The sequence below is a fragment of the Eschscholzia californica genome, unplaced genomic scaffold (genome assembly GCF_041429995.1).
Source record: "Eschscholzia californica isolate CP2 unplaced genomic scaffold, dmEscCali1.0.p SCAF_2, whole genome shotgun sequence".
Classification (NCBI taxonomy): Eukaryota; Viridiplantae; Streptophyta; class Magnoliopsida; order Ranunculales; family Papaveraceae; genus Eschscholzia; species Eschscholzia californica.
In genome coordinates, this window is record NW_028238309.1 from 10596371 (window position 1) to 10667131 (window position 70761).

Consider the following 70761-nt stretch of genomic DNA (forward strand, 5'->3'; position numbering starts at 1 on the left):
TATGATTTAGATTTTCGACTCAAACTTTCAACTCAACCCGACGTCAACCCGACAATTGGACAAGGTGTAGGTTACATGCTCCGTCAAGTTAATGTAGCATTTCCGTTCAATTTTTGTCATATCTTCATATTTTATTATCGTAACATATCAAATGTTAGATAATGAATGTAATAGTTATTTAGTTCTTGGAATCATTTGTCAAAACACCTGTCTCTAGGGACTACTTTGTTATTTGGGCCAAATCTTGAGCCTACTTGTGGAGATCATTGACACGTGGAATTTAACAGGAGGTCTTTCGATATCCGTGCTCAACCTAATCCTGAAAACTACCCCAGTCCTAAAAAGGAAATGAAGAAGATACAAAAGCTCATCATATAATCATCTCACCGAACTTCATTTCTTTATTTTACTCCCAACTTCAAGAAGAAATAGGCCAAAAAACCGACATGAAGACAGTGAAACAAGCCAAAAAACCCCTAAAAAACAACCGTTTCAAAGTTCTATGCTGCTAACATTTTACCGGACTATCCCTCACACCACGTTGATAAAGCCGTATTGAGATCATTTAACACAGAAAAATGACACTACCCCGACGACTGAATTAATACATTTGTCTGCTCTCTTAGTCTCGTGGGTGAATTCCGGTCAAGTGACGTGGTCGGGCGAGTGGTTTAGAAATGTTTTCTCTTTAATTCTCGCCTGCTTGCCCGCTCACTTTGTCCGGTCAGGATTCACCCGAGAAAGTGGTCGGACATTGTATCAAGGTCGTTAGAAAAATCCTTTGTAGCACGTTGGATGACATTGTCTAACCGAGCATCTATCTCTCTCTCTCTCTCTCTCTCTCTCTCTCTCTCTCTCTCTCTCTCTCTCTCTCTCTCTCTCTCTCTCTCTCTCTCTCTCTCTCTCTCTCTCTCTCTCTCTCTCTCTCTCTCTCTCTCTCTCTCTCTCTCTCTCTCTCTCAAGTGTATATATGTATGGGAGATGCTAGAGATACTTAGAGGATGACTTAGATGACATAATGACGTGGAATTCACTAAAAGAAAAAAAATTCAAAGTTTGACTACGGTGAGGACCGCATTTATTTTCAAATGAGGAAATATGTCATCCTCTAAGTACCAAATTCTAAGTCACTCTATCATTTCCGTATATATAAACCTCTCCCAACACTTGATGCTCAAATTACTACTACTACTACACTCCCAAAGAAACTACTTCATTTCATACACATATAATGGTACTACTAGATACACTTAGTTCAAACCCTAAACAACAACTTGACCTCATGACAGATGAAAAAACCCTAGAAATATGGAGTCAGTACCACAATAACAAGTTATTACCAAACCAGTGTGGTTCTTGTTTAACTCAAACAATTGATGCACCATTAAAGCAAGTATGGTCGGTTATAAGTCGGTTTGATGAACCTCAAACATATAAGAAATTCATAAAGAGTTGTAGAATAAGTGAAGGTGATGGTGGAATTGGTAGTATACGTGAGGTAAGTGTTGTTACAGGTATACCAGCTAGGTCAAGTATTGAGAGATTAGATATGATTGATGATAAATCTCATGTTATGAGTTTTAGTGTTGTTGGTGGTGATCATAGACTTGTTAATTATAAATCTACTATAACACTTCATCATCATCAAAAGAAGAAGGAGGAGAATAATAAGGATGATTATTATCAAGATGATGATGATGATGATGATGATGAAGGGAAATCGACGGTTGTGATTGAATCATATGTGGTTGATGTTCCAAGTGGGAATACTGAAGAAGAAACAAGGTTGTTTACTAATACTATTGTGAGGAGTAATCTTAGGAATTTGGCTTCTTTTACTGAAAACAGAGCTTCTTCTTCTTCATCTTCTTATTCTTCTTCATTTGCTTCTTCTTCTTCTTCTTGTTCTTCATGTTAACATGATTAATACTAACTCTTGTCTTGTTTAATTAATATTCTTTTTTCTTTCAACATAAAATTTCTAATGACTTCTCTTATTATTATTATTATTAAGTATTATTATTATTATTATTAAGTATTATTATTTTGAGTAAATTATTATTATTATAGGCTGGGGTTTTGGACATAAAGAAAAGTCTCTGAAACATAAAGACTTAGATAACATATATTCTTTTTTAGCTGTAAAATTTAAATGATTGAACTTTGTCTCCTAATCTTCATCATCTCTCTATATCGGTCTCGTTTGGAGTGTTTGGTCTCTCTCGTTGTGATAAAGAGGGTAAGAGAACGAGAGAAATAGAGAGATGGTGATAGACAGTGGAAGGGAGAGCATTAACGTAGAAGAAGAAAGAAGACTAGGGAGCAAATCTGAATTGAGACCGAAATGATATTTGAATTACTCGAGTTAAAGACGATGAATTGGAAGATCGTGAAAAGAAAAACGAATTAATCTCTAACTAACTCATATTCATTCACAAAATGAAAAAATCACGAGAAAATGTTTAATTTGTTTTTATCAAGTTAGATCTTCTAATTATTGTAGTAGGGTTCTGAAGTTGAACTCTAAGAACCTCTATCCACCGTGCAATAAGTACGCCAGATGGCTATCCACTGTGCAGTATTTATGCCAGATGGCTATCTACTGTGCAATATGTATGCCACGTAGGTTTTATTTTGTCTCATTTCCTCTGTTCACTCTGAAAAAGCTTCTCTCATAACTTTTAAAAGGAAGAACCACATTTCGTTCGTATAACCATTCTCTTGGTTGAGATTTCTCCCTACCGAACTTTGTTTTTTTTTTTTGAATAATCCTTTCATTGAAATCATAAGGTTCAATACATAAAGTATGGACTGAACAGACTGTAAATAGAAAAGAAAGGGACTAAATCTTTCATTTAGCCACAACTATGGACTTAAGATAGAATGCGCTAAGTCATGCGCAGAAGTGTTGCACTCGCGGCTTGCGAACTGAATAGTTGTGTTGAGGGATCCGATTCTGCCACGTGTACGGTCGATGTCTTCAGTTAGCCTCCACGGGACATCTTGATGGCCGTCCAATAGGTAATGCACTAGGGTTAGAGAGTCCGTCTCTATTATAAAAGGAGAGTACCCCTTCTCTTCCGCCAAGTCCAGCCCTAAATCCACAGCTTTGAGCTCACTGTAGAGCGCCGATTTAGGGCTGACTATCATCGATTTGGTTCCAACTATGCTTCCTTCATGATTCTTTGCAATGGCAGCCACAGATGCTTGTAAGGATTTATAAGTTCCATCCACATTAATCTTAATGATCCCAGGATCAGGGGGAGTCCATGCGTTAATCTGTTGGGATGGTTCATTAGTTGAAAAGGAGGGTGAAGAGGGGACAAACCTGAGATCTCCTTGTAACTTCTTGATGATGAATCGATGATTGATTGTTCGGTTCTGAAAGTTTAGTTCATTTCTTGCCTTCCACCAGTGCCAAAGAAGGTAAGTATAATCATACCAATAGTCATATAAGCAATTATTATCATTGAGAAGGTTTTTCATGGTTATAATAGGATCTGTTTGGATCTGACTAGTAAAGTTCGGATCCATATAAGTTAGTATGGTTTTAAAACCCTGACAATCCCCAAAGAGATGAGTGATTGTCTCATCTTCGATACCACATATTTTACAAGTTCGATAAAATCACAATGATACAGGGATAATAATAGAGAGGATAAATCTAAGGCCCAAAAAAGGAGCCCAAATACAAAATCCAACCCAATAGGGAATATTATCTAAAAAAAAACCCAAAAAGTGATTTTACCTCTCTATCCCTTCAAAAGAAATGCTTACCTCTCCTGTCCCTCACTCATTTCCCGCCCAAAAAAGCCAACTAGCCTTTCTCCTTTCCCACCTGACTTGATATGACCCAAGAGACATGCCAGCCTTTCTCTCTTGTCTCTCGGTCTCCGCGCTCTCTCTCCTCATTCAAACCCAAAATTGATTAGACAAAACCCTCTCCATCTCTCTCTCTGAAAATTTTGAAACGATTCCTCTCAATCTCTCCTCTCAATCTCTCCTCTCATTCAAAGCTGCCTCTCCGTCTCTCTCTATCTCTTTTTCAAGCGAAACAACCACAACCATTAACGCCTCTTTCATTCGAATCGTTACTGGCGAATCTCTCTGAATCAAACTTATTTAAGCAACCGGATCTACACATTTCTCTCTCTATTTCGCTCTCGATTTATCTCTCAACAAATCTGGTGTTTCTCTCTCGATTTACTCTCTTTCAAACACAGGTACGTCTCTGTTCTTCATCTAAATCTTTTTACTCTCTCTGTTTTTCGTAAATTTTTAGGATTGTTAAAACATTTTTGGGGTTTCTTCTTTCAGATCTTTGTTTGTTGGTAATATTTTAGGATTGTTGGTACAGTTTTAGGGGTGTTCGAAAATTTGGGGGTGTTTTCAAACAATTAGGGTTTATTATTACAAGTTCAGTAGTCTGATCTTGAGTTTTTGAGAAAACATTTTGGGTTGTTTTTCAAAAAAGTTTTAGGGTTAAGTTGCTCTACAGTTTGTGATAAAACATTTTGGTTGTTGTTTTGTGATTTCGGAAGCATTTCGGAGCAGACAGAGAGCCAAGTTGCTGGGTCAAGTGAGTAAACGCTCACGCAATTCTTTACTTCCTATCTCTGTTCTTGGTCTCGCATTTCGTATAATGTTTGGGCATGATTTTTAGTGTGTTGCCATTCTGTAAAATGTTGCTTAACTTGTTCCTACCCTTATTCCTAGGGTTCTGTGAAAAGTTATGAAAACCATTAGCATCAGCTTATTGTCTGTACACATTGCAAGATGATCCGCCATTTTTGGCATTGTTTCAGCATTTAGAGTAGTGTTCGAACATTTTGATGAATGCTTTAACACACAGGTACGACTATGTCCTTCCTCAAAATCTTCTTCCCATCTCTGATCTTGGTCAAGTTTTAAGATTTTTGGTGGTGAAATTATGAGTTTGTTTTGACATTTTGGGTTGTTTCCAAAAAAATTAGGGTTTCGTTTCACACCTTTAGTACTTTGATTCTGATTTTTGGGGTTTAACTTGCTCTTAAGTTGTTGTCCTTCGTAATTATTGAAAACATTTTGGTTTGTGATAAAACATTTATGGATTTTGTTTTTGATTTCGGAATCATGCATCTTCACAGAAGGTAATTTTGGGGTTTATGGTTCTTCATCAAGTTTTTAGGTTAGGTTTGTTGATGAAATTATGGGTTTGTTGTTACAGTTTGAGTTGTGATTAGCAAATTAGGTTTCTGTGGAGACATTTAGTACTTTGTTTTCGATTTTTGGTTGTTTGTCTTTGTTGATGAAATGAATGGTTTGTTTTAGAATTCTAGGTTCTGTCAAAGAAATTAGGGTTATGTTGAGACATTTTGGGTTCTGTTCTTGGTAAATATCAGAGACATTTTATTTTTTTATAAAAAATTTGGTTGGGTGTTGATGCATTTGGTGGTTTTTACCCCATGAAACTTGATATGATGTAACATTTTGGGTTGTGTAGAAATATTTTTGATTTGTTTCAAACATGTGGGGGTATCTTACAAACATTTCAATTTGTGCAGAAAACATATAAAAGGTAGTGAAGAGCCAACCACCGCTGGGCCTAGTAAAAAAGGCAAGAAAATGATGAATGTGACATCATCACAGACAAAGGTATGATATTCTTTAAATATTTCAAACCATTTTTAAGCATTTTACATAATTTCGAGACATTTTGGAGTTTGTCCTCTCAGTATTGTTTGTGGTCTCGCATTTCGTATAATGTTTTGGCATAATTGCTAGTGTGTTGTCATTCTGTAAAATGTTGTTTCACTTATTCCTACTCTTATTCTTAGGGTTTTGTGAAAAGTTCTGAAATCATTGGCATCAGCTTACAATGTTGTAGCATTTGTAGTCGTGTTGGAACATTTTGCTGAATGATCTAACATATCTATTACTGTGTGGAGGCTCAACGTACAGAGTCAAGGGAGCAAAAGAAGAAAAATTATTTAAATTACAAATGTAATTTGAAAGCAGTTTAGAAGGTAGCAAGGGACAATTTGGAAGCATTTGTAGTCCAGTTTTTGTTCTCTGGAATGTTGATGAAATGAATGGATTGTTTTAATAATTTGGGTTATGTTGAGACATTTAGTACTTTGTTTATGATTTTTGGGAGTTTTACTTGATTATTACAGTGATGTTATTGGTCAATGTGACAGACAATTTGGTTTATGTTTTAACATTTAGTGGGGTGTTGATGGATTTTGTGGTTATTAATGAGTAAAAATTGATATGTTTTTGATATTTTGGGTTGTGTAGAAATATTTTGTGGAAAACATTTAAAAAAGAGAAGCAGCAGCAAGACAATAGGATGTACAAAAAGCTAGCTCTAGAAAGAGGGCTAGTGAAGAGACAACAACTGCAGGGCCTAGTAAAAAAGGCAAAAAAATATTAAAGGTGACTGAATCACAGAAACCTAAGATGCATTCCTAAACATTTTGCATAATGTTTAAGAATGCATACGAAATGACATAAGGTTCTGTGAAAAAAGATAAAATTTGGGGAAAACAGTGGCATCAGATTTTTGAAATGTCCTCTCATTATTGATTGTGGTCTAGCATTAAGTATAATGTTTTCGCGTTATTGGTAGTGTCCCGACAATTTGCAAAATGATATCGCATTATTGACAGTGTTCTAACATTGTAAATAATGTTTAGGGGTGCAAGGTAATAACAACAGTTGTTTCTCAAACAATTCAAATAATGTTAGAGCATTATCGGTAATGTTGGAACATTTTCAAGAATGTTTAAGAATTGCAGAAATTTTTCCTTGAGCATTATGTATAATGTAGCATGCAAGTTACCTAATCTTCATCCATTTCTGAATATATTCGGAAATGTTACACAACGACGGAGTATGTCCGTTTCAAAATCAAAAGTTCTCTCATCAGCGAAGAAGTGTAGGTATTTTAAATTGAATTCTGCTTTCCAATTTAACAAATGTTTGGACACTGCTTAAAATGCTTAGAAAACGTTAGACTGATCTGAACATCTTTAATACAAAATTGTGGTGAACATTTTGAAAAATGTTCACACATCCTTTAAAATGTTAATACAAATTGTAAAGTGTTTTTAACAAAACGAGAACCAGTTGCTACTGTTAACATAACTGTACGGAATAGTGTTAACACATCCCGTAAAATGTTTAGACAAACTGTAAAGTGTTGCTTTCAAAACGAGAAATGGTTGCTAATATTAACAAATCTGTACGGAACAACAATGAAAACACCATGAAAATACCCTAAAACCAAGAACAACCTCACCAATGGAGCTTCAAATAAGTAGATCTACAAATATATATATATATATATATTTAACTCTCTACAAAACTATGAAAACACCATGAAAACCAGATTTGAAGTTTTTTTAACCTCCATTAAAGAAGATGATGATTGAAGATAAAAGATGATGAAGATTGCTCAAACGAAGAAGATGATGAAGGTCGCTCAAACGAAAAAGATGATGACTGAAGATGATGATTGAAGATGATTGAAAATAAAGGAAGATAATGAATGTTCTTGAAGAGGGTTTAGGTTATTGTAGAGAGAGAAATCTGGAAAAAAAAATTTAGAGAGAAAAAGAGGTAATGAAGAGGGTTGAAAATGATGACTGTAGAGAGATGAAGATGATGATTGATGAAGATGATGACTGTAGAGAGATGAAGATGATGATTGAAGAAGATGATGACTGTAGAGAGAGATGAAGATGATGATTGAAGAAGATGATGGTCGGTGAGGCTCGGTTTTAATATGGTAGAGAGAGAAAGTGAAAACAGATTATGGAGAGAGAAAGATATTTGATTTCTGGAAGAGAGATATTTTGGAGAGAGAAAGATATGGTTTCTTATAAAGAGGGAGAGTTGTTGGATATATATAGGAGGGCAAAAGAGGGATTAGAAGAAAATATTAGGTCTTAGAGATACGAGTTGGGTCCGGATTGAGCATAGGGATGTGTATTTGGGTTTGATTTGAGATATTAGTTGATTTTTGGGTTTTGGGTGGGTTAATAATCCCTATTGGGTTTTTTTTTGTATTTGGGCCCAAAATTTGGGCCTTTCATCAAAAAATTCATAATAATAGTTATTTCTCTCTGTCGGATGCGTCATGCTATTTACATACCTGTAAATGCAAATGCCTCCTAAAGGGGGAGAAATTGGACTAGACACAGACACTATTGAGATCCTAAAGATCCGAGAAAAGAGACCCTAAAGATCTGACAAAAGGATCCTAAAGATCCGACAAAATTTTAACAATACTAAAATAAAGAAAATACTAATTTAAACCCTGTCGATTTCGCCGGAAACCCGCCATTGTCGCCGGAAACCGTCGCCGGAAAACCGCTGTCGTCACCGGAAAACCGCCACCACCATAGAAAACCGCCGTCATCATCAGAAGACATAATTAACTCAGCAAGTCACAACGAGTCAATTCCTTCTTCTTTGTTGCTGATGAAAGCGATTTCTTGTTCTTGCAACCCATATCTGATGTTGATGATGAAATTGAAGTTAATGGATAACTGTCTTGAATTTTTGGTAGATATGATTTTTCTTGTTCTTGCAACCCATATCTTCTTGCTTGGGTTGTTGTTGTTGTTTTCAGAAAGAACAGGTTCTGGAACAATCACAATCATGGTGGAAGAAAAGAAAGACCAACAACAAGAAAGAGAATTCTAGGGAGAGAAAGAATGAGATTTACAAAAGAAATTTGAATAGGAACTCCCTTCTTCTTCTTCTACTCCTGACTGTCTCTCTCTTTCTCTCTATGTAGAACGAAGATTCTTATCACAATCGTCTCTCTCTGTTGATCTTCCATCTTGGGTTGTTTATTGGAGATAATGAGGGAGGAGAGAGAAAACAGTTACGGTTTCCCCCTTTCTCTCCCCTTTTTCTCCTTCCAACCAAAAGCAGTACGAGTCAACTAGTTTATTAGACTTGTTCATAAAAAAAAAAGATTTTTTTTGGAGGTCGCTGGCCGGAAAATTTTCTGGCCGGCGACCTTAATCGGAGAAGATGAAGGTGAGTTGGAGAGAGAGAGAGGTGAGTTGGAAGAGAGAGAGGTGAGTTGGAAAGAGAGAGAGGTGAATTGGAGAGAGAGAGAGGGGTGAGTTGTAGAGAGAGATGAGGTGGAGAGAGAGAGAGGGGTGAGGTGGAAATAATGTTTTTTAAATGTTTTAAATTTAAAATTAAGAGGGGTAGTAATGACATTTACTTGAAAATAGGGGGCCATATTTGAATTTACGAAAAAAAGGGGGTCATAAAGGAAGCTGGTCACAAAGTAGGGGGCCATATAGGAATTAACTCAAAAAAAAATACCTAGTTTATTAGACTTCTTAACTAGAGACAATAATGATATCAATAAATCTTTGTGTACCACTTTAGATAGGACAGAGTAATTTGGATTTTTCACACCCTTATAAAGAAAGGCCAGCGTTTTGGGAAAAGTTAAATAGTTTCCGGGGTGTGAAATTTTAAAGGGAATATGCAAAATTTTGAAAAATTTCCGGGGAAATATATTTTATGGGGAATATGGTTCAAAATAAAAAACTCTCCACCTCACCTCCCTCCACCTCACCTCTCTCTCCACCTCATCTTCTCTCTCTCTTCTCCGATTAGGTCGCCGGCCGGAAAATTTTCCGGCCGGCGACCATGAAAAAAAAAATTCAGTCACCCTCTCTAGAAACTTCGGCGAAGGGGTTTCCCTTCGCCGGAGTTCCGGCCTGTTCTTCAACAGACCGATCTGGCCTGTTGAAGAACAGACCAGTTCCGGTCTGTTTTTCAACAGACCGGAACTCCGGCGAAGGGAAACCCCTTCGCCGGAGTTTCTAGAGAGAGAGAGTGAGTGAAAATATATATTTTTTTCATGGTCGCCGGTCCAAAAATTTTCCGGCCGGCGACCTAATCGGAGAAGAGAGAGTGGTAGGGAGAGAGAAGATGAGGTGGAGAGAGAGAGGTGAGGTGGAGGGAGAGAGAGGGGTGAGTTGGGGGTTTTTTATTTTTCCCTCTAACAACTTACAAAATAAAATTGTCAAACAAAATTGACCAAGTCTTCACACCCCAGAAACTATTTTGCTTTCCCCAAAGCGCTGTCCTAAAAAAAATGCATGAAAAATTCAAAATCTTGGTCTTAATAAGAAAAAAACTCATTTTTGAGACACTTTTCAAAATGTTAGACGACTATATTCATTCCATAATTCTATTTGGGTTATTTCTCAAATGGCCCCCAACTTTGTGACCAGCTTCCTGCCTGACTCCCTAAATTAGTAAAAATACCCATATGGCCCCCTTTTCCGTTATCTTTAACTTTTCGTTGCTCTCTTTCCTCCATCTCATTTTCTCTCTCTGCCACATCATTCGACCACACCACATCATCATCTTCTCCGGCAGGGGTCGCCGACCGGTCAAATTTCCGACCGGCGACCTTCAAATTTTTTTTTATTCTCTCTCTTTAAAAATTAAATTTTTTTTTTTAAACTCTCTCTCTCTCTCTCTCTACAGATCTAAAGAGAGATGATCCATTGAAGGTCAAAGGGTCTGTTCGCAGACTTTCAAAGGATCTGTTCGCAGACCTTCAAAGGGTCTGTTCGCAGACCTTCAATGGATCTGCTCTCTCTAGATCTGTAGAGAAAAAAAAATTAGAGGTCGTTGGCCGGTCGTTGGCCGGTCGGCGACCCCTGTCGGAGAAGATGATGATGTGGCATGGTCAAATGATGTGGCAGAGAGAGAAAATGAGATGGAGGAGAGAGTAACGGAAAGTTAAAGATAACGGAAAAAGGGGGCCATATGGGTATTTTTGCTAATCTAGGAGGCCAGGCAGGAAGCTGGTCACAAAGTTGGCCATTTGGGAAATAACCCATTCCATTTTTACACTCAGATGTTGACAACAATGTGTAATAAATCCTGACTTGTTATAAAATATTGACAACATATATAATTATGTTGTTAACAACATATATAATGCATTAGTTAAAATATTATTTGTCCTTCAATGGACGTGTCAAATACAAAGGATAATATGCATCACAATTTAATTTTTGCAAAAGACAAATCAAAAAATGCTTTAGTCTAAATGTTTATGTCGAAATCAGACCAAAAAATGTGGAAACCATTTCTTTATTCACAAGACAACTCGGAAAATGCTTTAGCCAGAATGTTAGTGTCAGTTTGTCTATGTCAAATGCAGAAGACAAATTGCGAAACATCCTTGCAAACACAATTTTGAGCAAAAACAAATTTGTTCAGAAATTTACAAAATTGTTGAAAGAAAACTAAGATTTGTTCAGAATTTCCAAAAATGGTTTTTTGACGTTGATTTGGGCGGAAAATTTCATTTTGTGGGTAAAATTGTATTTTTACAAAATGGGTTTCTTTTTACAATATTATCCAGCTTTGGGCCTAGTTTCCTATTATCCCTCAAATTTGGGTTTTATAATTATATTAAAGTTAATGTTAGTCGAAATGATATTAAAGTAAAACCAAATATTTTCGCTAATGGAGAATGTAATAGTGCATGTTCAATGGTTTCAATTTCCGAACAGTTTGGGCAATTGTAATTGTTTCCGATATACTTACCTATTCTGTCGCGAACTAGTAGCGCTTCCGTGCAAATCTTCCAAATGAAGAGTTTTACTCGAGGGATAATGTGGAGAGACCAGATGAAGTTCCAGTTAAGAGGAGGATAGGATTGAGATTGATTAGTAATGCTAAGATGATGTGGTACATAGATTTAACTGTGAAATTACCTGATTCCGTAAGAGTCCATTTCATTTGATCGGAACCATCATTATGCAGGGGAATGGTGTGGATGAGATTCTAGGTTGGTTCATCGAAAGTAGCACGGAGAATCTCATCATTCCACTGATTATTGGTGATAAGTTGGGATACTTTGGTAAACGTTGAGTTGTTGGAGTTAGGAATATTTTTACCCGAGTGTACTTTCCATGTTATAAGATGATCGATGTTGTCATAATTTCTTTTGATGACTTTCCAGTTCCACGAATGGTGGGATTTGGCTGGCCCAGGAACATTAGAGTTAGGAAAATATTTGACTTTCAAGACTTGGACCCAAAGTGCTTTAGGGTCGGATTTGAGGCGCCAAGCCAGTTTGCTAAGGAGGGCGGTGTTGTCTAGATGAGGATCAAGGATACCTAGCCCTCCATGTTTCTTAGGAAGACAGCTATATGACCAAGCTTTGGTGCATGTACCTTTAGACTTTCCTCACCAGAAGGATTTTTGCAAAGTCGCTATGTTTTTGCTAACGCTTTTCGGGATTGCGAAGCATTGCATCTAATATCGGGGAACGACCGAAGTCTTCTATTTGGCCCCTAAAGTTTGACTAACTTCAATATTAGCTCCTTGGCGGTTAACTTTTCCCATATCCACTTTTACGGTTTTTCCCTTCTTTATGATGTAAGGCCAACTCTAAAATGTGATTTTGCAAAAGAAAATCTCGACCAACATCATTAATGAAAGACCATCAAAATCAACATCCCCATCATTTACTTGCAGAATAAGAATAGATCGTTTAACAGAAAGAGAAGGAGACTTGATGTGCGCCTCTTTCTCTCTTCTCCAATTTCCCTGCACTCTTTTCGGCGGCCACCACCCGTACACTATGCTACCGGTAAACAAATTTGAAGAAAATCAAGTTATAAAACTATTGGCTAAAGTTGTGATATGACCAAAATGCGAGGCTTTTGGGAAATTAACTCTAAAAAAGGTACCTTATGACTTTATCCGCTGGTCATAGAAGGAGAGGTAGGTAGTCAGCTCTCTCAAGGTTTAAAAAGTCTTACCTAAGGTAAGTACCAACAAACAGTCACAACTCACAAGTCCATATTATATAGAATATCTCAACATAAAACCATAAATCATCACCAAGTAGATGGGTTAGGAAAACAAAAAAGAAAAATGAGTCCACAGCTAATCCAACTCACTCTCATTATCATATTCATCTGCCAAAATTTATTTTCATTTTCCACTTGTTCTCTCAGTTTTCATAGCAAAGATGATGAGTTCTCAATACTGAATTATCATCTCTCCGACGAGTTCAAAATATCGGAAGAACGAGTTATAGAACTGTTTGAAAGATGGAGAGAAAAACATGGAAAAGTATACAAACATGAATCCGAAAAAGAGATGAGACTTCAGAGTTTTAGAAATAATTTGATGTATATAATTGAGCGAAATTTCGAGAACAAGAAAAAGAGAGGATTGAAATCTTGGCATGAAGTTGGATTAAATAAGTTTGCTGATATGAGTAATGAAGAATTTAGAAATGTTTATTTATCTTCGAAGATATCGAAACCCATTAAAGATTATAAGAGGACTAGTGAGTTGATGAGGAAGAAGATGGTGGAGTGTGAAGCACCTTCGTCGTTGGATTGGAGAAAGAAAGGTGTTGTTACAGAGGTTAAGGATCAAGGACAGTGTGGTAAGTGAAATCAATATCTCCTTTTTTCTAAACAATTATTCTCTTTATATATAAATCATTTTTCTTGTTTGATTTTACAAGGTTTTAATAGGTAAACATGGAAAACAGAAAAATCTAAACGTGCGACATGACAGTACGTACATCTAAATACAACTTTAATAACGTCGTTCGTTTATGACCATTGAATCTTTTGATCTAGCTAAAGAGAAAGTAGAAAAAACAAATCAGTAACATAGAGAATTTTAACGGATCAACCAATGAGTCGCTCATGTCAGCTTATGTGTTGTGTCCCACAAGTATTCAAAGGCGTCGATAACAGTATATACACACACACGAGGACTATAGTTTGTAATTTGTACGGAATTGCATGTCTCGTAGAAAAGGAGTAAATTATAGTATAACACAATAAGAAAAAAAGTTAAAATATGATATCAATATATACATATGTTTACAAACCGAATTACCAAAAATACCCTTTTCGATTTTATGATGTACAAATTTGTAGAATATTCAGTCATATGACATGGTTGAACCTTTGTATCATTTAGTGTAAACAGAATGTAAGAAAAAGAGGTGTAAATGAAGGTTAAGTAGGATTGACTTGGAAATCAATGTTTATACATATATATTTGTTTGTGTAGGGAGTTGTTGGGCATTTTCTTCAACAGGAGCAATGGAAAGTATAAATGCAATTGTGACAGGGGATCTAATCAGTCTATCAGAACAAGAACTAGTAGACTGTGATAAGAGTTCTGATGGATGTGGAGGAGGAAACATGGATAATGCATTTGAGTGGGTTATTGACAATGGTGGCATTGACACAGAGTCTGACTACCCTTACACTGCCATGGATGGTACTTGCAATATCACCAAGGTAATTAACTAACTAGTATACAAGATTGGGAGATGCTAGAGTTACAAAAGATTTTGACAAAAGAAAGTTCCCAGCTGATGTGGCGTTTGTAAGTTTATCAGCTGAGAACTTTCTTTTGTCAAAATCTTTTGTAACTTTAGCATTTCCCTACAAGATTTTACATGATAAATTGTTGATTAATTTGTAAGTTTATCATATTAATCTATGCTTAAATTTGTTTATGATTAGGAAGAAAAGAAAATAGTGACAATTGATGGGTATGAAGATGTAGCTCAAGAAGAAAATGCATTGCTATGCTCAGTTGTTAATCAACCCATTAGTGTGGGAATTGATGGCTCTGCCTTGGATTTTCAACTTTATACTGGGGTATGCAATTTTATTACTAACATGTTTGCATATGCTTTTTATTAAGAGTGCATAGTCTAATACCCATTGCTCTTATACCACTTGTGAAGGGGATTTACGACGGAGAATGTTCGAGCAACCCAAAAGATATAGACCATGCAGTTTTGATAGTTGGTTATGGTTCGAAAGGGGAGGGTCAAGATTATTGGATAGTCAAGAACTCATGGGGTACAGGTTGGGGAATGGAAGGTTATATTTATATAAAAAGGAATACAGATTTAGAGTATGGAGTTTGTTGTATAAATGCAGAGGCTATTTACCCAACAAAAAATTCCATTTCTCCTTCTCCTTTCCCAAGTCCTGTCATCGAACCACCACCACCACCGCCGCCACCTCCGAGCCCACCTTGCCCTAATAGGTGTGGAGAGACGACATATTGTCCAAGTGGTGATACTTGCTGTTGTATTTTGGAATTCTATGGAATTTGCTTGGTGCATGGGTGCTGTGAGTCTGAGAGTGCTGTATGTTGTCCTGGATCAATCTTCTGTTGTCCTCATGGTTTTCCTATTTGTGATATTGAAGATGGACTCTGTCTCCAGGTGTGCTCTTCTTTTTCTGTTATGTTCCTTTATCTCTCTTGTTCTCTTGAATATATCAAATTACTATAGTTTACACCATAGCTTTAGTGAGGACTACCATACTATCATGGCCAATTCAAACTAGATGTCCCCATGCTTATTACTAGTCAAACTTATAACATCAAATTAGTATATTATCCAAAGTTGTAACTTGTAAGTGTATAAACAAGCGAACCGACGGACCGTTCTGTACAAGACACCTCTGACATGAGAAGTCCGGTGAGCGCGCGACTTCTAAGCTTCTAGCCCAACCTTATAGGTCTCCATGACAGAGGTCTGTACATACAGATGGGTTCTTAGGAATGTTATTTATGTTTTTTTTAATGTATTTCTAACCTAAAAAATGTAATATTTATCTTTTTAGCAGAACCCAGGAGATGTCATTGGTGTGCCTACCAAGAAGAGAAGAATGGCAAAACCCAAGTTGCCGTGGACCAAATGCGAAGATGTGATTGACAAGGAAGCACCTGTACAAAATAATCAGCAATCTTTCTTGTGGAAAAGAAATCAATTTCCAACTGCATTTGCCCACTGAGCTTATCTATCAATATCTCCTACACTTCTAAGGGCTAAATTAAACATATTAAGCTTGTACCATAAACTAAATATATATATATATATATATATGTCATATATGTTTGAGATTTCAAAGAAGTTAATCTATGAAATGATATGTGATGGAATGATGGCTGAGATATCTCAAGTTCAATACTCTTAATTATATTGTTCTTGTCGATTCTCATTGAGAACGGACTTGTACTACTATCCAAGAACTCGTGAAGAGGATTTTATTTTCCAAAACAATTGATTACTTTGATCTCGGATATGTTACACGTTATTCTTTTCTAGAACAAAAAGTATATGAACCAATGAAAACTATTACTTTTTTAATGTCATTTCATTTTCGTCTCTGTTGATTATGTGAATAGGAGCTTCTCAAGCCATTAATGAGTGAATTGAGTTAAGAGGAGCACAAGAAGAACGGAAAAAGTTTGAAAATACTGTAAAAGGGTTTGGAAGGAGAGGGGTGTTTTCGTCATGAATCACATGTGCATTGGGGCGCACACAAACCACTTAACAGGATTTTGATTGGTCTAACACTTGCTTGCCTAAGTGGTTGAAAGTGTTGACATAAACTCCAAAACTCTGGAGGTCCCAGATTCGATTCCCAAAGAGGGTGGAACCCATGGTTTATTGAACTTGGGTTATTAAAGGTGTAAATAACGTAATAAATTTGTCGGGCTTTAGACCTCTTTCATGTTGTGGGGATTTAAGCCTCTTTCATTGAACTTAGACAGTTCTCGTGCTTATCACATCTTCTTGATGTATCAATGCCTTGTAACGACTAACGTAGATCGTAGTCCATTTCTCAAAAAAAAAAACATATGGTTCGGGCAAAACAAGGGGTCTATATTAGTCGTTTCAAAAGCTCGAGGATGTAGTCCAAAATTGCCATTAGTGTGGGGGTAAATGTCAAAATTGGAGAGTTCTACTTTCCGGTTTAAATTACTCTTTCTTTACTTTCTCCTCTGTCTTCATTTCAGTCTCTCTCTCTAAACCACAACCTTGGCTTAAACCCTAATTTCAAAAAGTAAATCAAGAAGAAGAAAACCTAGAAAACAAGTAAACATGAAAGATGACCCTCAACTCGAACCAGTTTCAGAGGTAGAATGGCCATGCGAACAGATTCCAAAACCCTCAAAAGATTTCGGATGGCCTGACCCTTACCTAATCCCAACTAGACCTTTTTCAGCCGAAGAGCAGGTAAAAATCGAAGCTATGAAGTTGCAAGATCCCGCCATGAAAGCTTCTCAAGACTTTTTCTCTGCAAAATTCGACCTAGACAGCAAAGACGACGAAGATTTCGAAGAAGACGAAGATTTCATGGACGATGAAGAAGATGAAGGTGAAGAATCTGAAGAGTTCAGACTTTTCTCAAAGATTTTTAAAGAAGATAAAGAACTGAGGAGTTATTATGAGAAAAATTACGAAAATGGGGAGTTTACTTGTTTAGTTTGTGGAGTAATTGGGAAGAAAATGTTGAAGAGATTTAAGAACTGTTTTTCACTTGTTAATCATTCTGCTTCAATTTCGAAAACTAAGCAGAGAAGGGCACATAGGGCATTTGGTGAAGTTGTTTGTAGTGTTCTTGGTTGGGAAATGAATAAGCTTCCTAATATTGTTCCTTCTACTAGGGTTTCTCTTACTCCTTCTCTATTGGCTCAAACTGATTCTCAGGTAAAATGCAGAATCATTTATCATTCTTATAGCATATGTGAAAAATAAAACCTCTTAGGTTAGGTAGTTGTTCTTTACTGGTGAGATTTAACTAACAAATATTGGGGAAAACTGTGAGAATTGTCCGACATGAGAGAACGACGATTTAGCAACCAAGAATATAATGTCTACTTCTCCGCTCCTACCCACTTTGGGGTTTTGAGTTGGATGACCACAAACTTAACATGACATGAGAGCCAGACCCACACGTGATAGGTTTAAAAGTCTCACGTGTTCCACGTCATCCAAAAAGAAAAGAAAAACACATGTTAGGTCAACGAACGCTACAGGGGGTGTGTAAGAATATTCCTACATAGGAGAAAGGCGATCTAGTAACCAAGAATATAATGTTTGCACAGAGTGATGTTTGCAAAAATTCGCACGTATAAGATTTGTGCACAGTTAGCATAGGGAAATTGCAAAACTTTGCACAGGAGCCCAAGCCTAAGGAAAATTGGGTTTTCGGCTTGATTTTTTGTTTTAACTATTAGTAGATCGTGCTAGTTCATAAGGAAATTACAGATACCCATTGATGCTAACAATAATGAACTCATAGATTGTATTGTAAATGGTGACAATATAGATCGGAATGATATAATTGTAGATTCCGATTGTGAGATTAGATGATTTATACAACTTTAGTGGTTTTCAAGAGGTGGAATTTGAGTTGTTTGACTTGCAGGTTGGTAAAAAGGAAAAGAATGATGATGACGATCAAAAGAAGGAACTTGAGAAGGAAATAATAGATACCGTAGGAACCAACAATGGGAAACCCGCAACTTGCAGTGATTCGAAGGGTGATGTTAATGCTAATATGGAAAATTGCAAGGTGATGTCACGAATAAACATTTCTTTTTTAGTTGTTCATAACGGATTCTTGTTATATGGTATCTTTAACTTTAAATTTTGCAGGTGGGTAAGAAGAAGGCTGATGATAATGATCAAGAGAAGACACTTGAAAATGAAATGGAAAATATTACTACCGACGGGGAGAAACATTGCAATGTGAGTCTTTGAGATGATTTTTTCCCGGTTAAGATCTATAACATATGGTAGTATAGTGTATATGGGTTGTTTGGGTTTTTACAAATTATTCATTGCAGGTGAGATCTAGAGAAGGTAGTATTGAGCAAGCAAGAAAAGATTTGGAGGAGTTACAAATCTCTTGAAATCTTTGAAGAATTGATGGTTTATGTCCTCAAAAGCAAGCAAGATTTTCAGAAGAAAGTAAATTTTGTGGCAGAAGACAAGGAATAGTAGTTACTTGTAGTTGATGTGTAATTGATTTTGCAGACTCTCATTGCTCTTGTTAGTTATGAAATCAGAGTTTATATATAAAATTGCACATTTTAGAAATATCTGTCCTCGTCTGCCTTTCTAAACAGATTGGATGAACTTCGGTTCTTGTTTCCATATACTAAGGCGAACTTCGATTGAATTTTCAAATGCTTTTGGATTTCTTCCTTGTAATGAGTTTCAGCCAATAGGAGGTATGTTTCTTGCTCATTGAACTAAGGGAATAGCAGTCTAGCCAGAACCATTTCACCTAAACAAATTTACAAAGGTGCATAACCAAAACTCGGAATAGCTTCCCTTCATTACATGGAATTTCCGAGTTCGAAGTTTGGGTACAAGGGATATGCTCAGGAAACCATTCGATATTTGCTACAATTACTCGAGTTTAACATCAATACACTGGTGACAAAATTGGTACCTTTTTAACTTTAAATTATTGGGACTTCGGCAAAAAAAAGATGTTAGTGAAAGTAGGTGGGAGTACCAAAAGTAAGGTTCTAGTTTAAAGAAGCATTTCTCATGTATTACTCACAGGCAATTTTTGTACCAAAACTTGTGAGGCAGATAGCGAACGCCTGGAACGCTGATAATGGTTGCCTATAATCCATAGTAAACAAGTCGTCCTCAACCTTACCGAACTGGAGAAGAACCGTTTCATTATCACCTTTACCTCCTTTGCTAGGATCCACGGTAGCAACTAACTGAAAGTTCTTCACAGAAGCGACAGTAACTCGTCCATGAAAATTAAGACACCAGCATTGTAAGTGTCGATGCCATCTTGGAGCCTTATTCCTTAAAACCATCTTGTCTCTTTCTGTCATCTGCATTTTCGATTTCTCAAATTCATCTTTATTAGTCTCTCTTGATCTTGGGTATTGCATTGTGCATAGCATTCTTCTTGGCCCTCTTGATCTTATCAGATTGAACTCGTAACTTACTCGCCCAATCTCGAAGCTTCTGGTAGAAACTTGTGGGCTAACTTTCTTACTTGACAACCGCCTACTTGATTGACTCAATGATCGATCTGAGCTTCCGTCCGAATCTGATGGTCCGTTGTCATAAATCGTGAATTTGGTTCCAAGAAAGTTTGAGCTACGAAAGGATTCCAGGGTTCAACATTAAAATGAATCAAACCATTGACTCGAATAGAAAAAGGAAGTTACCTCAATTTTCCAACATAAGTAGCATCCCTTCCTTGCGACAAAAGGTCATTGGCATCTAGAGATATGACATACTCGCTACGAGTTCCATGCCTAAACTTTCTTGCCGATAACAAAAACTTCCCCTTCTCCGTAAACGCTAAAAGAGAAACTCAAATGAGACATAGAAATATACTTTGCATCGAACCTAAAGCAATCAACTATTTACTCACACTGAGCAATGCCAAGATAAAGATAAAACATTGAATTCTTTTTGTCGCGTCTTATAACACATTGCAGAGGAAAATCCCTTGGCCCTGGCTGCAATTACCAAATGATAAAGAAGAAGAAAAAACCCATTAGTCCTCTTAAACAATAACAATTAATGATGATAATTCGTCACCGAAAAACGAACTATGAAACATCTACCCAAATAGTCATTTGATACATTCTAAATGTGTACTCCATACAAACAACTTCGGGGGATGTGTTTTAAGTCCAAAATCGCATGATCAATGAGTCTAGAGACCAAAGATAATCTGAAATAGAAAATAAATCCACTCAAAGTAAATTACATGTCTATCCTCTCATTCTCTTTTACTACCTAACCTATCCTAAGTTAAAAAAAAAATAACCTAAAATAAAATATACCATAATATTTAGAGATTCATTAAATGATTTCCTTAAGAATAAACTTTCCTTCCGGAAAAATAGTTGCCTTTTTCGTTTAGCAGAATACTTTGTTTTATATTTATATTAGAATTGGTCAAAATCAAACCGAAGAGAGAGAGAGAGAGAGAGAGAGAGAGAGAGCATCGTCATTTTCTAATATACGAACTAGGTTTTGATTTCATTCATCATCGACGCCAAATTAAACCGAGTGAAAGAGGCAAAAGCATCGAGTGGGAGAGAGAGAGAATCGATTGCTGGTTTCATTCATCATCTACAGTAGTGAAGAGTAAGAAAAAACAAACGTTAAAATAAAATGTTAAAAATGTTGTTGGACTCGATAATATTCTACCAGCATAGAATTTTATTAGAATCGACCTATTGTAACAAATTCATATCAGATGGTAACAGAATCAAGAAAATGCTAGTAAAATACTGAAAATGTAACAAAAACAATTTCACATAATATATTTTAAATAACTAAAAAGTATTTGTTAACCTACTGTAACAAATTCATAAGATACTAGCAAAATATTCTTGCTTTTTAAACTACTGTATTCATATTCATTCAACAGATGCTAATAGAATGTAAAAATTGCTATTAGAATCAGTAAGATGTTAGCGAAATAGTATTTGCTTTTTAAACTACTTTATCAAATTCATTCAGCAGATGCTAGTAGAATGTAAAATATGCTAGTAGAATCAGTAAGATGCTAGCAAAATAGTTTGCTTTTTAACCTCACAAACGAATTTGTAGATGTCTAATTGGATCGAGGTAGAAATAAAAAGCAAATCACAAATTCATACTTTCTTGAAATTCAAAGAACATAGAGTTACAGAGAGAGAAAATCGTTTTTGGAAGAGAGCATCTCGTTTTAGGTAAATATCCATTGAATTGGTAAGTTAATTTAGACAAATATCAGTTTTGGAAATAATATATTTCCTTGAACTCAAAGAACATATAGTTACAGAAAGAGAAACTCATTTTTGGGAGAGAGAAACTAATTTTAGGTAAATATCCATTGATTTGGTAGGTTACTTTAGAAAAAGTATTTGTTAACCTACTGTAACAAATTCATAAGATGCTAGCAAAATATTCTTGCTTTTTAAACTACTGTATTCATATTCATTCAACAGATGCTAATAGAATGTAAAAATTGCTATTAGAATCAATAAGATGTTAACGAAATAGTATTTACTTTTTAAACTACTTTATCAAATTCAATTATCAGATGCTAGTAGAATGTAAAATATGCTAGAAGAATCAGTAAGATGCTAGCAAAATAGTTTGTTTTTTAACCTCACAAACGAATTTGTAGATGTCTAATTGGATCGAGGTAGAAATAAAAAACAAATCACAAATTCATACTTTCTTGAAGTTCAAAGAACATAGAGTTACAGAGAGAGAAAATCGTTTTTGGAAGAGAGCATCTCGTTTTAGGTAAATATCCATTGAATTGGTAGGTTAATTTAGACAAATATCAGTTTTGGAAATAATATATTTTCTTGAACTCAAAGAACATATAATTACAGAAAGAGAAACTCATTTTTGGGAGAGAGAAACTAATTTTAGGTAAATATCCATTGATTTGGTAGGTTACTTTAGAAAAATATAAGTTTTGGAAATAAAGATTAACATTAAATGTCCACTATAAATATTCTTTCATAAAATTTATGGAAAGAACAATTGTATTAACTCAACCATCAGAAACCTTTGGTTTACCAATGGTTAAAAAATATCTATGAAAGGGCAAAAATGAGAGAAAATTAAAGGATTGATGCATGGGGCCCACCAAGTAGTGAATTTTTGGACTTATTTTACATTTTCGATTTATTTTGGTTTTATTTTATTTATTGATTTAGGAGTGGATATATGATTAATTACCCCCCCTATTTTTGGACCTTAAACTCAAAAATCCTACAAACAATGATTCAAAATAATCAATTGAGAGAGAGAGAGAGACCTGTTTGAGAGAAGAAGGAAAAGTAATGATCCCACATTGGAAAGGAGAAGGAACAAGAGATTTGGTAATACGACGCCAACGTTTAGAAACACAAGCACACGAAACTACATTTTTAAGAAGAGGCCATGTTTTTTCACTTGATACAATTCTCTTGATTATATCTTCTAATAACTCTTCAGGTACCAAATTTGACCATCTATCTTCTTCATCAAATTTCTTTCCTTGTTTAAAGGATTCTTCAAATTCTTTTTCTTCATTTTTGAGTTGCTGAAATGGTTTTGAAAGAGAGGAGGAGGAGGAGGAGGAGGAGAAGATATCAGATGCATTTTGTGGAAGATGCAATGGCCGGCTTCTTCTCCTCCTCCTTAGGAGAAACATGTTTTGTTTGTTGTTTTTTTTTTTTTCTTTTGGTGTTTTGGTTTCTTTTCTTGGCTTATAAGCTTTAGAAGATCTTTTTTTTGATTAGTTTAGCAATGATGATTCAGAGGAGGAATGAAAATAAAAAAAATGCTAAACAACCTGATTTTTGGGCCCACAACGGGTCGATGACGAGACCAACCCTCATTGGTCACGCCGGGAAGAAAGAGAAACAACGTGATCAATTGGGACGGGCCACGTCATCTTTTGGTCCGTGGTCGACCCCAAAAGATAAGCCGTTTAGCCCTTGGGGATGAAAATAGACAAATGAAAAATTCCCACCCTTGAACAATGGGTTCCACTACTCCATTGTGAAAAGTGGAAAGAATAGACCTTTCATATTCTAATTTCACTAACATTTCAAATAGGTTCATAAAGCCCTCTCATGTCAAAAGATATTGTTTATTGTTTTCCTAATATGGCACCGTTTATCTTTTCTACCTTTCACTGAGGTCTGTTTGGTACCTGTGAAAATTAGGTTGGAAAATCGATTTTCGTAAGGATACACATTAATTATTAACATGCCTCCTAAAAACAAATTGAAAAAACAATTTGCCTTTTTAGTCATCACCATTTGAAGCAAGTTTACAGAACCTCTCACAGGTCATATGATTTTTCTTTCTTTTCCTTAACTGACTGTTTGAGTTGTTCATGGCTGACATTGGTTCGATCGTTTTGTTAATCAATTTACGTTTATTCAAGAAAAAATAGAAGCTCAATTGTGAGACTTCTCTATGTTGATATGAGGGTATTCTTACACATTCATTCACATGTTTACCTAGTACATGTCTTTTCTTTAAGTGATGTGACACACTATGATGGATTAGAGTAGTAGCTATAGGCCTAACTTTGATACCATTTCAAAACTATAAATTTTACAAACTATTTCTTCTTACAATAATTTACAGAGAAGAGTGTGAAGGTAGTTTCAACCAAAACAACATAATAAAAATGAAGTCGGAACTAGTTCTTCCATCTTTTGTCAAGACTAATGACACAAACATACTACAATTGGATATACCTAAGATCAAATCCAACTCTTCCTACAAAACATTCACCGGAAAATTTAATAAAGCTCCCATGAGTGTTAAAAGGCACCTCCTTCTCTCACAAACTCCTCAAATTTGTATCGAGTGAGGTATTTTTAAAACTAACACAAGCGTTCGTAGATCGTAATCGTCTTCCACAAAAAAAAAAAAAAAAAAACTAACATGGGCGTCTTTAAAACATCCCAAAAATCACCAATGAGGTACGCACGTATAAGCCCTGGCCAGCCCTAGACAGAAGTGTTAAATGGAATAAAGGATTGCGGGCCCTGGTCAACCGGAAATCAAAATAAGCGCGTCCGATTTCGTAGGAAGTGGGACCTACCACAACCACTAAACTCAGCCCCCTAGTAAACATCACTCCACAGCGGCAGTGTGAGCTAACAGGTGGCTTTTCAAACCCTCCCCACTTTCTTCTTTGGGTCCTACATCCCAACTCATCCAAGAGCAAAATGAAAAAGAAAGGTTGTTTTCCAAAATAACCCCTATTTTATGATAAGTTTCTCGCTTAACCTCCTCATTTTTTTAACATTCCCAAGTGACCCACTTTTAAAAGTTTTTGTTACAATTTAGTTACATAATTAGAATGACTTTCCAAAACTACCCCACTATAGTTCTTCTCCTCCAATATACCAAATCACTTCTTCGTAGATAAGGCGATTGTTTACCTTCTTCTCAAAGAAGAAAGTATGTGAAGAACAACAAATGTTTTTGTACAATAGATTTCTGATTTGAAAAAATAAATATTTGGGTAACCTTCACGAGGTCCTCAAGATTCAACACATCGACCAAATAGATGAGCCAGAGTTGTCAAAGATGATACACAAATTCACTATAGAAAAAAAAAACTAACTCTATATTTTTTTAAGACTTTCGTTGATGAAGGTCCTACAAAAGTGATAAGAGAGAAGAAGAAGAAGAATTATATAAGAAGGGGGAAAAAATTAATTTGGGTAAGCTTGAGAGGTTATAAGTTTTTTTTATCAGAGTTGTGATAAAAACTTCTTAAGGGGCCATTCGAGTATTCTTAGAAAGTTAGGGGGCCAGGGATAAAACTGGTAATAAACTAGAGGCTATTTAGGAAATAACCCAACATAATGGATAATTCCAATTAACTCTCAAGTGTAGCCAGTTCGTATGTTTGACCCTAACATTTGACCAACTTTCATTTTGAACCCATTTTGAACTGTTCTATTAAAGAAAAAATTAAGTCTATTTTGTTTACTTCAAAGGGAGAAATAGTAGACACGAGGAAGGAAAAATGGAAGGCAAAGAGACAAGAGTGACGAATAGAGATCAGAGGGAAGAAATTATAAAGAAGGATGAAGATCGAGGAAAAAAATAGGGTTAATTCCATTTTAACCCCCAATTTGTGGACAACTTTTCGTTTTGGCCCTCCTAAGTGCCTATTCATTGTGGACCCCAAAAGCTTTGTTTAAACTTTTTTGAGAGATACCCTTGGGAGTTAAAATAAATATAATTCTCAAAAAAATTAAAAACATAAAGCCTACAATATTCCTTATCTCTCCTCCCTCTCATCTATCCCTTTCTCCGTATCACCTTTCTTCTCAATTTTCTTCTTCCTCTTTCCCTCTCTTCTTCTCCTCCTGGCTTTCTTTTGTTCTCTTTCTTCTCTTCTCACTCTTCCCTCTCTTTCTCTTCACTCTCCAGACAGTTATGGGGCATGGCGGCGATTTAGTCACAAATTGGAGGGTAAAACAAAATTAACCCCATTGAAGAGAGAGTCAAATGAAAAAGATTAAAGAAAGACAAAAGATAAACATTGAAAGAAAAAAAAGGACAAAAGGTAGAATTGGATAAGAAAAGTCAAGAGTTAATATTTTCTTACATGAGTAGCTTACTAGGGGACTAAAATGGAAAGAGATACGAAGGGTCCAAACACGCGAATAAGTCACACTGCAGGGGCTAAACAGCAATTATCCCAAATGGAAACAAAGAAGGCAGTTATAGTCTTATAGAGAGGTTGTTTGGTTGAACCAACGAAGAGTAGTTGGAGAGAGAAAAAGAAAAGATAGAAACAAATTTAAGAACCATACCTAAAGAATTCAATGAGAGATAATGGTAGCTGAGGGTAGTAAGGGAATTTCTTTTACATAATTTCCTCCTCAAAATACTTACCCTTCACCTTCCCCATAAAATCATCAAAGATTCTTATTCTCTTCCCTCTTTTACCCCTCCCATTTGGTAAATTTCTCTCTCTCTCTCTTTCTCTCCCTCATAGTTAATGGGGTTTTGAATGATTCTTTTCTTCTTCTTTTTCTTGTTTCTGTTTTTTTTTCCAATCCCAATTGAGATTAACAAAAATGTGAATTCTGATTTTTTTTTCTTCTTTTTTGTGATTCAGCTTTAATATCTGATTGAAAGAGATTGCTTATATGAAATTCTTGATACAAACTTGAGTGGTATAATCTTCAAAGGGTCTGAAAAGATCAGAAAGGGTTTCTTTTTTTGGAAAAATCTCTTTTCCATTTCTTTTGCCCTAAACAACCTGGTGATTTTGAATAAGATAGGGTTCTTGGGTAGTCATTGGTATTATTACTACCATTATAATCATCATCATCATCATCATCATCATCACCAACAACAACTGTGTTTGGAACTTATCAAGAAATGGGGAGTCAATGGAATCCATTTGGATTCCAACTCCACAAGGTTGCTTATGTTCTGTTCTTGATTATTCTCTTTAACATCCATGAATGCCAACCACTTAATCTTGAAGGTATAATGTTTTCTTATATGAGTTTTGTTGAATTTTTGTTATTGCTTTTGGGGTTTTGATTTGAATTGGTGGTTTGATTATAGGATTGACATTGTTGAAATTCCGAGAAAGCATAGGAAGCGATCCATATGGCGTGTTTGAGAATTGGAATTCGAACGATAATGACCCGTGTTTGTGGTTTGGTGTCTATTGTGTTGACGGAAAAGTAAACGTCCTGTAAGTCTTCTTCTACCCCAAGAAATGTGTCGAAAAAAGGAAAGTGTCGAAAAATGGCAACAAATGAATCATTATTTTCAATAGTCTTATGGGTTGTTTGTTGAAGCACAATATGTGTGGACATATTTAGTCTTTTTCTTGTATGAATTTTGGATACTATTTTGTAGGGATCTAAAGGGTTTTTCCCTTGAAGGAATATTGGCACCGGAGCTTGGGGAGCTCAAGCACTTAAGATCTCTGTAAGTAATGCATTCGAAGTTTCTTATTATCACACTAGGGATTTGTCTTGAATATCATTGACGACCCATATATTTTTTCGTCCCGAAATGTGTTTACACGAACACCAAAATTCGATATTTGTAGTTTATAGCTTATTAAGCGAAACTTTTTAGTTTCGACTAGCAAGTGCTTTTTTTTTTCATCATTATTTTTTCTTATGTTGCTAGAGTACTGAATGAGAACCGACTAACGGGTATCATCCCTAAAGAGATAGGAGGGCTTATGAAGCTAGAGCTATTGGACTTAACGGCTAATAAGTTAAGTGGAACGATTCCAGCAGAAATAGGGCAAATGCACTCATTGAGGCACTTGTGAGTACCTTTTCCTCTTATTCGTTTTCAGTTTAACTGACCACTCATGTTGATTAGGTTTTTCTTGTATTCTAGACTGATAAGCAACAATAACTTCCATGGTAGCATCCCCTCTGAGCTCGGAAGACTCACTATGCTCTCCGAAATACAGTTGGATCAAAATCTTTCTCTTGCTTTGGTAACTAGAGCTAACTGTCCACATAGAAAATCTGGGTACTGGTAAGATTACTGACTTTTCAATAACCAACCTGATAAACTAAAAGTTTAAAACTTAACTTATAGACTGTTTGTTTGCAGCGTCTGGCAGCACAAGTTGATCCAATTGAAGAATGCGGAGTCTAGTTCTTTCATAGTTCCAGTCGGAGGGAAACTATTTCATTATCTCAATGTATTGCCACTGTATGAAATCAAACATCTATTTCTTAATCTCTCCCTTCTAATTAGTTATCATTTATCTATTTTTGTTTCTTACGCGAACTTAATCTTTATAAGGTCATTCTAACAAGGAAACTGTTTTGTTTTGTTTTTCAAGGTCGTACTTCAGGAAAATCTATTTACCAAGTAAGCACAAGTTCTTTTTGATGCTTGTTAAAGTTCATATATGAAGAGGTTTAGTTATATACTTATCGTCGCATAAAACTGAAATTTTCTTTTTATTGTTTTTCACAGATTTGAGTAGAACAGTTCATGAACAAAGAATACATCGTAAAGTAAATTTTGTACGTCGAAAATTGCTTCAAGAACCCAGCAACCTCGCTGCTGCACCAGAGAACAGTAGTAACGCCCCTGAACAGACGACTACAATTCCATCTACCCGAAGCAGTGGAGCTTATCCCGCAATTCCGCATGCCAAAAAGAAACAATTTCCTCCACCATCGCCTCTTTCTCCAGGAGATCAAACTGTGCAGAATTCCCCAAACCCCAATACCCAATTGACTGCAAATGAATCAGTAGCTCAGGCTTCATCTTGGAATACGATGAAGTATATATATGTGGTTCCTGGTCTGGTCTTTCTTCTAAGTGCTGCTGTATGCATGTTTTGTTTATGTCGGAAACCAGGAGAAACGACAATCCGTCCTTGGAAATCTGGACTAAGTGGTCAATTGCAGAAGGCATTTGTGACAGGTAATTATATCGTTTAGAACTGATACTCTTTCAGACCTGGGCTACCAAATGCATTCGAACTGTTAGATTAGAGCTTAAAAACTTGTCCTGTTTCTAAACTGCAGGAGTACCGAAGCTGAATCGAACAGAGCTAGAAACCGCCTGTGAGGATTTCAGCAATATCATTGATACTCTTGATGACTGCACAATCTTTAAGGGGACACTGTCAAGTGGAGTTGAAATTGCAGTTGCATCAACTATGATTTCATCATCCAAAGATTGGACAGATACTTTAGAGATAGCTTACAGAAGGAAGGTATAATATTTCTGTTTCATCGCATGGACAAGCTTTCTACTTCATTAGACTGATAGACTCCATGACAGTTTTTATGATTATGTTGCATCCATATCGTCAATCAGTTTGTATTCTTAATTATCCTCTAAACCTTCATAGATTGATACACTATCGCGGGTGAACCACAAAAACTATGTCAATCTTTTGGGATTCTGTGAGGAAGATGAACCTTTCCTTAGGATGATGGTGTTTGAATATGCTCCAAACGGGACGCTTTACGAACATCTTCATGGTAAGACTAGATAGTTATATTAGATGTGGAAAGTTACAGAGACAAAATCTTCCGATTCCAAAGGCTAAAACTTTCTCTTATCTTCTTCGCAGTTAAAGAAATGGAACATCTTGACTGGAATGCTCGAGTTAGGATTATAATGGGAACCGCTTACTGTCTTCAACATATGCATCACGATCTCAATCCACCTATAGCACATCCAAGTCTGCAGTCACAAGCTGTCTACTTGACGGATGATTATGCTGCCAAGGTAGACTAGGTTCCATGCCACATTTCTTTCTCCTCACTTTTTCTTTCCGTGTTCTTTGTTTTGGCATTTGATGCATTCTTTCTATTTCCGCAATACCTTAGATTGGAGACATTAGTTTCTGTACAAACTATGCTGCCAAAAGAAAGATTTCTGGGGACGAGGAATCAAGACACTCGACCCTCCCGCCTCTGGTTGATCCTGAATCGAATATATACAGTTTTGGTATGTTATTGTTAGAGATCATAACTGGAAAGCTTCCTCATTCTGATCAAGAACACGGGTCACTCCTCAATTGGGTAAGTCTCCAGCATAGACTTCGCTTACTGCTAGTATTTTCTTTAAATGTTTGTTTCTGATAGGGAAAGTTATAACCTACTTTTCAGGCCTCCAGATACTTGAATGATGAGCAGAATATCAACTTAGTAGATCCTACACTGAAGCAAGTCAAGAACAACGAGCTCGATATCATATGTGAGGTTATCAAGGATTGTATCCATTCGAACCCAACACAGAGACCAACAATGAAAGAAATCATTACGAAACTGAGGGATGTGATTTCTATTGCACCTGATGCCGCAACTCCAAGACTTTCTCCGCTTTGGTGGGCAGAGCTTGAAATCCTCTCTGTCGAAGCTACTTGAGATCTTCGGCTCGGTACTTTCTTACGAATCTAGTCTATCTCTCTCTCTCTCTCTCTTCCACTGTAAATCTTAACTGCTAAAGAATAGTTGTATAATACTGTATCATAGCAGGACTTCTCGAGTCCTAGCTTGTTTACGCTCTGTCTCTATGTACCGTTATAATGTTTCATTTCTTTGATTCTTTTCTCTATTTGCCCTCAAGTCATCACAATAACAAGTGAGATTCAAGCTCTCGGACGTGGGTAGGTACCTTCCCTCGACTGTATAGTAGATGTACGTATATAAGAGAGTCGAGACATAGATGTAAAGTGATGATTTGAAAATTGTAAACAGTTCTTATACATAGGCTGTAAATTTTTTTTTTAATACTGTGAAATTTTGCACACAACAAATAACGAATTTTTGGCCTGTTTTTTCTGCATCCAAATTTCCTTTGTTCCTCCTTTAGATGGCAAAGTGGTTTGTGACTTGTGTGCACAAAGCTTGCACAAGTTTCTTGTATGGATCATCAGTCTAACTGTCTAAGTGGTGTTTGTTTTGTTCTCATTGCCCGAACCCCAACCGTTTGAATTTGTCTTGTTTTAATCGGGAGCATGATATTCATTTCAGGTCAATTAGACACTGAACTTTTAATTCCGACTTATTTTATGTCTGACTAAAGTCGAACAAAAAACAGTTAGAGTCAACCATTCAAACTAGTTATACAAAAATAAACATCCTGAAATCTGACTTGAGTCAGTTCAGACCTAAAATCTGACTTGAGTCAGTTCAGACCTGAAATCTGACATGAATCATACCATCATAATAAATCCACACTTTTTACAACAATTTTCAAACATTATTTTATATCAGACACCAAAAGAAAGATAAATTACCTCCATAAATCACTCTCAATTTAAGAAAACTCTGGTTCAGGTAAATCTTCTTCACTAGGAGAAGCCATAACCCATTCTCCATTTTCATCAAGTATCAATCCCTTATTCCTCTCAACCCACCATGAATCAGGAACCAAGCACTCATCCTTCAAAAAGGCACATGACTTGTTTACTAAAGCAATACTTCTTTTCACTTTCAATTTGAACTCCCCTTCCTTTCCATTCCAACCTGCAACTATATGAAGCATAGCTTGGAGATTATGCCAGTCACTTGGGTTTTTCGAATCCTTTAAACTCGTCGATTTTCGAGTATCAATCTCAAACTTAACTCCTGTATAATCATATCCTAATAATTTACTTGGGTAAAGTGGTATAAGATCGATTACGTTTCTTACGTGTAAGATTCGTAGGTTAGAGAATGTCTTAAGTTTGTTATTGAAAGCCTTATCACCAACTTGTGGACTTCCGAAGACAATCGCTGTAACGGGTATCTTAGATAACCCGTTTTCGACTAGATCGAATGCACTTAAAATTGCTAAACTTGCACCAAGACTATGCCCAGTAAGTGTCACACTTAGATCTTCATCTTTATACATATCTACCAGTTCTTTGATCTTGGTTAGAATTTGAGTTCTTGCACTTAGTTTTGTGAACCTAGAATTTGGGTTATCTGAAGTATAAACAGTAAGCCATCCCTTCATAACCTTAGGAAATTCATCGTTCTCGTCGTCACTATCTTCATCTTTTTTACCAAGAAAAATATCATACCAGTGACGTTCAGTATGAGTTTTCGGCTTTAATAGTGGCTTTACCGATGTTGATTTCGCTTCAAAAACATCTATCCATTCAAGAGTTCTTATAGTTCCACGCCAAGCAACATAAATTTCGCGTCTACCCAATCGTTTACTAGCTTCATCCGTGCTAACGGCTATATAACCTATCCAATTTGACTCTCGATCCCAAGCTTCTTTTGACAGAGAGAAGCATAGAAAGGCTTTTGGAACATCGATACGAGAAGTTGCATAAAGAAAGCTATGCACAAAGTAGTCTTGAGATGAATGGAATTCAACTTTCTTAAGGAGTGAGCTCTTGCCGTATCGGCTACTACCACAATATTTCGAGTGTTCATCGCTTACAAACGAGTCGTACGTAACTTGACAGAAGTCACCACACCGGAGGATAAGTTCGCGGAGGTTGAGGTTGAGAGGTTGTAATAAACCTTGCCAATTGTTGCTTCCTAACAATTCATTCCATGGTGCTTCTTGGTTGGTTTCTTCCATTGTTGCAGAATACTAGCTCTTGAAAGATGGAGATAAATTGATTTTTAGATGGGTTGGTATTTGGGATAAAAAATGCTTGGTCATGACTTATATTGAGATAAAATAATTGAACTAAGACTTTGGTTAATATTATATATAATATTCAAACATATATTATTGTGTAGTTTTAGTAAAGGTCTGGCAGTTTCAACAAAAAAAAAAGTAAAGGTCTGGTATCAAGTGAAATATTTGAGTACACTTTTTGTTTTTTAATTCAATTGGTGTGGAAGTGGAGGTTGCCTCTAGTGTTTTTCAATGGCTACAAAAAGATAAAAGAAATAGATATTTTAATTAATTTTTTCAAAAATAATTTGGAAATGACTTTTCTCTTAGAATTTAGAAAGGAGGTGGGCACTGTTATAAATCTTTGATTTATGGTGGATGACCACCACACTTTGGTAACTCCCACCACCATAAGTTCTCCACCATTATTTGTATTCAAGCACCATTGATTATATGTAACTCTTGTATTAGTTTTGTAACTCATCAAGAGGCCTATATAAAGAGCTTTCTTGTTAGTGAATAAGATGGATCAAACCAATGTATCATAGCACTCAATATACCAATGTACCAAAGTAGAGAAATTCTCTACAAACATATGAATGCAATTCTAATTCTTTTTGTCTACAATCTCTTGGTTAATACATTTTCTCACTGTACTCTTTTTCTTTCGTTAAGATTTTTTTTCCCACGGGGTTTTTCTTAACAAGGTTTTAATGAGGCAGATTATGTGTACATAAAAGATGTACATGAGCAAAGAATTTGTACTCTTTTTCCTTCACTATGGTTTTGTCCCATTGGGTTTTCCTAGTAAGGTTTTAATGAGACAATTTCTGATGTGGTGGACATCCAGGGGGAGTGTTATAAATATTAGATTTATGGTGGATGACCACCACCAATTGTAACTCCCACCACCATAGGTTTTCCACCATTACTTTGTATTCAAGCTCCATTATTGTGTGCCTATTGGATGTGTAACTCATCTAGCTAAATGCCTATTGGATGTGTAACTCATCTAGCTAAATGCCTATATAAAGAGGTTACTTGCTAATGAAGAAGATGTACCAAACTAATGTATCTAAGTATCAATTTACCAATGTAGAGAATTCTCTCTACAAACATATGAATACAAATCAAGTTCTTCTTGTCTTATTATCAAAAAAAAGTTCTTCTTGTCTTTATCTCTTGGTCTATATTTTCATTATCTTTCTTCTTCCCTACCTCTTTTATGTTTCACAACACGTTATCAGCACGAATTGCTCTATGCTTAAAGGGAAGAAGAAATTATTCACTCCTTGATCAAGTTATAAGCAAATAAAAGATTGGTAAGTTTGGTCAATTGTGATTGGTAAGTTAAAAGGTATTTGAACCTTTCTTTGTTGAATTTACAAACTATTCATTCTTATTTATCGCTAACCATTTATTTTATTGTTGCTAAGAAATATTGAATCATATGAGAAGGATATGAGAATTGCATACATGCTAATAATGAAATAATTAACATTGCGATCAAATATGAATGTTAATGTGATTCATTCGATGGTAAGGTCAAGGTAAGTTATGATTTAAAAAGAAATTAGTATTACTTTCATAACTAATGTTTATTTTTGTATGAACATATCATAAGTGCATATTTTGGTTTGCTAAAGAAGATTTCTCCGAAGAGGAAACTCAACCACCAAAATTTGATTAAGATCAAACTGAATCATCTTTTTGTATATTAGGTTACCAAACCTGAAGTTTGGTGTATATACTTCTTCAAATCTAGAAAATTCTAAAAGAATTACTAGAGTAAATAATCTCTAAGGATGAAAAGATATATCCCTATGAGTTGATAAATTGTCACCCAAAAGGGTAAACCCTTGGGAAAAGAAATTTATTTGCGCATTCATGAAGAATGACAAATGCTAATTTTTCAGTACTGAAATTATTTTCCGTTGGTTATTAAAGGATTATAATTAAACGGTGATAAGTAAATCTTACACCGAGTTCATATTGAAAATAGAGTGACAAAATTGAAAATCTCATTTTACTATGCGAACATATAGTTTGATTAAATTTGACAAAGTTCTTCATGGTGGAAGACAACCAAATTTTACGAAATTGTTTTAAGGAGATTGTGATATCAAAGTTTTGGTTGCACTTGCATTGCAAGTGGTGATGATATTTTTTCGCATCTTTGGACGGTGATGATATTCGCTTTCAAATTACACCTGAAGTTGTATACCCTAAAAGAAAGTGATGATGGATTTAATAAATAAAATAAAATAAAATCACATGAAGATGATATATCTCACATGTAATTAATCACACCCGAAGTTGTGATATTATAACAAATTGCTCACACCTGAAGCTGTGATCAGTTAGTAATTTTTGTCTAACGGAAAATATGATATGAAAAAAAAATCAAATTTGCCTAAAGCAATTGATTTTTCCTTCGTCTTTGTCACATCCTTGAAGTATGTGCTCATAAATAAGATGAAAATCTATCGACATTAGGGAGAGGAAGTCCTATATTTAATGTCATAAAATACTTGAAAATTGTCCAGTTTCCCTCATTTAGAATCGATAAACGGAGAATTTATTACCTCCAAATATCAATATCTTTTGGAGCGTAATATGCTCGTATACGGATAAAGGTCATGCAAAATGACCAGAGTTTATCAAAGTGACATATACTCCTTGACACTGAAGGAATAATTTTTCCTCGTGAAGAGGCTATCAAATTAGAAATGAATGTGATTCATAATGAAATCCCCTGAAGAGGATATGTGTAAAAAGAGACACCGACCTTTAACAAAGGTACATACATACATGAGACTATTGAACTATGTATGCTGTGAAAATTTGAAAAATCAAATAAATCATTTCAGACGATGTATTTCTGAATATAGTAGCTACTGGGAGCATATTGATCCGGAATTACTCTAAGTAATATTGGTCAACTTTTGACGAGATACTTCATTACTTATGGATTTTCTTACAAAATAATTAAGTCTTCAGACATGAAGTCGAAGCACCAATTAAGAATTACCCCGAAGGTAATAAAGTAGACATGTGTAAGAAATGTCCTTTAGTCTATAAAGGATTTGACGTCCACTTATAAAATTTCAATATGAATTACAAATCTCCGAAATATATTATGAAGTATTTATAAATCCTATTGTGACTCCTGAAGAGTTTATCAAAGTTTGACAGTAGAGTATTGAAAAAGATTATTCGAGTAAAGAAAATCTTGAAAATGAACATATTCTGAAATACTAAAAGGTTATAAGCTTCAAAGCACCTCATATTGTCTTAACTTATCATATGTCATGGAAATTCAGGTCCCGAAGTACCTAATATAGTACAGACAATACATTGTGTTTGTTGTAATTTGGTTTTAGAAAACAACCATCATTCATATATAAAATGTCAATCACGTTGTACTCTTTTTCCTTCGTTAAGGTTTTGTCCCATTGGGTTTTCCTTATCAAGGTTTTAACGAGGCAACTATGCGTATTGAAAATTGTTATAATTTGTTTAAAAGTTGTAGTCTTTTTTCCTTCGTTCAGGTTTTGTCCCGTTGGATTTTCCTGACAAGGTTTTTGGCGAGACAACTAGTCATCGAATGATGAGTTTAACACCTATTATGTGTGTCAAGTGGATTATACAACGAAATGTGATAAGTACATCAATTTCACAAGATGTTATAGTTATCTTACTGATGTACATGATACACAAATACGAATCACTAAATAGTGACTTCAATCGATATCCCTAAAGGATTAACAAGCTTCAAGTTAAAGTATGCATGAACTTTAAGACATTATACTAATGCAACTTGAAATGTTAAATGCTACAAATTGTATTTTGTGTATATATACCAAAAAGAAGCTGACGATAAAAAGTTGAACAATGCCCTCAACCTTCATGAGGGGGAGCAAGTTTATGAAGACACTATATACTATATTTTCACAAAGTACTCTTTTTCCTTCGTTAAGAATTTTCTCCTTAGGGTTTTTCTTAACAAGGTTTTAATGAGGCTGATTATGTGTTCATCAAGGATGTACATAAACAAAGAATTTGTACTCTTTTTCCTTCACTATGGTTTTGTCCCATTGGGTTTTCCTAGTAAGGTTTTAATGAGGCAATATCTGATGTGGTGGACATCTAGGGGGAGTGTTATAAATCTTTGATTTATGGTGGATGACCACCACACTTTGGTAACTCCCACCACCATAAGTTCTCCACCATTATTTGTATTCAAGCACCATTGATTATATGTAACTCTTGTATTAGTTTTGTAACTCATCAAGAGGCCTATATAAAGAGCTTTCTTGTTAGTGAATAAGATGGATCAAACCAATGTATCATAGCACTCAATATACCAATGTACCAAAGTAGAGAAATTCTCTACAAACATATGAATGCAATTCTAATTCTTTTTGTCTACAATCTCTTGGTTAATATATTTTCATTATCTTTCTTCTTCCCTCCTTTATTTTTCACAACAGGCACTAATTATTATAATTTTTGAGTCTATAGACCAAAATTTGGGTCCTAATAGGAGATTTAATCCTCTATAATCCTAAAAAGGATTTAAAAACCAAATTAATCATCATAAAAGAGATCTAGTCCATTTGTATTCATCTCGAGAGAAATATCAAATCTCTATAATATTTAATCCTTATTAATACCTATTATAACCTTTCCATATATTTTGTAACCGTTTTTGCCAAAATAATCATGTATATATATCATTTCCTTAATTGTCTCCATCTTTCTCTCTCCAATCAGAATTATAATGAAAGAAATATTAACAAATCTAATATGTAACCGTAATATAGTATATCTCATTTTCAAGAACATTAACCTAGTTGTTTAACCACTATTAACATCAGAACTCTACATTCATCTCCATTAAACTTATCGAAGATCAATTCTTGAAGGTAATTTTGCTAAAATCATAATGAGAACATTCATTTGTAAGATTTCGTTTTTGTTTTCATGTATTTGATATTACTGTTTTGTATTTAGATTCATTTTTAAGATCTAATAATTAATTTTTTAAACTGTATCAAATTGTTATGTATTATTTCTGAAAAAACGATTCAATTGTAGACCTTTCTCATAATATATATTTCCATCTTTGATAGATCTGAAATGGAAGTCTAAACTTCTCTCTCTCTCTCTAAAATTTTAATATCAATAATGAAATCTTTGATCTTTATATCATATTTAATGTTTTATTGAATCTTGGTATGTTCTATATCTTTCAATTTTCGTGGTATGTATCTTAAGATTTTCGTTTAATCATTACTGAAGTTTTTTTCAGATCAGATTCATCTTCACTGACGGACTCAGATTTGCGGTATATTCAGATTCATTGTTTTCTCTGGATATAAAGTACATGTACTTTACGCGTACTTTTTTCACAAAACAGTTGCCGTTTATAGTACAATAAATGTTCCAAAAATTATATGTAATTTATTGCACATTATACATATTTTTTCACATAACAGTGACCTTGTGATTCGAACTAACGTTATGTTTGTCTTCTAACACATTATGAAGTTTAACAAACAGTATGCATAATTTATTCCATTATACATGTCGTTTCTAGTAAATTGTTTGTTTTGTTAACAAATGTATATGTTTTCTTTTTGCAGTTTTGTTGTTACTTATGGAATTTGCTACTGAAGTTGGTCATTTGTTTCCTGGTGGTGCAAAATTATTTGGATATGCTCTTCGACAATATAGTGTAAATGTTGTTTGTCCTGCTCAAGACTACATATGCTCTTCGACAATATAGTGTAAACGATTTTTTGGTAACAGAATATAAACGATGTGTAATGTAAAAGAAATTATGTGTTATGTAATAGAAAGTATGTGTAATTTACTGAACAAGACCCAAATACATTTGATAAATTACGTTGTATACTTGACTAATGATGGTTTATTCGTCATAAATAATACATAATTTACGTATTTGTTTCATAATTTGTATTCGATTTGTATTTATGTATGAGTAAAAACGAAAACAAATGCTGCTTTAATGTTCCCAAAAAAATATACTATTTCCAAAACTGAAAGTTAAGTGAGAGAAAGTGATATATATGTTTTGTATATTAACCCCCAAATCACGCTAAATTGATCCTAGATTGATTCAGATAATAGGAAAGAGAAAATTTGATTTCCAAATCTGTTTAGAGGAGAGAGAAATTATGATTTGTTTCTATCTTTTTTTTTCTAATAAATCTCCATATTTTTGGCTAATAAATCTCCATATTAAATCTGTAAAGAAGAGAGAGAAAATTGATTTGGGAAAGTTTAGATTTTGTTTCTAAACAGATTATAGAAGAGAGAGAAATTTTCGTGAGAATCTAACCGTTTTTTCCTAAATTTATCCTCAAATCAAGGTACATTAAACCGATTGAAATTCCAAATGAAGTAGGTTTAGAGAGAGAAAGTGTCTTTATGAAAATTGGTATCCAATCTGTTTCGGCTGAATAAAGATCCCCCACAAATCACGCCCACGGGTTTTGGGAAAGTTTCCTAAAACCCTCGTAAATTCAAAAAACCCGGGGTTTTTTTATTTGGGATACATTTGGTATTACCCAATAAATTAGCCATACTTTATACCCTTCTTGTAAAAGGACCAAAAATCCATAATCTAAGAAGAATGGTCTATAGACCTATTATCAAATTAATTTTGGTCTATATACCCATGGACTCTAATTATTATTACTATAAGTCACAAGGGATGTCTGTTTTTATAAGACTAAACATGAATTAACTTCATAACCCATCAATAAATAGCCCAAAACTTGAAAATTTAATTTTTTTTTTGTTGCAAAACTTGAAAATTTAGTTAGTATCTAATTGTTAAGTCTTCGAAAGACATCATGGATGCACGAAACTACACATGAATTTGCAGATTTTTTCAAAATATTGCGTCCGTAGATAAAAGTTTTGAGCACTTTCAAGATATTGAATTTGTAGACAAGATGTCTTGTAGACATCTCAAGTTATTGAGTCCACAAAATTTATAGCAGACATTTTATTTTAGTAATAATAATCATTATTAAGATTATGATTATTAAAAATATATAATGTCATTATCGTATTTCTTCATAAAAATAGACATTGGTAGAGTATTATCTTATCATATAAAACATATAGTATTTCAAAAATATATTTGTTATATTATATTATTATTATTATTATTATTATTATTATTATTATTATTATTATTATTATTATTATTATCTTATCATATGAAATAAAAAAGGTTACTAATACTTCAAAAATATATTTTTGTACTTTCGTGGATGGCTCGATATCTGTGGTCATTTATGAACAATTAACGGATATTTATTATTATTTTATTATCATGTGAATAACATAGTATCATTGATATTTCAAAAAATATTTTGGGTTGTCATAGACATCTGGATATCTATGGATATTATTCGACAATTGGTGAATATTTACTATATTATTTTTATTGTTGTTGTAATATATTATTATATTATTAATCTAATTATAGTGATAATAATATTATCATTATTCATTACTTTTACTATTTTCTTATCAAAATGTCTATAAATGTATTGCATATTTTGTAAAACGTTCTCTTCGAAACACACTCCAAATTTATATCAAAATGTCTAACAATGCCAACGAGCCAAAATATCTTGAAATGTTCGTGAATTCATGTGGCAAACAAATAATAGAGATATTGAGGGACATATGAAATGCCTGAAACAAATAACAGAGACATTGGGAGATATTTGGAATATTTCAAACCAGGGACGGATTTAGGATTTTCACTTTGGGGGTGCAGATTAATACACTAGAATACATTTTTTTTTTGCAAACACAGTAATTAACAAAATATTTATATTCATTAATTATATTAATACATCAACGATTACAAACACAATTGACTTCTACGAAAATTCATATTTTGAAATGTTAGTATAATCAACTCATTGTCAGTTCACTGAAAACTTCTTTTTCAATATTACTAGTACTAATTCTTTTTTTCGGGAGGATTCAAGGGGTGCGGTCGCACCTGCTCGCACCCCCATGAATCCGTTCTGTTCCAAACGAATGTCAGAGACATGTTTAATATTTGAAATATCCTAAACAAATAACACAAACATTTGAAAATATTTCAAATGCCTCCAACTAATAACATAAATATTGGTAAATATTTTTATATCATGTAACATCCACAACCACTGCACCCTTAGAAACAAGACAATAGTGGAGGGAGTAGAAAGTCACTTTTTAAAAATAAAAAGATTTTGTGAGTCATCATCCTTGAGGCCTATGGAAGAAAGATCCATAATAAATTTAGAAATCTCTAAGTATCAAAAAAAACTAGATTAAATGGAAGTATAAAAATATAAACAAACATCCTCTGATCATGGGTCAAAGTAAGAGTTGGAAAACATCCTTTGATCATTTATGAGTTTGATTTTAGGATAATTCCTAGATTCCATTTTGATGCCGACTAAACTAAACAAATTCAATTTAAATAGGTAAGATTGTCTAAATTTGTTAGATAATGTGGTTCATAAATAATTAATTGATCTTTGATGAGTGCATCACATAACATTCAACAATCCAAATAGTATTTCGTAATTATTTATTTATTTGTTGCTAGGTATTTGGTAGTTGGCCTAACATCGTGATCTTAATTCCTTTAATCACAATGACCAGCCAAATGACAGACAAAAGTCTGAAGCAGTAAAAGAGTGACCGTTTTTGAGTGAAAGGGAAGTGTGTGGTTCACATAGGAATTGGACAATGTTAGCTATAGTACCTTAATTATGATAAGTTGCCAGACTGTAAGTCAGGTTGGGGAATACTATAGGAAAGGAACACAAAAAAGGTACCTCTAAAGGCGCCCGTCTTATAGCTCCTAGCTCACTCCTCTATTGGTAATCTCTGAGGGTCTCGGCCTGAGCAATCCGAAACTCATGAATGGGGGCAGTCCGAAGAAATTCGGATTGGTCCGAGTCTATGTTGTCAAGTCCAAAATGGATTAGGTCAAGTCTGGGTGACCTCAGACTGCTCTAATATCTGGGAAAGTTAAGAGTGAGGGAGACCCAAGAGTAAAAAAAGGAGGTGCACGTATAGATGCACCCTTTAACAAGACCTCGACACGGATAAATAAATACTGCCTATTTCTCTTTCTTTGTCTCTTTGTTAGGTCTTCGACACCACCACACTATCATTTTTCGCGCCCTAAGAAATCAAAGTTGGAAAATTTTATGTGCACCGCAAGTTTTTGTTAGTTCACAAGAAATGAGAAAAGGGCTAAACCAGAATAGTGTAGTGGCACCTAGTGCATAAGCGCATCACAAAATACCAGGGTCGGCCCTGATTTTTCGGTGGCCCGAAGCGAGACCTGAAAATGTGGCCTCTTCTATCAAATTGTAAAATGTATAAATGTGTTACATGAAAATCGTAAGTACCGTAAAATATTTTCATCATATTTATATAACAGAATAGTTTTTTTTTATAATTACAATCAATGAAATTTGTTCTTCTTAAATTTTTCGATGCAAAGTCACTAATAATCGTCGAATAATCAAGACTGTCAGCCATATCCTTCTCAATAGATAATATAGCTAACCTGTTTAACCTTTCTTGCGACATAGTAGATTGAACATAAGACTTAATCAATTTCAACTTAGAAAAACTTCTTTCTGCAAAGGCAACAGTAACTGGTATCATTAACATAATTCTATGACAAACCCATCTGTTCGGTAACAACCTTTCATATCTTTCAAAAAATCTAGCACTTCAAATGATTTTTTAATCTCATTTAGTGAAAGACGCTTCAACACTTTCAGTTTAGAAAATAAGTCTAGTCCGTCTGTGTCATATGACTCATTATGCTTGAAAAAGGTTTCAAGGCGACCACATGAATCTTTCAGATCACCATCATCTTGAGACTTTAACTTTTTTTTAACTCAAACAGAAAACAAAATATTTCTTTGTACTTCTGAAATTGAACAACTTACTCCAAAAGACAATAGATTTTGTTTCTAGAAATTGAATAAACATGCTGGTTTGACACTTTGGCATGAAGTAAGGAAAGGATATTAGGATTTCATGATTTGGATATTTAAAAACATTTTTGTTTCATAAGTCAAACAAACTGTTGGGAGTACCATTCATTTAAAGATCATCAAATTTGGTGGCCCTTTTTTACTTAACATTTGTTAAATAGGCCCTTATAGTTTTCTTAAAGAGTTAGGCTTCTTATATATTTCTTAAAGAAATTAATGTTTTGGTGGCCCCTGGTGGCCCGAAGTGACGTTTTGTTCGCTTTTGCTCAGGATCGCCCCTGCAAAATACCCACGTCCTTTGTGGCCGGCAGCCCGGGGTATGTTCAAGGTGGCTGATCCGCCCACACGCCAAGCGTCCTTCTCTCTCTGTTTTGTTAAAGGAGCTCCAAAAGAAAACTTCTACAAAGATTATTTTATCTTATTTCACTCATCCACACATTGAAAGGTAGGTAGAAGTTTACCTTTCATGTTAATTTATGTAAAGGTTTAGATTGAAACTCTAGAGAATATATTATCATATCCTCTACGTTTTAAATATATGATCGATGTATAATTAAACCAAAGACTTTATCTTCGTCTAAAGTATTAGTATGTATCAAGAACTATAGTTCAAAAATTTATTTCGGCTCCAATTATATGTAATTAGACTAGGGAGAGAATTAAACAAGTAATATTTGTTAAGTTTGTGGCATCCGACTCAAATGAATTGACAATGAGTGGAGAGGACCTATACATTATATTCTTGGTTGTTAATTATCCCTTCTTCCATGTGTGACTATTCTCACACTCCCCCTCACGTGTGGCGTGGTTACCCCAATACGTGAACCTTTTGTTTCAGGTGACGCGGAGCACGTGTAGCTTTTAAACCAATCACGTGTGGCCCTAGCTCATATACCATGTTAAGTTTGTGGTCATCCGACTCACAACCAATTGACAATGAGTGGAGAAGACCTATACATTATATTCTTTGTTGCTAATTATTATCTCTGGATATTTCTACCCTTCTCATTGTTTTTCTCTCTCTTCTCAGTCATCTTTCATGTTTGATCGTCAAGCTTCACCGATTTTATCTTCTAAGCCCAATTTGGCAAGGATTTTAAAGGAGATAGTTAATCTTTTGTTATTCATTATGATTTGAGGAATTTATTTTATGGTAATGATGACTCCTTATTCCAAAACCCTTTTGAATGTCCTAAAAGCACCCACATTTTCTTCAATTATAAGATCATAATGGTAATTCCCCAAGCTTTACCAAATATCGATATTGTCCTCACTTTTCAACACCCTGACCTAAACCCAACATGTGCAGGTTCAATGTGTCCGACAAAGACTTAAGGAACCTACCCAAAAGAACTCAACACTTGTATATAAAGCTTGAAACAACACTAAAAGTCTAAGCTCTAAACGCTCCCTCAACCGATGTATGACTATCACAATCCTCCACTTGGATGTGAGCTATTGTCAGCTCTGATACTATCTGTAACCCCCCATGCCTTAGAAAGTATCCATATTTTCCGCTTTTTGACACCCAAAAGTCCAATAACTAGGTATCAGATTTTATTTCCGGCGAAGGCTCCACGAGCACGCACACATACCCATAGCCTATGCTCCAGATGCTCTCCTATCAATGTGTGACTATCACAAAACTTGTCATCGAGACAATCTCAAACCATACTTTTATTTCATATCTCAAAACGAAAAACACATCCACAATAGGTGAATTTTTTCCTGGACACCTTATTATTCTTTATGGACACAATAAAGATCAGGACCTGCCTGGTCTCCATAGTAGGGAAATAGAATATGTTGCTAACACAGACTAAAGTGGGCTTCACCAATTGAAACCCAATTATTATCTAAGTTGCTGAGAAAGCACAAAAACAAGACATACATAAAATATTAAAGCAACACAAAACTAACTTAATTCAAGTAATTAAACTCAGGCACTGGTAAGTCTTCATCATTAGGACCAGCTAAAACCCAGTCTCCATTTTCATCAAGAATCATCCCTTTGTTCTTCTCAATCCACCATGACCCAGGAACCAAGCACTCATCCTTCAGAAACTCACATGACTTGTTTACTAAAGCAACACTTCTCTTCACCTTCAACTCAAACTCTCCTTCATGTCCATTCCAACCAGCTACTATATGGAGCATAGCTTGAAGATTATGCCAGTCACTTGGGTTGTTTGAGTCCTTCAAACTTTTCGATTTCCGAGTATCTATTTCTAGCTCAATACCTGTATAATCATACCCTAATAACTTGCTTGGATAAAGTGGAATAAGGTCAATAACGTTCTTTACGTGCAATACCCGAAGGTTAGAAAACGATTTAACCTTGTCATTGAAAAGCTTATCTCCAACTTGTGGGGATCCAAATACTATGGCTGTCACAGGTATCTTAGATAACCCATTTTCGACAAGATCGAAAGCACTTAAAATCGCTAAACTAGCACCAAGACTATGTCCTGTGAGTACTACACTTAGATTTTCATTTTCGTACATACCCGCGAGTTCTTTTATCTTGGTAAGAAGTTGAGTTCTTGCACTTACTTTGGTGAACTCAGAATCAGGGTTATCTGATGTATAAATTGTAAGCCATCCTTCCATAACCTTTGGAATCTTATTATCGTCTTCCTTGCTAGTGTCATCATCTTTTATGCCAAGGAAAATATCATACCAGTGTCTTGGATGATGAGTTTTGGGTTTCATTAATGGCTTAATAGATGTTGGTACAGCATCAAAAACATCTATCCATTCATAAGTTCTTGCTGTTCCACGCCAAGCAACATAAATTTCTCGTCTACCCAAGCGCTTACTGACTTCATCTGTGCTAACAGCAATATAACCAATCCAATTCGATTCACGGTCCCAAGCTTCTTTCGATAAGGAGAAAGAGAGAAGAGCTTTCGGGAGATCAATACGAGAAGTTGCATAGAGAAAGGTATGAACAAAGTAGTCTTCGGCTGAATCGAATTCAACTCTTCTTAAGAAAGAACTTTTGCCGTAACGACTACTTCCACAGTATTTGGAGTGTTTGTCGTTGTTGAAAGCATCGTAAGTAGCTTGACAAAGGTCGCCACAACGAAGAACAAGTTCTCGAAGGTGTAGATTGAGAGGTTCAATTAAACCATCCCAATGGTTGCTTCCGAGCAATTCTTCCCATGTTGCTTCTTGTTTGGATATTGCCATACTTGATCAAAGCTAGCTCTTGAAAGGGTAAGGAGTGGTTTGAGATAGGTAGATGAGCAATTGATGAATAATGTGTAGTAGCACATATTGCATTATATAATAGCTAAATAGTAGCATGTGCTTATTCAATATGGACCATATTCAATCTTTTCATTGGTATTTTGAGGAAAGTGGGTCATGTTTACATTATATCTACCTGTAGGTCAAGAACTTCTAAAACCATTCTGCTTTTGGGATGATATGATTGGAGATGGGTAAAATCATAAATATAATAATAAGTTTCCAAAGAAGAAGGAAAGCCAGAGTTGACGGAGGAAACCAAATCATCATACATTTAGATATTTATATTTTATGTCTATCTAATCTATTATGGTATCAGAGCTAGGAAAACTTTAAAGACTATAGTTTGATCCTTCCTATGATTCTGTTGAAAAGAGGGCTTTTAAACCAAATTTGAGTTTGGGCCCAATATAAAAGTGTGGGTTTGAGTAAATGGTTTACCAAACTAGAAGGGGTAAAAAAGTAAAAGCCTCATGAAATTAATTAAAAGGGTGTAGAGAGTTCTTTTCTTAGTCAAGTTCAAGAACAATCTAGAGAGAGAAAGTAAAAGGAGAATAGTATACAAGAAACTTGAAGAAGAAGACATAGATCTAGTATGAATATTGTGTTTAAGGTAAGAACTAACTTCAATATCTAGTTTAATATTGTGACAAAACTTTGTGTCTCTTGTTTTATGAGATTGTGTAGATCTAAAGAAGCTTTATTATATGAAAGTATGTTGATGTGAATCTTTTGAGTTTATTGAGTGTATTGAAGTATCTATACCTCTAATCTCCAACAAATTGGTATCAGAGCCATATTAGTTTATCAATTCAAGCTTTTTCAACATTTTTTGAGATCTAGGGTTTGTGAAATTTTTGGGGATCTTTTAAGAAAATGTCAAATATGATACAACCTCAAATACCTAGGTTAACTAAAGAGAACTATGAACATTGGTGTATTCAAATGAGTGTATTATTGGGATCTCAAGATTTGTGGGATATTGTTCAAAATGGTTATGTAGAACCAACTCAAGAAGAAGAGAGTTTTATGAATGATGTACAAAAGTGTGTTCTTAAAGACTCAAGAAAGATGGATAAAAAAGCCTTATTTCTTATCTATCAAGGAATTGATGGTCCTACATTTGAAAAAGTGTCCGAAGCAAAATCATCGAAAGAGGCTTGGAATATTCTCAAGAATTCATTTAGAGGAGTTGATAAAGTGGTAAAGGTTCGTCTCCAAATTTTGCGTGGTGAATTTGAAAGATTGAGTATGAATGAAAGAGAACTTGTCTCCGATTATGTTTCAAGAGTATTGTCTAATGTTAACGAAATGAAAAGGTGTGGTGAAAAATGTGATGATGTTCGGGTGATGGAGAAGATTTTACGGTCTTTGACACCTAAATTTGATAATGTGGTTATTGTCGTTGAAGAATCAAAAGATTTGGAATCCATGACGGTAGATGAATTGATGGGAACATTGCAAATCCATGAACAAAGGGTGAATAGAAATGTCGCAACCTCTTCAAATTGTTCGGTTGATCAAGTACTTCAAGCAAAACTCACTTTAGAAGAAAAACAATATACACCCCAAAAAGAAAGAGGCTATGAGAGTTATGGTAGAGGTTATGATAATGGTAGAAGAGGCTTTGGAAACCAAAAAGGAAGAAATTTTTTTAATAGAGGAAGAACAAATGAACCAAGAGGAAGAGGTAGAGGAAACTTTACTAGACCTTATAATAGCCAAGGTAGAGACAAAAGGGATATTGAATGCTATAATTGTCACAAGCTCGGGCATTATAGTAATGAATGTTGGTATAAAAATGAAGTTAAGGAAGAATCAAACCTTGTTGAAGATGAAGTAGAAATTAATGTTGATCCTACATTGTTATTTTCTTGTGATGGTCTTGACGAATCACTAACAAACACTTGGTATTTCGACACCGGTGCAAGTAATCATATTTGTGGAAAAAGAGAATTGTTTGTTGAAGTGAATGAAAGTGTGAAAGGGTGTGTAAAGTTCGGTGACTCCTCAAAGATACCGGTGCTAGGGAAAGGTAATATCCTCATTCAACTAAAAAATGGAAAACATAACTATATTTCCGATGTCTATTATGTTCCCGCAATGAAAAATAATATTTTGAGTTTGGGACAACTTTTAGAAAAAGGTTATGATATAAGATTGAAGGATCTTCATCTCACATTAAGAGATAGAAGTGGAACTCTAATTGCTAAGGTAAAGATGGCAAATAATAGATTATTTCCCTTGAACATTCAACATGGTGATGCAAAATGCTTAAACTCTATTGTGAAAGATGAATCTTGGTTGTGGCACTTGAGACTTGGACATCTAAACTTTGATGGGATGAAGACCTTGGCAAGCAAGAATATGGTAAGGGGTTTACCATGTATTGATCACCCAAACAAAGTGTGTGAAGGGTGTATCTTTGGCAAGCATCATCGCACAAGTTTTTCTAAAGAAGGGAGGTGGAGAGCATCTAATATATTGGAGCTTGTGCATACCGATGTTTGTGGTCCATTGAAGCCAATGACAAATGGAGGTAACAATTACTTTCTCACTTTTATTGATGATTTTAGTAGAAAAACATGGGTTTATTTCTTAAAAAATAAATCCGAAGTATTTGAGGCATTTAAAGAGTTCAAGAACATGGTTGAGAAACAAAGTGGTTTTATGATAAAGAAACTAAGGTCCGATAGAGGTGGAGAATATAACTCAAGAGCATTTGATATGTTTTGTAGAGAACATGGGATTGTTCATGAACTTACTCCGTCATACACACCACAACTAAATGGAGTTGCCGAAAGGAAAAATCGCACCATATTAGACATGGCAAGAAGCATGTTAAAAGAAAAAAGTTTGCCTAGAGAATTTTGGGGTGAAGCCGTTGCATGTGCCGTATACTTGTTAAATAGATGTCCCACTAAAAGTGTCTATATGAAGACCCCACAAGAGGCATGGGGTTATTACAAGCCTAGTGTATCTCATTTAAAGATATTTGGATGTATTGCTTATGCAAAGATACCGGAAGCAAGAAGAACAAAACTTGATGACAAAGGTGAGAAATGTATCTTTCTTGGGTATAATGAGCAAATGAAATGTTACAAGTTGTTTAATCTAATTGTCAATAAAGTTCTATTTAGTAGGGATGTGGTATTTGAAGAAGATTTGGCATGGGAATGGAAAGGAAAAGAAATTGTTCAAGTTGAACTTAGACTTGAAGGAGAAGAAGGAGAAGATGTGCCACCAAGAGAATTTCAAAGAGACCCACAAACACCACCGTCCTCATCTCCATCATCCTCATCATCGGGGGGAAGTTCTAATGAAGGGCCAATGAAAACAAGAAGTTTGAGAGAGATATATGAAGTTGTGGATAATGAAGAAGAATTAAACTTGTGTTGTTTTCTCATTGATTGTGATCCTATTAGTTATGAAGAAGCCATCCAAGAAGAAAAATGGGAAAATGCTATGAATGAAGAAATTAATGCAATTGAAAAAAATGATACTTGGGAGTTGACAAATTTGCCAAAAGGATACAAACCTATTGGTGTGAAGTGGGTGTATAAGACAAAGAAGAATGCAAGTGGAGAAGTCCAAAGATACAAAGCAAGACTTGTAGCTAAAGGTTACAAGCAAAGAGCCGGCATTGATTATAATGAGGTATTTGCTCCCGTTGCTCGTATGAAAACAATTAGATTGTTAATCTCTATAGCGGCTCAATATTCATGGAAAATTTATCAACTTGATGTCAAGTCGGCATTCTTGAATGGTATCCTTGAGGAGGAGATATATGTTGAACAACCTTTAGGGTATGTTAGAAAGGGCAAAGAAGATAAAGTTTATAAGTTGAAGAAGGCCCTTTATGGGTTAAAGCAAGCTCCACGTGCATGGAATGCAAGAATTGATAAGTATTTTCAAGAAAATAGATTTGAAAAGTGTCCTCATGAGCACACTTTATATATGAAAGTGAAAGAAGGTGGATGTATGTTATTTGTTTGTCTCTATGTTGATGATTTGATATTCACCGGTAATGATTCAAGACTATTTGATGAGTTCAAGAAGAGCATGATTAAGGAATTTGATATGACCGATATTGGATTGATGGATCATTTCCTTGGTATTGAAGTGAAGCAAATGGAAAATGGCATATTTATTTCTCAAAGTGGATATGCTAAGGAAGTTCTTAAAAGGTTTAAAATGGAGTAATGTAATCCGGTAAACACCTCTCTTGAAAGTGGAGTGGAGTTGAGAAAATGCTCAAGAAGAAGTGATGTCGATCCTACATATTTCAAAAGTTTGATTGGAAGTCTACGTTATCTTACATGTACAAGACCGGATATTCTTTATGGAGTTGGGCTAGTGAGTAGGTACATGGAGACACCGGATGAATCTCATCTTAATGTTGCAAAGAGGCTCCTTCGATATATTAAAGGTACGCTCAATGATGGTTTATTTTTCTCTTGTGAACAAGATTTTAAGCTTATCGGTTATTCCGATAGTGATTGGGGTAGAGACTTAGATGAAAGAAAGAGTACATCGGGGTTTGTATTTTTTATGGGTTACACGGCATTTACTTGGTCTTCTAAAAAACAACCCAAAGTGACTTTATCTACTTGTGAGGCGGAATATGTAGCCGCTAGCTCCATGTTTTGTCATACAATTTGGTTAAGAAATATGTTGAAGCATCTTCAATGCCCTCAAGTTGGTCCAACCGAAGTGTTCCTTGATAACAAATCGGCTATTGCTTTTAGCCAAGAATCTCGTTTGTCATGAAAGAAGCAAGCACATTGATACACGCTACCATTTTATTCGTGAACATGTTAAGGAAGGTGATATTGAAGTGATGTATTGCAAGTCCCAAGATCAAATAGCGGATATATTTACGAAGCCCTTGAAGCATGATGTCTTTGAGAGATTGAAGTGGATGTTAGGTATGAGAAGCTATGGAAATTTGGTTTAAGGGGGGATGTTGAAAAGGGGGCTTTTAAACCAAATTTGAGTTTGGGCCCAATATAAAAGTGTGGGTTTGAGTAAATGGTTTACCAAACTAGAAGAGGTAAAAAAGTAAAAGCCTCATGAAATTAATTAAAAGGGTGTAGAGAGTTCTTTTCTTAGTCAAGTTCAAGAACAATCTAGAGAGAGAAAGTAAAAGGAGAATAGTATACAAGAAACTTGAAGAAGAAGACATAGATCTAGTATGAATATTGTGTTTAAGGTAAGAACTAACTTCAATATCTAGTTTAATATTGTGACAAAACTTTGTGTCTCTTGTTTTATGAGATTGTGTAGATCTAAAGAAGCTTTATTATATGAAAGTATGTTGATGTGAATCTTTTGAGTTTATTGAGTGTATTGAAGTATCTATACCTCTAATCTCCAACAGATTCTAGATCACGAATCAGTAATCAATAATAAGTGGGAATCTCTTCTTCGTATAATCACCTAATGCCTAAACAACAATATATCCACAATTAAATTCGACTAAAAAATTGCAGATCCTGAAAAAGAAAAGTAGCTTACAAGATTATATGAACTTAAAAGAGAACAAACAAAATGATTATTCAAGAAAAAGTCTTCACCTTGCTGACGAAGACGATGTCGGATTCAGTTGTGCAGATACAACATTTGCGATCTTCGCACATGTATCTAAGACATGAAATGCAAGTAAACCAAATTTCTCGATGACTACAAGACCCGTGAGTTACCTATTTAATGGTTCAACACATACAACACAACTATCATCCATAGTTTTGGAGGGAATTTATTTTTTAGTTTGAAGGTCGCTAAAAAAGATGATCGGCCAGTTACATCGAAGAAGATGATGAGGTGGCAAGAGGGAGAGATGACGTGGAAGAAGAGGTGCTGAAATAAAGGAGAGAGTGAGAGATAAGGACATAAGGTAGATTTAAACTGTTTTTAAATTTTTTGGTAATTAATTTCTTTTTGGCCCGAAAGGGTATTTTCAGAAAGAGTTCAAACTTTTTTGATCTTAGGGGTCAAAACGAAGTGCCGAACATTTATGGGGGCCAAAACTGTAAATTGATCCCAAAATGAGGGTTAAAATGAAATTAACCCTTAAAAGTATGTCAAACCAGTCTCATCAAGTTATTTTTCAAATTTTTAACAAAAAAAAAAAGTTATTTTTCAAATTGAACTTTTGGTTTATTCCTTATTCAATATGCGGGAAGTTATTAGGAGAAGAGTTTTCAAAGAAGAAAAAAGATCTAGAGAAAGAGGAAGCCGATGGTCATAGAGTTAGATATTTTCATTTTATGTTTATCATTTCCTTTAATATTTATTTATTTAATATGTTTCTATTTTATTTAACATCCTCAATATTATAAATAAAAGTCAAAATGATAAACAAAATAAAAAATCTCTCTTAGATCAGCCAATAACTTACTCTCTTAGATCAGCCTTTAAAATTTATTTCTTTCATATGTTTTTATGTTATTTAACATCCTCAATAATTTCTTTAAAATCTGTCTTGATCATCAACCAATCAGTTTTGAGTAATGATAAATCCTCAAAGGTCGTAAGTTGGAAATTTGATGAGTCAGAAAGTCGGAAAATTACCAGTCAAATGATTGCTAAGCATGACTGTGCTTTTAATATGGTTGAATATGATTATTTTAGAAAGTTAATTAGATCTTACAATCTGGCAACCAAGTTTTATTCGAGAAATACTATTCGGGGGGATCTTCTGAAAATATACTATGAGATGAAAGTTGAGTTACAACGTGAGTTAGATTCAATATCTTCGCGAGTTAGTCTCACGACTGATTTATGGACAGTTGAACATCAAAACAAGGGTTATTGTTGTCTAACTTGCCACTACATTGACGATGAGTGGAAATTACATAAGAAGGTCATTACTTATGTAATGGTGCCGTCTCCACATACAGGTGAAGTTCTAACTGAGGTTATCAAGTCTTTGGCATTGTCATGGAATATTGATGACAAATTATTTTCAATCTCAGTTGATAATGCAACTAGTAATGATGTGATGATAAGAAATCTTAAACTATGGCTAAATGGAAAGAAATCGTTGCTTCTTGATGGAGAGATGTTTCATATGCGTTGTAGTGCACATATATTAAATCTTATTGTACAAAATGGATTGCGAGTCATAGATGATTTTCTTAGAAAGATTCGAGAAACGTTAACTATATAAATGCTTCTCAAAGTAGACTCGAAAAGTTTGAAAGTGCATTGGCTCAAACAAGATTGGTGGGAAAGGGAGTTGAAAGATATGTTCTTACTAGGTGGAATTCAACTTATTTGATGCTTAAAAGTGCCATTGCAGTGCGCGAGGAATTTAAGCGTTTAACAGAGTTGGATCTAGGATATAAATGTTTCCCTAATTTGGATGAATGGAAAAAAACAGAAGTTGTTTGTGAAGGTTTGAAAGTATTTTACGAGGAAACACTAAAGTTTTCAGGTGTTAAGTATCCAACTGCAAATTTGTATTTTAAAAGTGTTCTTCAAGTAAACAAAGAGATTCTTCGTCGTGAATTAAGTGAGCATTCATATCTTCGTGACATGGCAATGCAAATGAGAGAAAAAATTGATAAATATTGGAGCGAGTGTAGCCTAATGATGAGCATTGGTATGGTGTTTGATCCACGATACAAGGCAATATATGTAGAATTTGTTTTTAAGAAGCTTTATCGTAGCAATGGTTACATTAAGTTCAACGATCTTTGAGAAATGTTTATTCTGCATATGAAATGCCGCAATCTTCTTCTGTCAGTTTCTTCATGAATTCATCAGAAAGTATTTCAAAGTCCTCTCTCGATTTGGTATCTGACCAAATGAGTAGAGGGAATGATGGAGAATTCGATGAATTTTTAAGGGAGGAAGATACTAGTTTTGAAACTACAAAATCAGAGTTGGATAGATACTTGGAAGAAAAGTTGTTTCCAAAAGGAAATGATGATTGGAGTTTCAATGTATTACGTTGGTGGAGAAATTGTGGTGTTCAATATCCTAAACTTAATAAGATGACTCGAGATTTCTTGGTTGTTCGAGTGACCACGGTAGCATCAGAATTTGCTTTCAGTTGTGGCCCAAGATACTCACGGAATACAGATCTTCATTAGCTCCTGAAGTAGTGGAAGCCTTGAGTTGTTTAAAAGATTGGCTACCATCTTTACCAGGTAATACGTGATATTTTTTGTTAGTTAACACCATTTAATGTTTTGTTTGTTTCTTTAATTATTTCTTTTTCTTTTTCAGATCTTGAGTCTGAGACTGATAATAGAAATGAGCAATCAAGTGCTACTTGATTTTGTAGTGCTACTTGATACCTCCAAAACGCATGATCTAATTGGAGGTAAATTCCATGTTTATCTCTTCATACTTGTCAAATTGTTTCCATATATGTCCACCAATTAACTGATTGAATTCCCATGATTCTTATGTTTTTACGTTCTTAGAAGTTTATAATGATTTGCATCCATATATATTCTGGTTGGTCCAAATGACATTTCTAGTAATGATGAATTTTAGAATATGTAACACTATAATTTTTGGATCTTCTTTAGAACTAAAGATTTGTTCAATAACAAAATGACTAGCATGAAAGAAACAAGATGACTGTCATTCACTTAGTTCCACCTTATGTTCGCAGTGTTTAACTGAATATGAATCAAGATTTTGTTTAATGTTTTTAGGTTTTTTTTGGCGGGTTAGGGATTTATGAGACTTTATAATGTTTGTATCTCTTATATCAATGTTATAGATCTTTTAATATTATGCAATAATTGTGTTCATTCTCTATTTCTGATCTTTTAGGGTTTGTGTATGCAATTCCAATTTCTGATGGTTGTACAAAAGTAATGGATTTAGTCATTTCTGGTAGATGATTTGTTTCTGCTTGTTTGGTAGTTTATTCATGAAGAAATAATGGTGAAATCATGATTTTTTTCAGTTGGGAAAGATTTGTTCTGGATTGGTAATTGAGATCCAACCGTTGATGAGTATATTCGGTTCTGGATATGGATAGGAAGAAAGAATAGGTGGCCTTATGATATTGAGCATTGAAGCATTTGTGAATGAAAGATTGACTTTTGTTCATTGGATATACAGCCTTAGTTCAAGATGTAGTCTATCTTGCAAACCTAAATGCTCCTTTTGTTTTCAGGGGAGAAGGACTACTATGAACGACAATTTGCTACTCTAAGATCCTTCGTTGAAGTCAACGCGTTGGAAACATCTGGTGGCGTTGTTGAAGAACCTTTTGATTTTATTTCGTCTCGCAACTTATATATTATTTTCAGCCAATGACTTTGTAATTTAAATTACCAATCCTAATGAATTGCGTTGATGATTTTGAAGAGTTGTCGGCAAGTGAAACTGGACTGATATCTTTGAAGGAAGTTATGTCGAAATGAATTTTCTTTGGTTTAGGGTTACTGTTGCATTAATACATGGATTTTTTTTTCTTTTCGGATATTGGATATTTAACGGATATCCGTTAATACTAGCGGACACGGATACGAATGCTGACATGTATTATCCGTCGGATATTTATCGAATTCGGATATCCGGTATCGGATACGGATATACCTGTATCCGATCCGATAAGTTACCGTTTACAGGGCTAGATATTGCCTAATTATTCATCTTAACTATATTTTGTTATTGGCTAATTATATATGGTTATTGTGTGATGTAAGAGAGTTTTTTTTTTTCCGTAAGTATGGACACAATTAGTTGTTTGGAAGTTTTATAGGCCCCCGTTCTTGTTAAAAGGGCCCCTATTTGTGAGTTCGGTACGAGCCCGCTGAATTCACAAGAGACCACTCAGTACGAGCTCACCGAATTCACAAGAGATCATCTGGTAAGAACCCACTGAAATTCACTCCAGTAGTCTATTTTTGTGAATTCAGTGGATCACACAAAATTGAGATTTGAGAATTCGGTGGACTCGCACCGAACTCATAAGAGGGGTCCTTTTAACAAGAATGAGGGACCTATAAAACTTCCCTTAATTGTTTGATGTTCGGTTGGGTTTACTTTTTTTTTTTGATGAACGCGGTTGGGTTTACTTAGTTGCATTATGAGAGGAAAAAAGTGTAGCATGAATATGTTGTGTAGCTAAAGATTTAAGATCAATGATTCTACTCATGCAATTTATTTTGTCTACAAAATTGACATCTGATGGACACTGTATTAGGAAGAGACCGTTAGGTTTCTCAAGGCTTGAAATGGTGATGGATAATTTGACAATTGAGATGACATGATATAGTCAAACTTGTTGGTCCGACCTAAGTGGACAAGTGAAAAGAACCTCGAGTTGTCATAATGTGGTTATCTTCATAGTTCATTCACCCACATAATTTTCAGTATTCCATGCATATTTTCGGTATTCAATTACAGACTTCTATGGTTCTATTGAAATAATTCTCAATGAAAAACCGCATTATCTTATAGAACTAGATAATTCAAATAAATTAATAAACATTGTTTGATGAATAAAACTTACCATAACTACGCGTACAAGCATAACTTCAGGAAGGTTGGAATATATATCCAAGGTATAAAAGCGAAGTTTTCCCATGTTTGGAGTTGTAGGATCTATCCTCGACATCCTGAAGTTTTGTTATCAAGGTAGATAGGTGGCTTGAATTCATGTCCCCGACCAAGCGAGTAGAAGAATGTTAGTTGGACAACAACAGTTGTACGTCGACCATAAGAAGTAATCCATCTGTCAACTTTATGAATTGGTTGAATCAAGTAAACCAATATAACACAAATCAACCATTCAAACGAGTCAAATTTCACAATCGAATCATACAATAACAAATATTCTTTTGCTGTTATTGCAGAGATTAGACAATTATTTTTATCTAGGGTGTGAAGTTAGCCTGATGCCTGATCGGGAGAACCCCGAGAAAAAAATAAGCTACATGAAATCCAGCATGGGCTACACTGGCCCGGCCTACTAATTTAGAAGATTACCTATTGCCATTGGCAACAAGAAAAAGGTTTATCCAAGTATATAGCCGATTAAGTAGTCCGTTTAATCGCCCTGGCTGATTTAAGGTCCTAAAATACAAACTCTACGTTTGGACCAGTACTAGATTGGTCGTTTATAAACTTTCTTATAAGTTAGCCTCAAGCCCTCAACAAATTATGATTTTTAGTTATTAGAAATTTTATTCCTAATTACTCTTACCCGACGATCCGGACAATCCGGTTCTTCAATAACTCGTTTGTAAAAGCATTTATAGTGGTTTTTGTGCAACGTATTTTCAATTGGATTTTTGAGTCAACAGTCCAAAATCTGGGGGGTAAACCCAAAAAAATCCACTCTTGCCCAAACATTAGTTGCAGGTCCAAATGTCAGTTTTTTTTTTATTCCCCTCTTGCCTTTGGATGGGACATGCTGACGTTTTCCTGAAAAAAAATGTCTGGTAAATAAAATAATTTACCAGTACACGAAAAATTCAAAGTTTCAAAATTTTTTGAAAATTTGAAATTTTCAAACGAAATTTCAAATTCCCGCCCAGCAAACCATCTTTTCTCGGTAAATAAAATAATTTCCCGTACACAAAAAATTTCAATTTTCAAATTTTTTTGAAATTTTCAAACGAAATATTTTTTTCGAAATTTTGAAATTTTAAAACGAAATTTCAAATTCCCAGCTAAATTTTCAAATTTTTTTGAAAATTTAAAATTCCCGCCCAGCAAAAGTGTCTAGTACAGAAAAAAATTTCCAATAAATAAAATAATTTCCCGGTCACAAAATCTTTTTTTCGAAGTTTTGAAAATTTCAAACGAAATTTCAAATTCCCGCCCAAATTTTCAATTTTTTTTACGAAATTTCAAATTCCCGCCCAGCAAAAATGTCTAGTACAGAAAAAAATTTCTAGTAAATAAAATAATTTCGTTTCCTGGGAATTTTTCGGTGGCAGTTCCGTAAATTTCTGAACAGTACACATTCTGATGGACGGGTTGTCAGATTATTTTTCAGAAAAAAAATCGTTTCCCGAGAAATTTCGATGGCAATTTTGTAATTTCAATGACAATTTTGTAATTTTCGATGATATGAACGGTAAATACTTTATTTTCTAAGGGCCCTTTACGTAATTTTGACCCCCAAACTGACACATTGGACCTCCCTTTCATTTTTAGGCAACTTTGGGTGGGATTTTCATTTTGGTCCCCTTTTTGGACCAATGGCCCAATCCCTCTTTTCAATTTTACATGACTCAGATTCCGCCTGAAAATCTTAACGTTCTTGAAATTTTGAAGTTGGGAAAGCTTGACAGGGTCTTATGTGCTCGTGGATATCCGAGCCCAACTCGATTCCCACCCTTAGTTTTATTCTTTGGTACTTTGCTCTTTAATATAGGTTCCTACCTAGGAATCCTACCCAAGTGATTGAGCTGCTAACTCCTTAGCCAAACTTGCCAGAATCTTTAAGTTCTGGTCCAATTGTCTAGACTTTTGAAAGACTTTTATGCAACCTCATCAACACCTTCAGGTGTTCTTTATTAATAACGACAAACTTGACCTAGTTCAACATAAAAAAAAAAAAAAAAAAAAATTGACCCAACGTTCAATTTTAAGGTTTTTCAAGTTAAAAAGTACAAGTTATATTTTATCTAGTTAAAATCTAATTTTGTGTTTTGTTTCGTTAATAACTTAAGTATTTGTATTTTGTTTGGTTAAGAACCCAATATTTTTTGTAACCAGGGGCGGAACCAAGATCTCGTACGAGGCCGGGCAAGCCTAAAGTCTATAAAGGAGAGTGAGAGTTGGAACCAAAATGAAAAGAAAGAGCAAGGAGGCAGGCCCAGAGGTTTGAACTCGGGTCTTTAGGTTGGAAGTAGACAAACTCCACCACCAAAGCTAAAGCAATCTATTGTAGATTGTGGTATCTTAGTTTGTATATGTGGAGATCAGGCCGGGCAACTGCCCAGCCTGGTCTCCACATAGTTCCGCCCCTGTTTGTAACTCTTTTGGAAGCAGTTGTAATCCTTTTGCAAGTAGTCGCTCGTTTTGCAAGCAATTGCTACCTTTCTGCAAAGCCGTCGCAATTGTTTTTCAAGCAGTTATGACCTTTTTGCAATCAGTTGAAATTACGTAAATACCTAGGGAGCAGAAGTGTGACGCCCCGTGTCCCAAAATAGACACGACCACGCCCCGGCAACTCACAGACGAGACAAAAATCCGACAGAGACTCCTCTGTAAATCGAACCGGTCGCACGTGTAAACCTGTCATGCAAACCATACATTCGCATATACAAGAATAAACTATAAAGCGGAAGCTAAACAAACTCAACTCAATTTCGGGTCAAAACCCGAACCACAAAAATACAAACGCCTCATAAAACGCCGATACAACTTATAAACAACTCTAAGTGTTACGTATATACATATTAGAGTTTGATTTTCTGCACTAAATACATAACTTTAAAATAACAAGAAGCCAATAAACAAATCCAAAGACAACAACATAACCCTGCTAGCCTCGTCAGACAAGATCACCGGCTGGAATACACACTCCGCCTCGAGGCTACAACCAAGAACCTGCACACTAACAACTGGTAGGGGGTCAGAATACTCACCGACACGAGTTATTCTGGTAGAAGACCAATCCAAAACCCATCACGTTTTCAAAAGTTCATTCAATAAGTTGTAAACATCATGACAAAACGAGTTATCAAACCAGTTACTGTATATACTATATACAAAACCATTTTCCTTAATCTAGCAAGCAATGGCAGTGATTAGCTGCGCACTCATGGTGCGCTCCCAATAAGAGGAGAGTACCTCAGGAGAACCTAGAGTGCGTTAGATAGTACCAGCCCATTTAGGCACTAGCTAATGCACTACGTCTCCTCGAGAAAGAGACTTACCCCTAGCCGGTAAGTCCCTCTCCCACTAAGGGACTCCGCAATCATTGAAGAGTTTACCTCATGATACATATATACCTTAAGTATCTAAATACGTTTTTGATCACCGAGTTCGAATAAGAGAGTTGTCCCCCAATACCCATGGAAGGACCTGAACCTCATTCTCTTCGGTACCCTGTCATGCATCTAATGCGATCTTTCAAAATCAGTTTCATTCGTATATCAAAACCACATTCTCATATTCGATTCAAATAAGTTCATTCGTATATCAAAACCAATATTCTCATTCAATTCATTATCTTATCAAACACGGAAGTGGAACAACCAAGAGTCATATCGCCACAAAGCAGAGGGATTCCCAATCAATGTCACCTCCCAGACGAGCGGTCAGGAGTACGTCCCTGAGCCTCGAACTGGAGGCACGAGCACCAATGGCCAGCAAGTGAAGCACTTTACTCCCATAGGTCTCATGACTAGTGTCGCCCACCTCACCGGTCTCACACGAGTCACACCCGTGTCCACATGTCATCCTGCCCTCAATGCCTACGTGCCCGTAGGTTGACATAATCCGCAATCGGGTACATACAAGAAAATCCCAAGTAGTTTGCAATCACAGTAAAAACAGTTCGAAAGCATTTCTCATATTGCAGTAAAACCATTCAACCATATTTCAGTTCATCACATAACTCGAGTTTCATGCTACCTAACTCTAGTTATAATGGCGCATATATAACTATAGAATCTAGCATATTCATTATCTATAAAACCATGCTGGATAAAGGATTCAGAACCCCTACCTCAGTCCTTGCATCACCAAAGACCTCCCGCCTACCAGACGAACTAATTCCTCCTCATTCGCATACTCTGGGATAAGGAAGAATAACCATAAATCGAATAGAAAGATTAGGTTCTTCGATAAGAACCTTCTCACGACAAAACAATAATTAAAAGAAAACGATAAAAACTTAAAACATAAAAACAATCAATAACGCTAGAAGACTTCGAATAATCGATTTGATCTCTAACTTTCATAGCCATGTCCACTGAATACTCGAAATGCATACAAATCGACCAACCGACTTCCCATAAATTCTATTTTTCATGTTAGAGTCTTCATAAGCTGACAAATCAGATAATGAACTTCATACTATAAATCTATAGCTGAAACTGTCCATTCCTATGAAATATGACAAAATTCGGGTAACCATCTCTATTCCAGTTCATTCTCAAAACTAGTCCAAATATGAAATTCGAGCCGTAAAATAATTCGGCAGCACCCCGTCTATATATGGTCACCCCAAAATAGTCCATAACATTCTAAACATGATCCTGAACATAAACCATTAGAAGAAATCGAATAATAATCGTCTAAATAGCTCCAAATTTCGATCCCAAATGAAATTAGTATAACTATACAGTATACGAAATAGCTATCATAAAACCATCAAATTTGGACGAAATTGGAATTTCTGAACCGCTAAATATATAGAACAAGTCGAATGGAATTACCTGGAACAAGTTTCACTGAATTCCGACAAACCATAGCGAAGAAATCGATGAAAGAAACTCGGAACCCCTCGCGGCAAAAACCCCATTTGCATTTAACCGTACTGCCACTTAGAAATTGTGTTTGAAAAGAAAGGGAAAGTTGGGGCTAATTGTTGCATGAGGCGGGCACGTGTAACCAGGGAAGGGAATTTTGATTTTGGGTTTAACATAAATGGATGCCATGTGCCTAGAGGTGGGAATTTTGCCCATAAGCTCGAACCCGCCCACGGGCACCCGAGCCCAACGAGGACCATGGACGCCCGCGCCCGTCTCGAGTACAACCCGCCCAGCCCGCCAAATTTTGGTGGGCGGGCATGGGTTAAAACCTCTACCCGCGCACCCGCCCATGCCCGCACCCACTTAAGCTCACCCATTGATAACCAACCAAATTACATCAACTTTATGGGTTGATGAAGCCCAACCGTCCATGTTGCTAGGCTTAGTTGAGATGGTAAACAAATATGTTTAAGGGCAATCACACGAACCCAATGCATTTCCAGTGGCCCAAGAGAATTCCTAGTTGAATACTGAAGTAGTCTTTGGCTTTGAGGGAACAAAAAGTGGGATAAGTTTTATTATATCTCATGAGAATTCTTCATTAGTTTTCAATGTGAGATTAAATTCCTAAAAGAAACAATACAAATAATGTCTAGTTTTAATCTCACATTGTCTCTTTAGAATCAGGAAAGGTGTTTGGAGATTTTATAAAAGGAGAGGAAAAAGTGAATTTTTTCAAGTCATGAGATTACCAGCTACCCGCCCGCCCATACCCGAATTACCCGAGCTTCTTAATGGGTTTGGGCGGGTAATGGACAAGGCAAATTTTAAAATTGCCCGCCCGATTAACCCGCTTACCCTAATAGCCATTGAAATTTTGTGCCCGACCCGCCCAGCCCGATGCTTCAAGTGCCCATGAGCGCCCATACCCGCCCAATTCCCACCCCTACATGTGCCAATTAATAAGGTGGCTATGAAACTTAATTATTTTTGAGTCCTTAATTCAAATATATCTCATAAACCAGCCCCTCTCATGTATAACTCACTAATTAAACCCTCATCAATTATTCTAAGAACCCTAACTTAATTTTTATAAGTGCCAAACAGTCCTTCTTCTACCCGTAGTCTTTTATTTCTTTAATCGAAAACATGGGATGTTACATGAAGACTCGAAAAATTGAGTGATACTTTTTTACCAAAATTAAAAAATTTATATAGAGTTTTGACCAAATTTCTCTCCTAGATCCTTGGATTTCTCTTTGGATCTTTCTATCCCAGTATGTTCTCATTTGTAACGAATCTCCCATTTTACGTAAACTTATATATGAGATGTCAGACGTGATACTATGCCATGTCAATGTCCCGACCTAATTCTGCGCGGGGTACTTGGGCGGTCCAGATATAGTGAGAGAGAGACAAATACTTTCTCTCACTAGATCTGGACCGGCCGAAATTTAGTCGGGCTAATAGGATACGTGATATAAGACGGATCGAAATGAAGATATCTGACTATCAAGATGAGTCTGAGAATTGAGATACATGTGTAACACGTGTATGTCCGTGACGGATCAAGAAGACAAGATCTAACGATCAAGAAGAATTCAGAATATTCAAAGATATTCCAAGATATATGTGATGATGCATAAATAGTCCAGACAGGGGCGGCCCAGACCCAAAGCAACCAAATCGGCTGCTTTGGGCCCCAACCTACCCGAGGGTCTCTCTCATCGAGTTTATGGGGTAGTCTGTTTATATTAAATAAAATTATAACTAAAATGTTTGCATGACATGAGGAATACCTCAGCGGTTAAGATCTTTAGTAATAAGGTAGAGGTCAAGTGTTTGATCCCTCCTAGAGACATTATAAAAAAAAAATTCTCTTCATTTTTGCTTATATAGTAAAGGGGCCCCATTTCTTGACTTGGCTTTAGGCCTCAATAATGATTGGGCCGGCCTTGAGTCCAGATGTTGACTGACGTCAGGAAGTTAAGAATAAACCAGAAGTCCAACGGGTCAACCCGGCTTAAGGCAGCAGAACAACTAAACCCTCGATGTTCTGCCACTTACACCCTAACTGGGAGGTCGTCCAGGACAAGTTAAGAGGTACCATCCCTGTTTCACCTACAACACGAACAAATCAGCTCTAGAATCTCTAAAGGAATGAGGGGGGTTTACGTAAGCTAGGTCGATGCCTCACGCAAAAACTGGGGAGGCAGAAGCACCCCAATAGCTTACCGACTCAATCCCGGAAAATCTCCTTAAAAGATCTCAGTCCGTTAAAGATCTTAAGTGTTTAAGCAAGCTTGGACTTCAAGAGTCTCAAAGGAGGAAATATCTCCTAGAAGATCTATCACCTCGACATGATATCTACGAATGATCCTTGAACTTAGGAACTTCTATTTATCCTAGATACGAGATAACTTTGAGGGAAACCCTAACCACGAACAGTGGGACACTTCCCTTACCGGAGGATCACAGCTGCCTCATCTAGACCGTCTAATCACAGTCGGGCTACTTCAACCTATAAAAGGGCCCCTATCGTCTTCCACATGACAAACTGACACAAGCACTTCACACTGAGTTACCTTAACTCGCCCCCAAAAGGTTCAATCAATATTCAATCTTTTACTGCAAAGAACACCCTGACTGTCTTGAGCGTAGGAGCGGTTTTCGAACCCTTTATAGGTTTTTCCCTCAAAGGAGCAGGAGTTGGCGTAAGGAGCGGGAGCAAGGAGCAGGAGCAGGAGCAGGAATCTCAATCATCTAAACAGAATATTCGATCATAACGGACGATGTCATGCATCAAGTCCCGGTTTCATGCTGATATAAAGGAAGATCATTTTTTGACATCAACAATATGAAGATCAAGAACATTTACTTTATTATATTTAGGATATATCTGGTAACTATCTAATGGTAATATTAAATAGATCTTATATCATTTCCTAGTTTAGTTATGAGAAACTAGGAAATCTTAATTTCTCTATAAATAAAAGAGGGTTCCGGGAGTTAGATTATCGAGATATGTCTAACCAATGTAACCGATCAACCCACGAGTTGTGGTGATTGTAAATGAAACAATTATTTCTCTGTGGATGTAGGTCGTGATTATTCGACCAAACCACGTTACATTATCATGTCAATTATTTCAATGTCTATCTCCACATAATCGTGAATTTAACATGATATCAAAGCAGGTTAATTGATCATGATTTATGTTTCTGCAAATTTCCAACTTTCACTTTTAGTTGTGATTACATTATTATTCAATTCTTTTCCTGATTTGTTTAACTTTTTCAAGATTATTATTGTGATTATGTTTCATCCACACTACGAGAAAATCAAGTGAAAGTAGAAGAAATATATTTCTACTTAACAAAGAAGCACCAAAGACTTCCTCTTCAACAAAGGTCATTTTTACTTTCATTTTCGAATTTTTTAAGTCTGAAATTGAAAACATAAGTTTCAAAACCAAAATCTCAAATCTGGTTCGTTTTCAAAAAATCAAAACCGAGTTATTAAAACTCATAGAGTCCCAAATCTAAATATACGTCTGAAATATTTTCCTATTTAATTGTAAGAGTATTTATTTTTGACTATTTAGTAATAAAGTATTTACTTGTGACTAAAAAGTAATATATATTCCATAAATACTTTTGTTACGAGCATTTTTTGAGTTCCTTATATAATACAAGAAAAATTATAAACATGCGACTAAAAATTTGTAACTTTTTTAACTATAAAAGTATTTATTTGTTAAATTTATCTTTAGTTAATAAATATAACTTTATTAAATAATGATAGCTAGTTATAATAATCATAAGTTCAGATTAGGTTTGTTAATCTAACTAAAAAGAATGATATAATTTATATTCTCTTTAGTTTCATTTAATAATGATATTATATATTTATTAATTAAAGATATTATCTTTTTTTTTTTTTAGATATTATCTATTTACATCGTCAAACTAAAAATAAAACAAAAAAGAGAAAGCAAGAGCTAGTATATTTTTCTACAACAAAAAAAAAAAATTATTTTTTAAGAGAGATTGGTCTAAATTTGTTAAAGCTCATTACTAGAGTTTGGTGATGTTTTAATATGTTATTATGTAAGTATTTTATTTGGTACGGCTCATCTAAAAGAGTTTGGTAATGTTTCAGTATTTGAGGCCAGATTATATGGTAGAAATTCTTGTATATTAGAGTTGCCAGGACTCAACAACTTAAAAATCACAAGAAAATATGTACATCTTTTTCCTTCATTAGCTTATTCCGGCCAACTTTGCAGTAATAAAACTGATGAAGTCTCGAATCTAATTATGCGAGTATTTACATTATTTTTAATTACAAAGTGTTTATTTTTTACTCTTTAGCAAATGTCACTAAAAAGTTATAAATATTTGAGTAATATGTTCGTTTCGTGTATTTTCGAGTTCGTTAATTGATAAAACAAAGTTTATAAATATTCGGTTAAACAGTTTTTTTTTTAATTACAAGAGTATTTATTTTTAAATAAATATATTTTTATTAAATAACGATAATATCTTGTTACAAAAATGTAAAGTTTAGACTACGTTTGTCAATCTAACTAAAGAGAATATCAAGTTTTATTTGATAAAGATACTGTATATTTATTAGTTAAAGATATTATCTATTAAAATTCTCAAACAAAAAATAATAAGAAATCAGACAGTAAGAAATTGATTTAAATTTGTTAAAACTCATTAACTAAGTTTGGTGATGTTTTAGTATTCTATTATGTAGGTACTTCATTATTTGAAGTTACATTCAAGGGCGGACCCAATGTAGGGTCTATGGGGGGCACGTGCATGCACGAGTTCGATACACGTCTCCATGAGTTTGATAACTAATGTCTTCTTTACCTAGCCGTCACTCGTCCTGACATTTCTTATGTCGTTAATAATTTTAGCCAATTTGTTCAAAAAACGATTGATACTCATCTCGCTGCCGGTCATCGTATTTTCCATTATCTCAAGGGTTTCATTTGGAAAGGTTTATTTCTTTCTGCAACCAACTCTTTTTTAATTTCTAGTTACTGTGATTCTGACTGGGTCGGATGTCCTTCAACAGGATGGTCTACAACTGGATATTTTACCATGTGAGGATCTAGTTTTGTTGAAAGTATCTTGAATACGGGTTTGATATCTAACCCGGTTTACGATCCACCAACCCGTTCACATTTTGGACCTGTTAGCGGAGCTAATTACTGAGACATAGTTGGTATGCGAAGCAAGGCTCCGAGGCAGAGCTGGACTCCGAGACAGAGCTGGAATGCGGAGCTGGACTTATGTCGGTGATTAATGTTATCGTATCCATGTGTATTTCGGATTTAGAAAGAGAGGGTCGGTGAGGCGGTGAGATTAAGGTTTTAGTGGTTATATAAACTAAAATCTAGGAGATATCTGTGTCGAATTTTCACGAATTTCTTGTGTAACTTGTTTAGCTTATCATAGTGCAAATCATCGCGCCATTGTCGCCGTGGAGTAAGTCTCACCAATTGAACCACGTAAATCTCTTGTTATCTGTGTTATTTCCTATTGCTATTCTTGGATTACTTGATTTCGATCACAACAAACCCCTTTTGTCATAACAAACTGGTATCAGAGCTTTGATTTTGAGGATTTCTGTGATGGCGAAATACGAGATAGAGAAGTTCGATGGAAGGAAGTTAACTTGAAAGCATGGTAAAAGATAGTAAATATTTTCCGCCTAGCAAATGTTATTATGTGTTTTACCTCTAGCTCAAGTGCAAGATAGTATCGGATAGGAGACAACAAAACCATCCTGGAGGATTGCTTTTCGGCAAGCACACAAAACAACCATTTCTTCATTCTTATTTGGCCGTCATTTCGGGTATGTTTAGTTTTTTAATAACTTAATCATCTTTGTTGCATAAAAAGTAGTTAATGACTCAGTTAAAATTATTGTCTTGAATTTTAGTTTTAGTGTCAGGCCACTGGCTGAAGGTACTACCCAACATGCAGCAGAAAGCTCAGTATCATGGGGACCAATTTCAAGACCATTAAACTTATCTACTATTCTATGCCACTTTTTTGTCTTTTTTTTTTGTTGAAATAGGATGCTATATATAAATTAAATTAAAACATTCTTACAGTACTTTTTAATAAGAAAATAAGGCACTTGCTTCCATATCTTTCCTTTTTTCTTTCTTCTCGCCCACTTCGCTAAAGCATCTGCTTGAGAGTTCATCGTTCTTTTTGTATATTGGAAGGAGATACCCTCAAAGCTTCTCGTCATATCTCTAATGTTCTGGATGTGGATCTTTGATTGCCACCTTATCAAATGCTTTCGATCTTTGATGTGTTGTATGAGGTTGTAGCTGTCACTTTCGATGATAATGTGCTTGTATTCTCTTTGTATTGCCCATTCCATACCTTTGCAAATAGCTATAGTTTCGCTCTCTTCACTATTTCTAGCTCTAGTGCAAGCGGCCGCAGCTTCAATGAAAGCTGCCTTGTGATCGTGAATAATTAGACTCGTGCCTATGCTCTCATCAATCGTCTTGAAGGAGGCATCAACATTGATTTTTAAGAACGGTTCTGTTGGGGGGGACCATTTTCCGGTATCTTTATTATGTTCCTTTATAATTTCATTATTATTTTCCGGGAAATTTTGTATAGCGTTGATGATGCTGAATGTCTCGGTTTTGGTTCCTTGAAAACAGCTATTGCATCTAGTTTTCCATATAATCCACAGTATAGTAGCAAAGTGTGTTCTTTTTGGATTGTTGCACCTATAAGTAGAATTGTTCCACGAGAAAATCCAATCTTTAATTGATTCTATGTTTTCTGAAATGATATTAAAGTGGAACCAGATATTCCTGGCAACCGGACAATGAAGAATTGCGTGTTTCGATTGTCTCAATGTCATTGCATATGTGGCAGTTCATATTGTTTCCTATGTATTTTCCTTTTCTGCCTTTCACCGGCAGCGCCTTGTTGCATATTTCTCAGGTGATTGTATAACGATTTGACCGTAAAATTTCCAGATTCTGTTAAAGCCCATTTCAGTTCATCTTTACCTTCCTGATTGATTGGAATTGTTTTTATCAAGTTTTTGGTATTTTCATCAAAGATGTCTCGTAGGAGATTTTCGTTCCATTTGTTATTTTCTATAAGTTGAGAAACTTTTGTTAGATTTGAGTTGTGTTGATTTGTGATTGGTAGGTTTTTATTTGGGATCCATACATCATTCCAAATATTTATATTTTCACCATTTTTTACCTCCCACATGCTCAGGGTGTTTATTTGGTTCAGCGATTTACATAAATTTTTCCAAATCCATGAGTGGTGTTTCTTTACTGGACCAGGATTCTCTAAATTTGGATAGTATTTTGCTTTCAGGAATTTTACCCATGCTGCTTCCGGATTAGTCTTTATTCTCCAGGCTTGTTTGCTTAACATAGCTATGTTATCAATATCTGGACTATGAATACCCAAACCTCCCATATCTTTTGGGAGGCAGATCGACTTCCAAGATTTAGTACATATTCCCTTTGACTTACCCCACCAGAAAGACTTTTGAATAGTCATAATGTGTTTGCTTACGCCCTTTGGAATGGCGAAACATTGCATCTGATATCGGGGTACGGCTGCTGCAATCGCTGTAATGACCACCGTTCGCCCAACCTGAGAAAGGAACGCATTGTTCCATTTCGAGAGTTTTTGACTGATTCTATCTACCAGATCGTTGAAGACTCTAGTTTTATTTGGACCAATGAACAGTTGAGCGCCCAGGTATTTCTCCGAAGTGGAAGCATATTTAACCTTAAGAGCCCTCATAATCATCCGCTTGAATTTTGGGTGAGAGTTTTTAGAGTAAAATATATTCGACTTTGAGTAATTGATCATTTGTCCAGAGGCCTTACCGAAGGTATTTAGCATGAGTTTTAGCCGATCAATATTATCAAGCGAGTTCTGACCAAAAATGATACAGTCGTCAGCAAACAGAAGGTGATTAATCTCAAAATTGTTTCCATGGCTCGGGAAACCTTGAAATTTCCCATTTCCAATCTCTGAATTAATAAGTCTACTCAGTCCTTCCATAGCTAAGGTGAACAGAAACGGGGACAAGGGATCTCCTTGTCTAATTCCACGAGAGGGGTAAAAAATCTTGCCAGGATGACCATTTACTAAAACCGCCATGGAAGAAGTCGAGATACAAGTGTGAATCATGCTGATCCAATGTTCCGTGTAGCCCAGTTTCCTCATAATATTAGTGATGAATGACCATTCTATTATGTCGAAAGCTTTAGACATGTCTAATTTGAGTCCAAAAAAACCTTTCCCTCCTTTCATCTTTTTGTAGGAATGGATAATCTCTTGTCCGATAATGATATTATCCGTGATTTGTCTGCCCGGAACATATGCCGCCTGGAACGGGGATATAATATCTACCAAGGTCGATTTAAACCTGTCCGCTAAAATTTTCGTTATGATCTTGTAAGTGGTATTAAGCAAGCTGATCGGACGGTAGTCCGCAGGTATAGATGGTGTTGGAGTTTTAGGAATGAGACAAATGTGAGTATGATTAGTATTGCTAGGGAGTTCTGCTGAAAGAAAAAAAATTTCCACCAGCTTATAAATGTTTATACTTACTGTGTCCCAGTTGGATTGAAAGAAAAAATGCGGGTAACCATCCGGCCCGGGAGCTGCTTCTTTCTTCAGCCAACTAATAGCGTTGTCTATTTCTTCATGAGTCGGTTTTTTATGAGCAAATTGTTTTGAACCGGAGAAATGGTCGGGAGAAAGAGCTGCAGGATTTCTGAATTATCTGAAGGATTTGTAGTGGTACTGATGTTGAGTAAGTGTTTTGAGAAAGTGTCTTGGATGGTCGCTCTCATTTTTGATGACCATAATGCGATTTGTTCTACTCCTCTGAATAGCTTGTGCGTGGAAATATTTAGTATTTTTGTCACCTAAAGTAATAAAGTTATTTCTGGATTTTTCCTTCCATATACTTTCTTGAAGATTATAGAGTTCTTCAAGCTTGTTGTTCAGTTCATTGTGTTCCTTCCGAGTTTGACTTCTCTGAATAGATTTGATGATTTCATTGATGCTATTTTCTATGTTTCCGAACACTGTTTTGTTCCATTTTGTAAGTTGCTTACTTAAGCTTTTGAGGTTGCTCTGAATATCATCTCTAGTATGATCTTTTTCGTTATTAGCCCATATGTTCGCTATAAAATCATGACAATCCGGATGAGACATCCAGGTATGCATGAATTTGAAAGATTTGGCCTGAGCGTGTTTTCCTCCTTGATTTTACAGAAGAATCGGTAAGTGGTCTGATCCTACTGAATCCAGGTGGGTGAAACCTGAAGTTTGAAAGATTTGAAGCCAAGGGTGGTTGGCCAAGGCCCTATCCAACCTTTCTTGGATCAGATTAGCTCCAAATTGTTTATTAGTCCAAGTAAAGGGATTTCCTTTGAAACCCATGTCCAGGAGTTCAAGATCATTAATAATATTCGAGATCTTCGGCATCCTAGAATTCGAAGAAGAATTTCCTCCGCTCTTCTCTTTAGGATCCAGGATGATATTTAAATCTCCCAATA

The 70761-nt window shown here is 35.3% G+C and overlaps 7 protein-coding genes, 1 long non-coding RNA gene and 3 pseudogenes across 10 annotated transcripts; 5 read left to right on the forward strand and 6 right to left on the reverse strand.

The window, feature by feature from the left end:
- The first annotated feature begins 1231 nt into the window (after positions 1-1231).
- On the forward strand, positions 1232-1918 carry LOC147556139 (abscisic acid receptor PYL12 pseudogene; annotated as a pseudogene).
- A 947-nt stretch (positions 1919-2865) lies between these two features.
- On the reverse strand, positions 2866-3486 carry LOC147556140 (uncharacterized). Its single transcript, XM_086658585.1, has one exon. The coding sequence runs from the start codon at positions 3484-3486 to the stop codon at positions 2866-2868; it is 621 nt and encodes a 206-aa protein (XP_086514711.1).
- Positions 3487-12832: 9346 nt separating this feature from the next.
- LOC147556141 (low-temperature-induced cysteine proteinase-like) lies at positions 12833-15999 on the forward strand. Its single transcript, XM_086663904.1, has 5 exons — positions 12833-13447; positions 14089-14321; positions 14550-14687; positions 14777-15265; positions 15672-15999. The coding sequence occupies exons 1-5, from the start codon at positions 12925-12927 to the stop codon at positions 15837-15839; spliced, it is 1551 nt and encodes a 516-aa protein (XP_086520030.1). The 5' UTR covers positions 12833-12924; the 3' UTR covers positions 15840-15999.
- Positions 16000-16607: 608 nt separating this feature from the next.
- Positions 16608-18937, forward strand: LOC147556142 (uncharacterized). The gene is made up of 4 exons (XM_086663906.1): positions 16608-17542; positions 18264-18410; positions 18494-18586; positions 18685-18937. Exons 1-4 carry the CDS (start codon positions 16934-16936, stop codon positions 18748-18750), a joined length of 915 nt encoding a protein of 304 aa, XP_086520032.1. The 5' UTR covers positions 16608-16933; the 3' UTR covers positions 18751-18937.
- Positions 18938-19221: 284 nt separating this feature from the next.
- Positions 19222-23080, reverse strand: LOC147556143 (tubby-like F-box protein 10). The gene is made up of 4 exons (XM_086663905.1): positions 22650-23080; positions 20250-20337; positions 20041-20176; positions 19222-19969 (listed from the first exon to the last, which is right to left on the reverse strand). Exons 1-4 carry the CDS (start codon positions 23025-23027, stop codon positions 19402-19404), a joined length of 1170 nt encoding a protein of 389 aa, XP_086520031.1. The 5' UTR covers positions 23028-23080; the 3' UTR covers positions 19222-19401.
- Positions 23081-25948: 2868 nt separating this feature from the next.
- Positions 25949-30430, forward strand: LOC147556144 (protein MALE DISCOVERER 2-like). 2 transcript variants are annotated; one of them, XM_086663908.1, is made up of 14 exons: positions 25949-26317; positions 26478-26852; positions 26936-27068; positions 27236-27307; positions 27515-27658; positions 27734-27877; positions 27956-28057; positions 28191-28219; positions 28328-28783; positions 28888-29078; positions 29217-29349; positions 29442-29599; positions 29701-29895; positions 29983-30430. In XM_086663908.1, the coding sequence occupies exons 2-14, from the start codon at positions 26744-26746 to the stop codon at positions 30238-30240; spliced, it is 2124 nt and encodes a 707-aa protein (XP_086520034.1). In that variant the 5' UTR covers positions 25949-26317; positions 26478-26743; the 3' UTR covers positions 30241-30430. The 2 variants fall into 2 exon arrangements, with proteins under 2 accessions (XP_086520034.1, XP_086520035.1); XM_086663909.1 differs by lacking the exon at positions 25949-26317 and having other exon boundaries at positions 26351-26852.
- A 486-nt stretch (positions 30431-30916) lies between these two features.
- Positions 30917-32614, reverse strand: LOC147556145 (phospholipase A1-IIdelta pseudogene; annotated as a pseudogene). The gene has a single exon (XR_015235173.1). The product of XR_015235173.1 is annotated as a phospholipase A1-IIdelta pseudogene (transcript).
- Positions 32615-44154: 11540 nt separating this feature from the next.
- On the reverse strand, positions 44155-45849 carry LOC147556146 (phospholipase A1-IIdelta-like). The gene has a single exon (XM_086663920.1). It carries the CDS (start codon positions 45694-45696, stop codon positions 44425-44427), a length of 1272 nt encoding a protein of 423 aa, XP_086520046.1. The 5' UTR covers positions 45697-45849; the 3' UTR covers positions 44155-44424.
- A 6580-nt stretch (positions 45850-52429) lies between these two features.
- Positions 52430-53460, forward strand: LOC147556147 (zinc finger BED domain-containing protein RICESLEEPER 2-like; annotated as a pseudogene).
- A 5627-nt stretch (positions 53461-59087) lies between these two features.
- LOC147556148 (uncharacterized) lies at positions 59088-61214 on the reverse strand. Its single transcript, XR_015234984.1, has 3 exons — positions 61131-61214; positions 60419-60485; positions 59088-59309 (listed from the first exon to the last, which is right to left on the reverse strand). It is a non-coding gene; the product is annotated as an uncharacterized LOC147556148 (long non-coding RNA).
- Positions 61215-67280: 6066 nt separating this feature from the next.
- LOC147556149 (uncharacterized) lies at positions 67281-68078 on the reverse strand. The gene has a single exon (XM_086658587.1). It carries the CDS (start codon positions 68076-68078, stop codon positions 67281-67283), a length of 798 nt encoding a protein of 265 aa, XP_086514713.1.
- Between the last annotated feature and the right edge of the window lie 2683 nt (positions 68079-70761).

Excerpts from the sequence above, each read along its gene's own strand:
- LOC147556144 (XM_086663908.1), top strand. The coding sequence starts at position 26,744 with ATGGGGAGTCAATGGAATCCATTTGGATTCCAACTCCACAAGGTTGCT. Across the intron at positions 29,350-29,441 it reads GCTTTACGAACATCTTCATG|TTAAAGAAATGGAACATCTT; the intron begins GTAAGACTAGAT and ends TCTTCTTCGCAG. Across the intron at positions 29,600-29,700 it reads CGGATGATTATGCTGCCAAG|ATTGGAGACATTAGTTTCTG; the intron begins GTAGACTAGGTT and ends GCAATACCTTAG.
- LOC147556149 (XM_086658587.1), bottom strand. The coding sequence starts at position 68,078 with ATGACATTGAGACAATCGAAACACGCAATTCTTCATTGTCCGGTTGCC.
- LOC147556146 (XM_086663920.1), bottom strand. The coding sequence starts at position 45,696 with ATGGCAATATCCAAACAAGAAGCAACATGGGAAGAATTGCTCGGAAGC.
- LOC147556141 (XM_086663904.1), top strand. The coding sequence starts at position 12,925 with ATGAGTCCACAGCTAATCCAACTCACTCTCATTATCATATTCATCTGC. Across the intron at positions 13,448-14,088 it reads TAAGGATCAAGGACAGTGTG|GGAGTTGTTGGGCATTTTCT; the intron begins GTAAGTGAAATC and ends TTGTTTGTGTAG. Across the intron at positions 14,322-14,549 it reads GTACTTGCAATATCACCAAG|GAAGAAAAGAAAATAGTGAC; the intron begins GTAATTAACTAA and ends GTTTATGATTAG.
- LOC147556142 (XM_086663906.1), top strand. The coding sequence starts at position 16,934 with ATGAAAGATGACCCTCAACTCGAACCAGTTTCAGAGGTAGAATGGCCA. Across the intron at positions 17,543-18,263 it reads TGGCTCAAACTGATTCTCAG|GTTGGTAAAAAGGAAAAGAA; the intron begins GTAAAATGCAGA and ends TTTGACTTGCAG. Across the intron at positions 18,411-18,493 it reads CTAATATGGAAAATTGCAAG|GTGGGTAAGAAGAAGGCTGA; the intron begins GTGATGTCACGA and ends TAAATTTTGCAG.
- LOC147556140 (XM_086658585.1), bottom strand. The coding sequence starts at position 3,486 with ATGAAAAACCTTCTCAATGATAATAATTGCTTATATGACTATTGGTAT.
- LOC147556143 (XM_086663905.1), bottom strand. The coding sequence starts at position 23,027 with ATGTTTCTCCTAAGGAGGAGGAGAAGAAGCCGGCCATTGCATCTTCCA. Across the intron at positions 20,338-22,649 it reads TTCCTTCTTCTCTCAAACAG|CCAGGGCCAAGGGATTTTCC; the intron begins GTCTCTCTCTCT and ends TGGTAATTGCAG. Across the intron at positions 20,177-20,249 it reads TTATCTTGGCATTGCTCAGT|CGTTTACGGAGAAGGGGAAG; the intron begins GTGAGTAAATAG and ends TTTCTCTTTTAG.